This window comes from Phalacrocorax aristotelis, chromosome 2, assembly GCF_949628215.1.
Source record: "Phalacrocorax aristotelis chromosome 2, bGulAri2.1, whole genome shotgun sequence".
Taxonomy (NCBI): domain Eukaryota; kingdom Metazoa; phylum Chordata; class Aves; order Suliformes; family Phalacrocoracidae; genus Phalacrocorax; species Phalacrocorax aristotelis.
In genome coordinates, this window is record NC_134277.1 from 141,667,523 (window position 1) to 141,728,470 (window position 60,948).

The 60,948-nt window shown below is 39.4% G+C and overlaps 1 protein-coding gene across 2 annotated transcripts; it reads left to right on the top strand.

Annotated features, from left to right (window-relative positions):
- Positions 1–38,473: 38,473 nt before the first annotated feature.
- Positions 38,474–60,715, top strand: CIBAR1 (CBY1 interacting BAR domain containing 1). Of its 2 annotated transcripts, none has more exons than XM_075085398.1 (8): positions 38,474–38,591; positions 40,579–40,813; positions 43,033–43,101; positions 47,799–47,900; positions 51,579–51,683; positions 52,799–52,912; positions 54,463–54,582; positions 59,903–60,715. In XM_075085398.1, the coding sequence occupies exons 1-8, from the start codon at positions 38,560–38,562 to the stop codon at positions 60,011–60,013; spliced, it is 888 nt and encodes a 295-aa protein (XP_074941499.1). In that variant the 5' UTR covers positions 38,474–38,559; the 3' UTR covers positions 60,014–60,715. The 2 variants fall into 2 exon arrangements, with proteins under 2 accessions (XP_074941499.1, XP_074941501.1); XM_075085400.1 differs by having other exon boundaries at positions 38,484–38,591; positions 59,906–60,715.
- The last annotated feature ends 233 nt before the right edge of the window (positions 60,716–60,948 follow it).

Here is a 60,948-nt window from a genome sequence, read left to right on the forward strand (position 1 = left end):
CCATATTGATGTAGAATTGCCATCTTCCTTTTCTTTTGTTTTGACTTTCCTTTCCTGACCCTCAGCCATAATTCTATCTTCTAACTGACATCTTAATAAAACACAACTCTGTCATTCCAAATATATTTCGCATTTGAAACAGATGCTTCTAGTTTCAGTGATCTTACTAATAAGAGTCTGGTATCTGTATAAAACATTTGTACGTAAAATATTTTTCCAACTTGTTTTTCTTCTTGTCATAGATAGGATTTGGAAAAGCTGGACAATCCTAACAAATTTTGATAGCCAAATCCCCCCCCCCATGCCACTGCTTAAATATTGATCTCTTTTAGCTTTTATATACGTCTTCTCTATCTATTCTGCACTTTAGCAAAGTCAGCAATGTTTCCCAACAACCACACCATAATGAATCCTATTACTTTAATCAAAACCCTACCTTTCTGTAACTCTGGGAGTCTCTAAAACACTTCAAAAAGCCAAACTGACATTCCATTTGCTTCCTTTTGCAGTAAAATTACTAGACCCATATATTGAGTTGTTCATGCTCCTTCCCCTTTAATTTTTTCTCTTCCTGTACAATTTCTTCTTCCTTTTCTGCTCTCTAAGTCAAATTGTACAAGACTCAGATTATGTCTTCAGTTAAATAGATTGCACTCATATCAGCTTTATTTTATGTAGGGAAATGGTTGGTTGTATAACAGAACCCAGTTGCTTGCCACCATCACCTCTCTTTTACATATCACCCTTATCATTCATCGTGTACACCAGAACCACTGTCTAAATCCTGTACCAACTGTAAGAGCTAATAACAAAAATGACTGCAGACACCTGTTTGGTGTTCGGGCTCAGGCAACAAGGGTGAATACTACATTGCTCCCATTAGTGGAAGGCAGGATCTGTTAACTAGCACTTGTTCTGACCTACAGTGCTGAAATCTCCCAAACCCAGACCTGGATTGGTGGCACTACAGGTTTTGCCAAAAAGTTATACTGTGTTTAGCTTCATTCTTTTAACTCTTGGTCACCGACACCCTTCCAATTATTAGTCTCCTGCCACACCGTGCCACTCAGTAAGCTCCCTCTCCTTCCATTTTTTTCCTTACCAAGACAATTTGCAGCCCACCAACATCATACATCTACCTCTCTAAACAAATCTACTTATGTCTCCAATCCAGCTGTGAATTTTCATTTCGTAACAGTACTCCCAGAAAAAAAAATAATTATATAGCAGCAACCTTTGCAATCTTATCTCTCAATGCAAAATATCTCTCAATATGTACGACAGCTTAAAGCACATCAGTCCATCTGCACTGCGCAGATGCCTAGACCACTCAACACTTACTTTCCAGACAAACTATACCCTTTTTCATTCCTGGCTTAGTCATTTCTTTCTCACCTTTGTGATGTTTTACTTCTGGTCTCCTGTAGATTATGTATTTTTTATAACTTTTAGATATAACTTTTGTGTCATTGCTAAGCTTGTTTTGCAAAATCACCCTAATCTGCAATAGATACCTGTTGGGTTTCACAACAAAACTTAGTCCCTCAAAGATGGTTTCATGTCCCCAGCTTCAGAATTACAGTAAAAAAAAAAACAAAACTATAATATCTGTTATCTTCCACACTGTTACCTGAAAGACTGCAACTTTAAAATTACATTGAATTCACTCATACTTAATGTCACACAAGTACCTTTAAGTTTTTCCTGGGTTCCTGTCTGCGGAAAAAGCCTACAGAGTGGCACAATTTATTAACCACTGTTTACTGATTCAGCAATAGCAGTAAGGGTTACGATTCTTACTTGCTACATTGAAATAAATTAATAGATTACTCTCAGTTACACCACTTCAACACAAATCACAAAGCCTGACCTGAAGCCTGTAGCATCTCAGGAGAATCTATAGCACATAAAAAATCAAAAGATGAGCTGGCTTTCCTCCAAGAGGGAAGCCAAGGGCCAAAAGAACAGGCAATATTACCAGCATTAACATGTTTATAGCTTTTTATATTCTCAGCTGTGCACAGGATATGCTGGGTACAGCTAAGGAAAAGCTGCTGCAAAGAAATCAGTTTTAACCCCCTGACTCTGGTTCTATTTCTACCCCACTCTCAGTTCCAGCTCCATTAAAAGACACTTAGGGCCACTCAGATTTTACATTTGCTGGCCTAAGACCTCAGGGAACATCTGCTAGTCAAGGGCAACCCCCGCATAGCAGAACCTCCTCATTCACAAAGGTCCCATAATCCTGTCTCTGGGAGGGGAAGGAGCTTGGCCTGAAATCAGGTATGCTGATCCTACACTTCTAACACTAACACCACCTCAGGTGAGGGCCAGGCTTTCTGTGCTGCTGGGGCAAAACAAGGTACCCAGACCCAGGTGAAGGAACCCACCCCAAGCTCTCCTCTGGACATAAAGGCAGTCCATGAGATGGGTTACAGAGGATAGCTGAAAGGAGAAGTCACTCACCAAGGTTGCACAGACACGAGCTAGTGCAGTAGCTTCCATGCTTTGGCATCCACAGAGCATCGTCACCCCTCAAAGCTTTTCACAGACCATGAGGGTGTCCACAGTTTTCACTGTTCAACTCATTTCTATGTATCAGAGATACTAAACATAGCCTGGAGGCCCTGAGCCATGTGCCAGAAACCATTCAACTAATTACTTTTCATTCTTTTGTCTGCAGATGAAAATCAACAATTGTGTTTCACTTAGGCAGATGTTGGAAGCGAGAAGAACCCAAGATAAGACTAATTAGAAGGCAGACTGGTCCAACTCCTCAGCAGAAAATTCTGCGTGTACCTAGAGCACAGCCACTGCTGGCTATCACAGCAAGCAACGCTCCACTTACTTAAACTTATGTGAGTAAACCCATTTATTAATTTTTTAATTAGTTTTTTATGATCATGGAAACATTTACTATTATACCTATATTATCCCTTATTCAAAAAGCTGCGTTCACAGCTTCTGAAAATATGTTGTTATTTTATTCAGAAGCAAAGACTCCTGAAGCCTCTGTAATGGTTTGAAAAATGAAATGTTAAAATTATCTGAAGTTTGAACTGGGATAATCTCTGTATTTAGAATTCCTAATTATGCCATTAGATAACTTAAGACCATGTGTGTACACACTGTGCACACAGCATAAAACTGGCTTTCAGCTGACAAGCAAAACTGTCAGATTCAGACAGAAAAGGACTGTTCTGCGTGAGGGGCACAGCCTTCCTCTGCAGTGTGGGCAAAAGCAGAGAAGGGTTCCCCACAGTAGTCTACAAATGTACTTTCAATCACAAACATTATGATGGCAATAAGGCTTGAGAAGTTAAACCAGTCTGTCTGCCAGCCAGTCCTTCCCTTCTGGACATCCCAGCAGGCGTCCTAATTTAGACAACTCTGGTTAGCATAAGCCTGTGCAGGAAATGACGTAAGATGATCTAATGTTCCATGGCTATGTGACAATAACAACTTTCAGTCATCCAGAATCCAGATTTGAACAGATCTGCAAAGTTCTCTGTACTCCTTAATTCTGTAAGGCATCTGCTGTCCCAGCCAGTTTTAACAGTGTGTACTTTTGCCACCTAAATTAAGGTGAACTCCTATTATATTCAGTGGAAGTAAACAGGCTCTTCAGAAGGGTGATTTCTGATGAATAACATATGATTTACACCAGTTTACAGAAAGAAGCATTTAGGCTTTGAATACTATATTCCAGACCGAAGTTGTAACTGTTCAACAAAAGCTCTAACAAAAGGCAGACTACCTTTGGTGACTTGGTACCCCACATTATTACACAGCAAGTCAGCGGGGAAATTCTGCACCCATTAAAGGCAATAAGTTCCCCCTGCAGTGCACACAGCCTTTCAGTCAGTGAGCTTTGAAACAGTCACAGAATCACAGAATGGTGGGGGTTGGAAGGGACCTCTGAAGATCATCTTGCCTAACCCCCCTGCTTGAGCAGGCACACCCAGAGCAGGGGGCACAGGAACGCGTCCAGGCGGGTTTTGAATGTCTCCAGGGAAGGAGACTCCACAACCTCCCTGGGCAGCCTGTTCCTCTGCTCTGTCACAGGAAAGAAGTTTTTTCTCATACTGAGGTGGAACTTCCTGTGTTCCAACTTGTGCTCATTGCCCCTTGTCCCATCGCTGGGCACTAATGAAAAAAACCTAGTACCATCATCCTGACACCCACCCTTTAGATATTTATAAGCATTGGTAAGATCCCCGCTCAGTCTTTTCTTCTCCAGGCTGAACAAACCCAAATCTCTCAGCCTTTCCTCATAAGGGAGATGCTCCAGCCCCCTGATCGTCTTGGTAGCTCTCCGCTGGACTTGCTGAAGCAGTTCCACATCTTTCTTAGATTGGGGGGCCGAAAAGTGGACACAGGACTCCAAATGTGGTCTCACCAGGGCAGAGTAGAGGGGGAGGATAACCTCTCTCGACCTGCTGGGCACACTTCTTTTAATGCACCCCAGGATACCGTTGGCCTTCTTGGCCACAATGGCACAGTGCTGGCTCGTGGTCAGCTTGTTGTCCACCAGCACTCCCAGGTCCTTCGCAGTGGAGCTGCTTTCCAGTAGTTCAGCCCCCAGCCTGTACTGGTGCATGGGGTTGTTCCTCTCCAGGTGCAGGACCTTGCGCTTGTTCTTGTTGAATTTCATCAGGTTCCCCTTGGCCCAGCTCTCCAGCCTGTCCAGGTCTCGTTGGATGGCAGCACAGCCTTCTGGTCTATCAGCCACTCCTCCCAGCTTGGTATCATCAGGGAACTTGCTGAGGTTACGCTCTATCCCATCATCCAGGTCACTGATGAATATGCTGAACAGGACTGGACCCAGCACAGACCCCTGGGGAACACCACTAGTTACAGGCCTCCAGCCAGACTCTGCCCCATTGATCATGACCCTCTGAGTCCTGTTGTTGAGCCAGTTCTCAATCCACCTCACTGTCCACTCATCCAACCCACACTTCCTTAGCTTGCTTGTGAGGATACTATGGGAGACAGTGTCGAATGCCTTACTGAGGTCAAGATAGACAACATCCACTGCTCTTCCTTCGTTGACGCAGCCAGTCACGCCTTCATAGAAGGCTATCAGGTTGGTCAAGCATGATCTCTCCTTGGTGAATCCATGTTGACTACTTCTGATAACCTTCTTGTCCTCTACATGCCTGGAGATGACCTCCAGGATGAACTGTTCCATCACCTTTCCAGGGATGGAGGTGAGCTTGACTGGCCTGTAGTTCTCCAGGTCCTTCTTCTTGCCCTTTTTGAAGATGGGAGTGACATTTGCTGTCCTCTAGTCGTCAGGCACCTCTCCTGCCCTCCACGACCTTTCAAAGATGATGGAGAGTGGCTCATCAAGAACATCCGCCAGCTCCCTCAGCGCTCACGGGTGCATCCCATTGGGGCCCATGGATTTGTGAGGATCCAGTTTGCCTAGGTGATCTCTGACCCATTGTTTCTCAACCGATGGTAAGTCTTCCTTTCTCCAGATTTGTCCTCTCTTCTCTGGGGGCAGGGATGCCTGAGGGCCAGCCTTAGCAGTAAAGACCAAAGCAAAGAAGGCATTCAGTAACTCTGCCTTCTCTGCATCCTGCATCCCCAGGGTCCCTTCCTTGTTCAGCAGTGGGCCCACTGTGTCCCCAGTCTTCCTTTTACTGCTGATGTATTTAAAGAAGCCCTTCTTGTTATCTTTGACATGCACAGCCAGATTTCATTCCAAGTGGGCCGTGGCCTTCCTCATTGCATCTCTGCACACCCTGAAACATTCAATAGTCAATGGTTAGAAAGTTATCCAGCCCCAAAATCTGAAAACTAGGGTTCAGGGCAGGCTCAGAAGCACATACCCATTACTACTGCACACGATTCAATAAACTTGCAGAAGAATGCACCTTTCTAAATATTTTTCCAGAGAATAATAGAAAATTCTTACAAGTGATTCCAAGACTTTCATGCTTAAATGGGATAAATTTGAAGTAACACCACTGGAATTCATCGAGCTCCAGGGCTGTAAAATCTGTATCAGTAATTGCAGACTGCAATTTATTAATTTTTTGGCATATCTACCAAGTTTTCTTTATGTATCTGACTAGAATGCTAGGTGTAATTTAACCAAGAGAATAAGCATTATTTGAATTTGTAGCCTAAATGACTGCATGTCCTGGGAAATACTTCTGGCAGGTGCATTTTCATCTAAAGCAAATTTAGCTGGGGCATCGTTGCTAAGATTGTTGGCACCTGGCTCTTTACTGTATAACAATCTAGTAAGAGTTACAGCAAAAGAGCAAATCGGTTTTGGAGCAGACAACATGCATTAGACTCTGGGTATGTGTAAACCCAACATATCCAGCTGCATTCTAGGCATTAAAGAGTTATATATACCCACTGGAAGTGTACCATGGTTCTGGCAGATGTTCAAGAATCTCTGAACTTATATAAACCCCAGAAGACCTGTTTAATAACCGGGGAGCGGGGCGGGGAGGTTAGCTTATCAGTTGTTTTCTGTTCTTATATAACAAGGCCTTTTTTAAGCAATGAAACTGAACTTTCACTATGAAAGCCCTAAATTACCTTTCAAAGATGAAACTTGCAGAAAACCCATGCTGGAACAATCCCAGGAAGAAACTGGTCTAAACAGAAACTTAGTGAGTTAAAGAGAAAAATACATATTAATGGATATAATATCAAATGTATTTGAGAAGGGACATCACCCCAAGAGTAAATCAGAGACTGTAAAACTGATAGAAGACAGAAAACAATTAAATAGAAGAGAGTGTAATAATTAATTTGTACATGAAACAAGTTAACAAGTGCTTTATTGGTATAAACTGTCGGTTCCCAGTACATCAATTGAAAAGAACATATTCTATGCTTGAAACTCATACCATTTTCAATATCCTCTTTATTTCACAAAAGTTAGTAGAGCTGATGCAGCACGGGTTCTGATGTGATTTACTCTGTTTTGACTCTGTATTTTTCCTGAGACTCAAGTGCTTTTGAGAGCAGAATCAGCCCTTGTTGCTTAAGTGCTATATCTGCATCGCAGGCACTTCACACCTGAGATAGAGAGAGATTAATTTCACAAGAGACATTAATTCCATAAGATACATCCACAACTATACAAAGCCAAGCACTGTTTTGTAGCAGTTCTCACCAATCTCAAACATTCTGGGAGTCTTGGGGGCCTGGCAATGGTCACCTGCATGGACCTATGTGGATTCAGCTCCTTTAAGTTCAAACTGTTCACTGTTTCTTTCTTCTGGACACCTTCTAACTTTCTTCCCAGTTCTTTCTCTGAGGCTCAGTTCAGCAGTTGTTTTTCCTCTCTCAGCTCTTAAATACGTTCTCTATCTTTCTAAGGACATTTTCCCCAGATTTTCTGTTCTGTTCCCTGTGTCACATAACAACGGGCCAGCACCTATGCTTGACTTTGCAAGAGAAAAAAGCTCAAGAAAAAAATGCTCAAGAAAAGGTTACTATGTTAACTATAGCCCACGTCAGCTGCCACCTGTTTGTCACACCTTCCTTGAAGGCCCTCTTGTAATAAATGACACCATTATCAACATCAAGACCTGGCATGGCACATGTCTGTGCCATTTAAGGCTTACTGAATGATGGCCAGTAACAGAGCCAACCCTTCTTGATGGCCAAGACAGAGGCCTTGTCTTTGACCAAGACAGGAGGCACCTATACAGTCTTGGTCTACCCAACAGGCTGTCACTTTGGTGTTTTGCTTTCCTCAACCAGTAATGAGCCATTTCACATCAGTAGCAACATCATTAGCATTATTAGCACTGTTAGTAGGACAATGATGCATATAAGATTCCAGTGGCTGTGGGTGACCACCCAAATAAAACCCACCAGTCATTCTCTTCCTTCTTTCAGTTCATTCCGGCATTGCCACTGTGATATACAATTATTGAGGCCATTCTGGCTGCTTCCATAGAGACAATTTTTGTATCACTTGCATTTGGGGTTATATTTTGATACCGGGTACAGTATTTAATGAGTAATCGACTAGAAAACACAGGTGGTTTATACAAAAAAAAATAGCATCCAGTAACAGCTACATTGCAGTCAGTAACCACAGTTTTCTTGGAAATGTCATTAATTAAATCATATTCACACATTGTTCTGAAACACACATATCCTTCTCATACATAAGCTAATGCTGTTTTCTTATACTTCTGCAGAGTGATCTTAAAATGACACACCAGGCAATCACTTAACTGAGGACTTGATCCTGGATAAAAGTGAATCGTTTCCATCAAGTCTGTACTTGACACTCTTTATCCATAGCTGAATCCAACACAATCATTCTGATCTCTGTGGGGAGGACTCTGTCTCCATCCCAGTGCTTCTACTGCAAGTACTGTACACAACCAAGAACAAGGGATTTTTTTTTTAATTTCTAATATGCTCAGTAACACCCAATCTTTTAATTTGTTTTTTTTTTTCCAGACAGGCAACACATCTACCAACAACTGTTCCAGTACCATAACTTGGCTATTGCTCAGTTAGGAGGACTCAGAGATCTTGTACACCACTGCAGCCTCCAGCTAACTGGCAAGGGGTCCAGCATTCATATAGCTGACTTGCCAGAGTTCTCCAGTCCTGCTCCTCTCAATCCCATGGCTAGCAAGTAGGATCAGCCAGACTTCATATATGAAGCAGTTGTGAAGCCAAGTCAACTACCCTGTGTGTAGAGCAGACAGAAGAGACGTGTCATGTAGCCTGAGTGTTGAACATTGGACAAGTTTAAACTATTTTTGGATTTTATTCTCATATTTCCAATATATTTTCATGTGATTTTCATACCTTGGCCAATCTGTGCCACTCTTTGTCTGCTTTTATTTAAACTTGCACTGGACTCTGACTCCTTTGTCAGAGTGTCTTTTCAACTGGGAACTATTACTGTTCTCTCTAAACTTCTCACAGGTGTGTAAGTTTGGTCAGGTGCATTCTGTACTCAGTGCTATACATCTACCAGCAACCAAAGGGAACCCTGAAACTACATGTTTGAAAGTACTTGTGCTCCAACAAGGCCAGAGATGCTGAGAGGTTTATAATTTTCTCAGTACCAGTCAGGCTCCATTATCATTTTTCTGCAAAATAAAACTCAAATCCTCAGCTTCATTAGTATTTTTTGCCATGCATTTAGATTTCAAAATTTGAATATTTTTTCCGATCTTTCTTTCCCATTCTCACTTTTAGCGGGTGGGGATGGCCCACTTGATATTTCTCAGAGGTCACATCCTCTGAAGTCTCAGCATGTGGGGTTTTTTCCATTTGACTCTCTGTTAATCACTCTCCAATATTTCATTCTACCAGGTGCAACACGCATGCTACTTTATCCATCTTTTGAACACTTGCTTCTAATGTACGCCTGGCTACCTGGTGGTGTGTAGCTGACACTGTCTTTAACATGCCTTGAATCCATCTGTCTGTTGGACCATATGGTTGCAATTTATTTGGCAGCCATGCTCCTAATCGCAAATGGAGCATCCTTAAGTCTCTGCTATTCCAGGAGATGCAGCAGTTCCTCATTCCAGCATTAGGATTATTGGGAGATTCATATCTCAGGCTTTTCCTTGCTGCTTTACAACTTGTCTCAGAGCCGTCTTCAGCGTTCAGCAGTCCTCCCTGGGGATGTCCAGCAATGCAAAGCCTTTGTGCAAACCCTAATGCCAGATGCAATCATTTATAATTTTTCCTGTGACATACAGGCACAAGCCATAGCCAGTTTCTGTCAGAGAAACATCTGTCCTATCAGCGTCTGAGCAGCTGTGCTGGCTCTCTTGCTGTAAGTTGGAAACACTTCTGTCAGTTGGTGAAACCATCATAAGTTTGGGATAAGAAGGGTCCATCTCACAACCTGCTCTGTAGTCCAGAAATTCTCTAGTGAGTTTGTTACTTTTTTATGTGGACTGCTGGTCATGTAAGTTATATTCTTCCTAACACACATCTACATCTTCTCTTATCTTAGACCATCACGCACTACTGTGTAATCTTGTCAAGGCTTTGTTTATTCCCGAATTTCCCTGAGCATAAGCTCATACTATCAACCTCATCTGTGCATGTTCAGGCACTGTCTAGCTTTCATGTAAGTCTATAGACTTGTGACGCCCTACCACTTTCCATCTCAAACTTTCCTCCTCTTCCACTAAATCAAAGAAGGTTAGATCTTGTGCTTGCAATACTATCGGTCCCATCCAAAAAGAGTGGTTTCTGGGGTTTTGGTTTGAGTAGGAAGCATTGGTCCTCCATTGCTTTTGCTTCATCCATTACTGAATCAAAGACAGAGACAGCGATAGATTCTGACCTCCTACTGCCACCCCTTTGTTCAGCAGAGACAGTGACCACTTGGTTAGCCCAGGGTTTGATGCATGACCCTCATTAGCCTTCCCTGACAACAGCTGTGTCACCAGGTATGCCACAGCTATGCCCCTGATATACCACAGGTGACCAGATGGGAGGGATATACATCTGAAGCATGAATTGCTAACTTCCAGTTACTTCCAATCGCTCTTATAGTAAAGTATGAGGAGATAACTGCTCCTATTTCAAAACGAAGTTATCTTAGCACTTGCACCTTCCTTACATTCAGAGAAGGAAATTGCAATCCTTCAAACCTCTAGTCCTGGAAGGTTATCTCTCTCAGTTTACTTAAGCTTCAAGCCCACCCAGAAATGCCAAATCAGTTGCCAAAGTGATAAATGTGGGTAGTGGGCAGTCAACAGCTGAGATAAAAAAGTCCACCCTCTAACAGACAAGCTTTACTGGAACATACACATCTATGCAGAGCTAAGCAGTGATATGTAGCCTCTGTTAATAAAATCTCACCAGTCTGTTGGCCAGATGTCCTGCGAGTCTTGAGAATCTGGAGATGGTCTACAGCAGAGATCATGCAGATTCAACTCCTTTAAGTTCAAAGCATTCACAAGTTCAAAGCATTCACAAGTTCTCTGTTCTGGTCACCTTTTATAATTTTTTTCCAGTTCTTTGTTTAAGGCTGGTAATGTCTCTGCTTACCTCAGCAGTCACTTTTTCTCCCTCAGCTGTTGCATTCCTTTCTTTATCTTTCCAAGGAGGCTTTTTTCTGCTTTCCTGATCTCCTTCTGTTTTGTTTAGGGAGTCTCAGATAACGCAACAGCCACAGCTACTCTTCTTCATTAGGACAGGGGGAGGAAGGTTCAACCATAAATTATGTTAGCTGTTGCTTATGCCAGCTACAGACTACTTAGCCTACAGCCTACTGACTTAAAATAAATTATAGACTAATTTAAATTTAGCTTTTAATTGTTTAAATCTAGTCACACTAACTCATCACTAATAATTCTTTACTTCATCAGTACTTCAATAGATACCAATAGCTTTTAAAATCCAAGCAAATTGCGGCTATGAATTCTGTTTATCTGTTCTTCTGTCAAAGTATTTAAAGGATTCCTCCTCTACAGATGCAAGATTTTCCTTTACATAAGCATTATTCATGTTCTGTCATAGTATGTCAGCCGGATGCTTTATAACTATTTCTAGCTAGCATTTCATCCAGTTCATCTAATATAAGTTTTATTGACTTTCTTAGGATCATCCCCAAATTTGCTACTATTCTCTTCCCTTGCATGGTGGTTTTAATCAGTGGCAGTTTCAATCCAAGTCATGTGTCAGTGCTGGAAGCTTTAACCACGGTCCTCATTACTGGGTGTCTTTGCAATTCCTGGGTGTTCTCTCACACAGTCCTGGGCTTTTTTTTTATCTCTTCCTTTGAAAAATTGTTCCCTGACAGTGTTCCATCTTTATTTGACACAAGTAAGATCAATGTGGTGAACTAACTCCCTGACATCTTCTGAAGGGAGGACCTATACAAAGAAATTATTCAGGTTTTTGGCAGCCTGATCATCTATAATAACCATTTCTTTTATTCTTTGAAAGCTGGTAAAAGCCATCACTTCCTTTATAGGTTTGCTGTTCCTAATATACTTAATGGTTTCTTGTTGTTTATGCTAATGCCTCTATAGAGTGATTCACCATGTCCCATTTAATTAGGGGGAAAAGATGATTCTTTAATTAGTATGTACTCCAGACAACACAAGGAAACAATTCAAATATGTAAACACATGTTCAAAACCATGCAGGACAGGAACATGCCTAGGAACAGCCAGCATGGATTTACCACAGGCAAATTCTGCCTGACTAACATGATAGCTGTGTATGATGAAATAAGGCACACTGGGCAAGGAAAAAGCAGAAGGATGATTTATACATTGACTTTAGCAAGGCTTGTGTCATGGTCTTCTATGGCCAAGTTGGTGAGATATTGTCTGGATAAGTGGATGATGGACAGAAAATTGTCTGGGCTGCCAGGCTTAAAGGGTTGTGATCAGTGGCACAAAGCCCAACCAGCAGCTTGTTACTAGTGGCATCCCTCAGGGATCGATACTGAGGCTAGTGCTGTTTGATGTATTTATAAAAAACCTAGAAGACACTCTCCGTAAATTCGCTGGTGATATCAAACTGAGTGGAGGGGTTGATGTGCTGCAGGTAGAGCTGCTATGCAGAGAGACTTCAACAGGTTTCAGAAAAGGGCTGGCAGAAATCTTATGAAGTTCAAAGAAGCCAAATGCCAAATCTTCCAATGGAGGTGTAACAATCCCATGCAACAGTAGAAGCGGAGAAAAAACTGTAAAAAAGCAGCTTTGCCAAAAAGGACCTAGGTGTCTTGGTGAGCAGTACATTGAACACCAGCAGCTGCATGGCCTTGCAGCAAAGAAGGCCAACACATCCTACTCTATTCTAGCAGGAGTGTAGCCAGGAGGTGGAATCAAGTGATTCTTCCACTCTTTGGCACTAGTGAGATCACATCTGAAGGACTGAGTCCAGTCAGGGTTCCTGGCAAAAGAAAAACATGGACTTACTGCAGCAAGGCCAGTGAAAGGCCATCAATATGGTTGTGGCTGGAGCACAAGATGTATGAGGAGAGGATACCTAGAGAAAAGAAAGTTCAGTGGGGCATCTTACTGCTATCTTCAGCTACTTGATGGGAGGATACAGAGGTGAATGGTGATGCAACCAGAGGCAGCAGACACAAGCTGGAACATGCAAAATTCCCATTACAGATTAGGAAAATCTTTTCCACTACAAGGCAGTTAAATACTGGACCAGGTTGTCCCAAGAGGTTGTGGATCCTCCATCTTTGGAGTTGTTCAAAACTTGACTGGGCACGGTCCTGAGCAACCTGAGCTAATTGGACCTCCTTCAAGCCTTCATGCCAACCCCTATTTGTAAATATTATACATCCACCCTAGTAAGTCCCAGGCTGTTTCCACTTTCTCTGAGATCTTCCTTTGCAGTCCAAAGCTCCTAAATGACTCCCATTCCTGTAACATGAAATCTTTTGCAACGGCAGCTGTGCTAGAAAGGAACTGGACAGGCTGATACGCTGCACCCCATTAATAAGATTCAATACCTTCTGCGAAGCAAGTGAATTCTCTGAGTCAGAAGCTGAGTGTTTCTCAGCAGCTGTTTGATACATATAGGCCATATATATATTGTACCTAAACTAAAGATGGTTCACGTATGTCTTCTCCAAAGCAATCATATTTCCTAGCTGATATTTATGCTTAGCCTGCATCCTCTCTCATTACCAGTGATCAGTAGCAGGAGGGTAGTGGGATAGTGACATAGTTTTAGGAGTTCTCCTTCCCACAGTTCAGATCTCATTCAGACCTCCTCTGGTCTTCTGCAATTTTCCTCCCAGACACCCCAGCATGATTCCCGAGTTACTCTAAATTTCCACTTTGGCAACTGAGAACACTGACTCTTGCGTTGCATCCATTCTCCCTCTGTTTTTATGGTCACTTTTGAGAGGGGACAGAGAGACATCAGGTAGCTCCTAATATTTACACAAGTTGGTTTTTTCCCCCCAGAATAAATTATATTAATACAAATCCTGTTAATTCAGCTACAATTTTGACGGGCAAAAAGTAGATTTCCCATTTATACTCACACTTACACATTGTCCACAAACAAAAAAATATCTCTCCACTTCCCTAATGGTCCATTTCAAGTTGGCATTACAATTAGGAAATTAGTTGTCTCCTGACATGGAGAAGGGACAAAAGTTATCAAAATAGAGTCAACAACTAGTTCTTTCTGCAGTGGAGATAATGATCCCCTAATGACCCCCTAATAATTTTTATATCTCAAACCTTCCATGGGGATTCTTTCATGTCTTTTAAGGACAGTAGTGTTCCCTTTGGTGAGGTCCCTAAAAGGGTTTCTTTACTCTAGCAGGACTTCTGTTTTTTTACAGATGGTATAAGAACATAGTGACTGTAGGACTTCTCTTGCTTTATTAAATTTGGTAGAAATTGGTCACTAGATTGAAAAATAAAAATACCTTCACAGAAACACACAAAAAAAGTCCAACAAATAACACTCATCCTCTGCGCTTTCATTAGAGAAGATTATTTTCAAAAAAACAATAATTTAGGAGCAATTATTAGTATTTCATATGAGCAGACTACCCACCACCTACTAACAGAGACTGCACACAACTATGCTATAAAACTCCAGAAAACAACAAGAAGAAAAGCAAGGTAAATCACCACCTTTTATTTATGTTATTCATACTCCTCCAAGTATGAAAATCCATTTAAGGGATGACGATCCCAGCAGGATTACAAAGGTCCTGTGTCAGCACTTCCAGCTGTTACAACCCTCCCCAACAAACACACGCAGTTGCCGTTCTCAATTACTCAATGTTCACTACAATCACCCCCACTTCCACCTCCCCACCTAGCTGGAGAGGACTCCAGGCAGTAATATCCTCCTCTGCCCCCATGACGTAGGCCAATATGGGATAGGCCACAGAACCACCTGTGCCTGCTATCAAACTCATACTTCTAGCTGTGCCCACAAGGCAAGCATTAAAAATAGTTGGCAACACTGACAGCTCTAAGTCAAAAATTCATGGGAGGCTCTTTAAGCTTGCTCAGCTGTGTTTTCACTCAGTAATTTCCAATCTTTTCTGTGCCTGTGCAAATAAGCAGCCCATCATACCTAGCCACCACCACATCTTCTCCACTGCCTGCTCACTGCCCTGACCTTTTTGACACTGGTACCTTTGGACCATCCACCTCAGTCAATGGAGACCGTGGGCGGTGACATCCATATGAACCAGACCTGCTGCTGGCACAGGGCTGGAAGGTTAGCTTCTGTGTGCAAAATGAAAAAACCTGAAGGACTTGGAGCACATTTTAGCAGTAAAACTTAAACTAATGTAAAACTGATACAGGGGAATCACTGCAAATGTGTATTGCGAACACAGTCATATCCACTTAAACCCAGCTTGCATCTTCTTTGTATCAGTTTCTATCAATCCAAACTAAAATTTAGTCAAAATAAAAGGATATTTACAAATAGATTTCCACAGATTATCTAACAGCGTGACTTAAAATTGACTTGGTTAAACTCGTGTAGGTTTTGAGGCTAGAATGGGCATAAATTGCTAGTATGATCTTTCCAACTGCCAGAGTAGAAAAAAATCTATATTTTAAAGAATACTAATCATCTAAAAGAATTCTAAAATTATTCTAAGTGAAAATTATCATCTCTTCGGGAGATGAAAGTTATAGAGACAAGCTTCATTAAAATGCATAATTAGGTACAGGAAATACAAAAGACTGATCATAAAGCAGTACAAACTAAATCCCTGAACTACTAAAGGTATTCCTGAAGGATTATCCCAGGGTCTTAAAAAGGTGATTTGGATTTGATCAAGAGGTTTTAAACCAGTGCGGAAAATGAGTAAAATTTAGGCTGCAGTTATGCCAATGGGAACTTGGTAACTTAAGTGTTGTAAGAACTTTGTTCTACATTTATAATATAGAGTGAAATTTGCACATTGGCATTCAGGATGAAAGCAGTACATATGCAACTTTAACTTATATTTATCTGCTTTTTTGTAATTTCATAGCATGAAAGGTGTTCTTTCCAACAGTCCCTCAATCCATCAGCTCCCTCCTATTCAAGTCTACACCAAAAGTTCAATTCCATTATTTTTCATTTGAGAAGTCCAGGGCAAAGGAAGTAATGAACAGAAGCTGCATTGCTGTATTTGTCCCTTGGTGCATACCCATGTTGCCATGTTATCACTCTTCTCTTTCTTCTTGTGCATCCCCTGTTGTCTAGCTTTCTAGCATATGATGGACATCTGTGTCATTGCGAATGCAGCTCTTAGGACAAGAACACATTCTTGTTTCGTAAGGTGCCTACCATATTCTAAATTCTTATAAAAATATAATGATAATATTGTACAGCCATACCTAGCCACTTTATCTTAAATCCTTATTACCTATGGGCAACAGCATAGGTCTAGATAGTTAGCAGGGTACTTAGTGAGTAAAAGGGTTGATAATTAAAATAGCAATTTCCACCAGTTTCTCAGAAATTAATTAGACTGACACAATGTAACACTGTCTGTCAGCCAATTAAAGTAAGTAGAGTCATTAGTTAAGATGTTTACAAAGCTGTAACTTCATTCTGTGCACCACTAAAAACATCTTTGACCATCAGGCTAAGACAAAGCCTGCCTAAGTTAGTTCAGACAACAGCAGTTCCAGAAAAGAGACTGCAATTAAAGGGGCAGATACCATTTCCCAGGATAAATTAAATACTAGAAAGATACTTGGGACAGGCTAAGATACAACCATTTATTATTCATAACAGATAGTATTTATTTCTATCTCCAATTTTTCCCTACTAGAATGACAGTGGTGTGGTTAAATAGAGCATGGTCTATAGACAGTTTAGCCAATCCTGCAGATTTTTTCACTGGTAACATCACTGCCTATTACATTTTGTGGGTTTTAGAATGAGTTTTATAAAACTTCTATTTGACTAGTTTGAATTTATTCATTTCCTCTCCCAGATTAACTTGTGCAGAACATTTCGGTAAGGAAAGGCTTCTTTTTAAGCAGCTAAACTGAAGTCCTTGTTGTTGTCTGCATCCCAGAAGTGAAAGCGACCGCATATCTCTTAGTTCCCAGTACTGCATGGAGAGCAATACAGGCTGGATCCTCACCCAGGTTATCCACAAGGTACTCCTCCCTTGAGGCTGTGGTGTAAATGCCAGGAGCCAGGAGGCTCTGCAGATATTCAAAGAAAACTTGCTGAAATAAGAAGGTGGGGATTGGGTGATTAAACCTTCTGTTTAAACTTTTACAGGACTGTCCTGCAAGATCTCCACACTCCTACATCCTCACCAACTGAAAATGAACTGATTTGAGCTTATCCTTCTTTCTTCGTAACACAGACCTCAAAAAGATGTTCAGAGTTCAGCATGTGATATCAACTTTTCTTCACCACCTTGGTAACACAGTGGCTTTTTACTTTCCCTGGGCTACATATACATATCCTACTCCAAAGTAGGCTTCCTTAAGTGCCATTTTGCTGTCAGCCCCACTCATACATGCCCCAGGTGGGGCAAGGCCACAACCAGGCAGGACTGCAGCAGCACCACGCGGTAGGTCAGTGGTCCTGGCACTCGCAGTATTCTCATAAAACGTGGCACTGTCTCTGCCACAGCCTACAGGTTTACAAACCCTTGCAAAGCACATGCACATCTGTGCCAAGCTCTGAAAGCACATGTTTGGATGTTATGGGACTGCCTCTTCACAGTGTGTTACACTGGATAGAGAGATGCTAGATTTGATTTAAGTATTTTTTCCTTATCTTCAGCCAAGAGATGCTTACCCTCTCTTTTGTTTAATATTCTGTCTTAATGAGACTATTTCTATTTTACACGAAAAGTGAGCAATTTCATCCTGCTGCAGAGTTGTCCTTTTCTTTTACATACATATATTAGGTCTAATTTGCAAGTATATATAAAAATTCCTTAGGGATGAAAATCAGTCTTATCTTACACTACACAGTACACTACACATATAATATTTTTCTAAGAATCGGTGTGTACTTCCCTACCCATCATCTATTAATAGGATCACCATCTGTATTCATCTTTAAATTCCACCAATTAATAGACTCAAGCCTGGAAACATTGTGGGTACAGCTTTCATAATGTGCAAAATCTGATAAGCAATTCATTTTACACTGAGGAATTTAACCCAATACCAAAGAGATCATAAGAACAGATTTGTTGCAAAGATTTAAAATAAATTGATTTAGTTGGATGAGACAACTTTTACAGGCATTCATTTAAACACTAAACTTCACTAGCTGCACAGAGTTAACAAATGTGCTACAAAGCTCTTCAACTCCCACACAGGCTGACTCATACAAGATAACAAAACTATTAGCTCTTGAAAGAACTCTATAATTTTTCTTTATTGTTCCAATGACTTCCCCAGTTTTGAGGGGCAGAATTTCAGAAGTGTACGCTATGGAGAAAGTGATGTTTGGAGATGGATGGGTGACCAGGTTATAAATCAAGGAAAAGAGTCCTGGTGACAAGTGGTTTATGTCACCATCCCAGCTGCAAAATTCATCTGCAACTCAGTAATTTATCCAGCTGCATCCATTATTTTTCCCGCTAGCAAGTAGCCCATTCCAAAGCAAGGACCATCATTGCCGTTCAGTTCCTTCTTTTTACTGCATCCCTCTCATCTCATCTTTCTTTTTTTGTTGCTGTCATTTCAAAACTTGTTCTGCATGTCCTCAGTTAATTTGCCCGCACACTACTCATTTGTGGGTCCAAATGTCATTTTCTGTGACTCACTTGTTTTCTTCTAATACTTTTATCTCAGCTGCTCCACAGTGAAACACTTTTTTTTTTTTTTCTGCCGGATCAATACGGACCTGTCAAACACAAATCTGAAGTTCATGATTAACAAACATCAAATTTAGATCTGATACATCTTTGTTTTAACTTTGATTTATTTCTGGTTTTATTGGTATTCTCAGTGAGAGTCCATACAGTTATTTCTAGGAACATCATTTCTTTGCTTTGTGTAATACATCTCAATGTATCGTTACTAAAAGCAGTGACTAGCAAAGCAGGTAACACAAATGCAGCCTTGTGTTTTCCTTCTATTTTGCCTGGCTTGCATCTAAATACAGATAAGTAACTCTAACAAAATAACAAAATCCCTGGGTGTTCTGTGTCCAAGCTGGGGCATCTTGAAGCACTTCCAGCCTCAGGCTGGAATATGCACTTCAGAAATTTGGACTTGGGCAAAGAGCAGGCACACACAGCAGCTCTTTCACCCTGACATCCCCTGTTTCCCCTAGAGTGAAAGCTAGAATACAGGAGCCAGATCTACCCGTGACCCAAACCTTCAGGGGACTATGACTGCAGGGGTGCTGCTGTACTACATGCACCAATTAGTTTATACACAGCATTAGAAAAACAAAACAAATTCTTGAACCGTACGAGATGGATTAAGTTCGTACAGGTAGCTCAATGAGAAAGTCAGGAACACCAAATAGCAGTCCAGAACAAAAGTGCTTGTAAGAGAAAGACTGCTGTTTTTGTGAAAGGGAGGACAAAAAACTGCTCAAGTAGAGGTTTGTGGGAAACCATCAGAGAGAAGACTGGAAAGGGGGATCCACAAAAGAGCTGGGCAGAGGAACCCAGGTGGCAGCAGATGAGAAGCAGGTGCAGAAATTCCCTAACGTGCCAGTGAGGTACAGAAAGAGCTGGTGGTATGTCTGAAATGTGAAAAGAAGGAAGGGATGAAAGAAAGATAAGACTGAGTTTGGACTAAAATTAAATTTGAACTGAGAATTTAATGTGAACTGGTCAAGTCTGGATGTGGTTACGGGGAAATCGCAGGAGAGGGAGGGTGTGCAGCAAGTTTTTGGATCCATCCTGCCATCAGGACTGGGAATTCTTGGATCAGTCTTGAAGAGGCTGAGGAGAAACAAACAAAACTCTGTGCTGATCTGTACATTGATATGTAGAAATAAGATTAACTGCAACTACCACTTGATCTATTGATTAGATGCCACCAGATGATGAACTGCAAGCTAATGGCAAGCTATTACCCAATTCAGTCTAGGAGCAGTGGAGTAAATCAATACATAGCAGATACCTGAATTTTTTTTGCTGGTTTTGCAGGGAGGAAAACCTGCAAGTTGCTACATTCTTTTAGGTATGCACAATACCAATACGCACCTTAGGAACTACATTTTCCTCTTAGATTTCATGGGACAATTAAATGGTTTTTCTCCACTGACTTCAGTGGACTGACCGGACCATCATTATAACAACCTTAATCCCAGAAGTATCAGCAGCTTCATTGTTCAAGCTACACAATGGATTTCTGCCTGAGAGGTACAAAAAGGGAAGTCTGTACAGGGGATGCAGATAATACCTAGAACTTTTCCACCCCTGGAACAGCCATTTTAAGTCAACTGTGGAATTCTCGTTAAAATTCTGGAGCATGTGGCTTTCATCCTGTCCCTTATGCAGAGATTAGACCTTGCTGCCATTAAACTTAATGAATTTTGACAATGTTTATGACATTATTTCTATAAGGTGGATGAAGAATATTTTTGTAATTGTGACTTGAATATTTGGGGTGTTATAGCACTCTCAAGTTGAAAACCCGAATTGTAGAATCAGCAATATCAGTCACCAGTTGTCATATACTCCAGCGCTAGGAATAAGGATGATATTATTTTCTCTCCAGATTTAAAAACTCAGTGAGATGACAAATATGAAAAGGAAGACGTCAGTTCAAAACACTAGGGCTTCAAATTAACATATTTCATTGCAATAAACAATGTAAAAGCATGGACATACTGCAGAAAGGCCAGTGAAGGGCCATAGATATGGTCATGGCCGGAACACAAGATGTGTGAGGAGAGGATGAGAAACCTGGCTTTGTTCTACCTGGAGAAAAGAAGGCTGAGTGGGGCATCCTACTGCTATCTTCAGCTACCTGATGAGTACAGAGAAGATGAAGCCACTCCCTGCTCAGAGGTGAATGGTGATGCGACCAGAGGTAAGAGACACAAGCTGGAATATGCAGTATTTGCATTAAAGGTTAGGAGAACCTCTTCCACTACCAGGGCGATCAAACACAGTACCAGGTTGCCCTGAGAGGTAATGGCCCTCCATCTTTGGAGTTGTTAAAAATTTGACTGGATGTGGCTCTGAGTAGTCTGATCTAATTGGACCTGATGTCCACAAATTTGCCTTATCTGTTTTGAACCTGCTGATACTGTGTCCACAGACTTCTGTAGCAAGTAAATCCAGCAGTCCCTGTCTTCGAAGTAAAAAACATATTGTTTCACCTGTTTTAAACCAGCCTCCTATTGGCTTCACCAAGCTCCCTGTATTTCTAATGCTGAGGAATTTGCTAAAAGGCAGTTCTGCATTCATCTCACCCAACACCTCCAGTTTCCTAAAGCTTAATCATACCCCACCCACTTTCTTGTATCCCGTTTGAAGAGTCTCAGCCTTTATAGTTTCTCCTCATACAGCAGCTACTGCATGCTCTTAAATAATCTTTGCTGTCTTCTTTGTACCTTCTCCACTCTGTCCTTGATATGCAGAGACCAGAATGGCATTCAGAATCCAAGATGCTGATGCTACAATGTATTATATAGTGATAAAATAACATCCCCGCCTTATTCTGAATACCCTTTCTGATCATTTCCAACATTCTGTCAGCTATTTTTGCTGCTGCACATCAATCCAATAAAGTTATTGAGTCATTAAACAAAAAATTATTAATCCCATCATGCCATGTATTAGTCTTTCTGATCTATGCTGTGATCTTATTGATTTACCTCATCCTCAGTCTTGATACCATCAAATAGTATCGTATTTTGAAGAAGTTTACAAGTTCCTCATGACAATGAACATGTCATCTTTTTTATTGTGAAGCTCCCATGATAAGCTTGAGCATTCTTCAGGCCTGATATAGCAGGAATGAGAATAGCAGGTATAGTACGAAGTGTGAATTACTGCACTTCGGGGCTAATCACAAGAATTTTTGTTACTCATTAATTTACTAATATCAGAAGGAGATTAAGAAAAATTCGGGTTTTTTTAACTGATTATATGGTTGATCCTAATCAAAGGTGTCAACCCTGGAGGTGATTTTGAGATGAGAAATCATTCAATTTAGGATTAATCAGATAATGCAAGAAGAGGATTGGCACTACTGCCATTGGCACTACTGCCAATGGTAAATCCTGATCTGGAATGCTATGCATCAGCTTGGTACCCATTTTCACAAAAACTGGAAAAGATGCTGGGATGGTCTGAAAGAGCAATTGAGAAAGAAAATAAAAGAAGTCAAAGAGCTCTGATTATTAACCCAACCAACCAAAGTCTCAGCTGAGATACGATTTGTTTCTAAGGATATAAAAGGGGTAACATCAGGGCTGGAAAGATCTATACAAATCAAAGAAAAACACCAACACAAATGTCCATGAATAAATTTACAGCAGAAACTGAAGACCAGAACCAGAAGAAAGGGGGTAGTCGGTTGCTACAGGAGGATTTAACGTGCAGTGACTTATTAAAAATTTACTCAAACAGTTCCTGAGAGAAACCGCCTTCCTCAGCCAGGGACAGCCTAGCACCTTGACCCATTTCTCTGTCACACCAAGTTTAACAACTGAACAGAATCTTCTGCTGGGGGTACTGGTCTCATAAAGAGGCCTCAGCAAACATCAAACCTCTAAAATTCCAGAAACTAGATAGTGAGGGGAAAAAAATCTCCCATGAAAGATTGCAAGAAGGTACAAAAGATTCAAAACGAGGTAGATATTTTTAGCTTAAGTACTATGGATTTTGACAGTCTGCCAGGTTGCTGCTGTCTGTATCTGCCCTGAACTTTCTCCTCTCTCTCTCTTTCTCTAAAACTGATGCTGTGGTAGAGGAATTCTGTTCAGCAACGGACCTGTTCAGTCTCAGCTGGAGAACTTTGTTTAACCGCTTTCAAATAGCTGTTGAGAGAGTTCAGAGAGAAGGCACACACACATATGCAGAAAACCAGTTGTGAAAAGACAGGATCGGTAAGCCTGCCCACCCTGGGGAGAGAATCTGACATCTGCTCACAGGTACTGATGTCCAGGACATCATGAAAAGAAAGGGTCTCATGCAGTGAAATTACTTAAGTTCTTCCTTCCAAGTGGAAGATGAGATGGTAAACTGCAGAATGTGATTTCTCAGGAAGTTGAAAGGCCATTTACAGAGGTAGAATCAAGGATCTGGTTCTAGCAGTTGTCAAACTAGAGATTTGATAAGCATCAAAAATAAAGCTGAAGTCCTGTTTTCCCTTTAATTATTTTCATATTGTCTGAAAAGTTCATTTTTCACTCAAATATTTCACAGGTCAAGTACGGAGAGGAGCATAAACTTTGCACTGTTCCTTTCCTTGTGTCGCAATGCTTATTCTGGAAACCAAGGAGGGCCTTTAAATGTAAAAGTTGTTCCCTACAGCTCCTGATGATGCTACAAGAAGTAACACTCTGGAGCTTCTGGGAGAAACCAGCAGTTTATTTGATTCATTTTGCTTTCCTATTTCAGTGCCTTTCCTTCTTGCTGGAAGTCATTGCAGCAAAATTATTTCTACTGCAAAACAGCTTCATCATTTTTTTCAGCCCTCTGTCTGGGTTTTTTAGTACATACAGCAGTCCTAAGGAAAACGTGGGGAGGCAAATATTTGCCTAGCACAACAGTTAAAGCCTGTGAACTGGGAACATAACAAGACGAATCCACTTTGGAAAGCCCCATCTTCAAATTTTTGTTTATTCAGTATTGCTCCATTTATCCACTTCAATGAAAGATTCCACACAGTATGACAAATCATGATTATACATCAGCAAAGTGCTTAAATTGACTCTTTCCCCATGGCCTGAGCAGGAAATGATGATCATGCTACTAAGAAATTTCACCAAAATCCTTCTTATTGAGAAGTATAACTTTTTTTTTTTTTTTTTTTTTTTTTTTGAGAATGTGCAGGGGTTCCCATGAATCAGATAATTCTGCCTCTTGGCAACTTTTCAAAAGTTACCAACATCAGGCAGAAAGTCAAAATGTTATGAACTGGGTAAGGGCAAGCCCTCCCAGGGAAAGAAGATAAAAGCCTGAGGACGCATGCACATGCCCTAGAGGTAAGCTTTCAGATCAAGATCCCTTCTGACTCATTTCTAGTGTCAGCTCAGCGTAAGTTAATGATCACTTTGATTTTTCAAAAGTAGCCAAAATTTCTCTCAACTGATTACTAAAGTTGCCTATAGCATATTACTAACCACATAAAGGCCTGACTCTTCCAGTAGTAGCAACCAGGCTTGCTGCTCTACCTGCATCTCATAATAGCCATGGGAGTTTCCTCAATCTGCCTGCATCTCACCGGATCTGGGTGCCTCAGTAGGATCACTGATCTCTCAGGGAGCCAAGTTCAGGTATGGGGTCTTGAGTCATACCTTCCCACTGCTGCAAAACTGTGACCAACACTAGTCATACACAAGAAACAATGAAAAGCAAAATCTCAACTTTCAATTTCAAAGTTATCCTTTGCCCTGTTGCCCTCAAAAGAATTCTCAGGAGTTAGATGTATTTCAACCATCAGCCTCCTTTTGGTACCCAGCATGCCTTCCCTGTACTGCACTCAGCTGATGCAAAGCCAGCTGGCTGCCTGCTAGGTCTTGCCTTCAAGAGCTGGTGGGCAGCCTTGCCAGCCCGGACAACTCCAAAGTAGTGAGGTAAATATTCACAGGCATGTCTTTCCTCTGGAAAGAAGTGTATGCACAAAGCCAATGCTCAGCAGGTGTAAAACTCTCAGGCCTAGCTAGGGACCTCAAAGGAACCAAGAGGAGCCCCCACAAGCTGCTGGAGGCAGCTCTCCCACTGCACTCCCTGGACAGCTGGAGCTGCAGCCTTATGTCTAGCAGCCTTGAAAGGCAAAGCCTGTGGGAGGCTTCTCAACGATCCTTCTCAGAAACCTGATGACTGTTTGGGTCCGGAACAGCAGAAAAAAAGAAGTATAAGGTGACTCCTTGGCAGACAGGCAACTGGTGGGATCCCATCAGAAGTTCCCCAGCCATGCACAGAACATGGGACACCGAGGAGCAAGCTACCTCCTGGAACTCTCTGATGCCTCCAGACCTCTACATCCAACCAAGATTTTTTAACCTCTTTTCCCCAACCAGCCCCTTGCTCCTTTACAGCCAAACTCAGCAGCATCTCACTGCACTTTCCCTGTGGTCATGGAAGTGACTTTCTGACTCCCAAAACATGCACACACACTCAACTGAATCTCTCAGAACCCGCTATTTTTCCAGCCGTGCTTATAATTTACTAAAATATCAGCATTTTTTCTACCATCACTTTCCATTTTTTTTTCTCTTTTTCCATGAAGTGTACTTTAGGTAGGAATGCCTATGGCCAAAAACTGTCACAAGTTTTTTGTTGTAAGTCATGTTCAATTAACAAATTATGTCTTAAGCTTCAGCATACATAAAACCAAACTGTTTTAATTTTAAAAGTGTAGAGATAGAAATCTTTTAGCACATTTTGAAAGAAATAGAAGTAGTAAACTGTCACTGGAAATATCTCTGCATTGTCCCTATTTTAATTTTCCTTGAAGAATATAAAATTGCAGTCGTGCAGTCCATACCTAACAGTAATTTATATGAGCTACAAAACATTTTCAGTTTCTTTCCACTGCACGATACAGAATAAACCACCTTGTGGGGACATGCCTCATTATTTCCTCATCTTCAAGGCTGACAAAATTTAATCTCCCTTGTAACTTTTAAACTCTCTGAGAGACGCAGTGCAATATACAAAAAACTTAAATTACACAAACTCAAGAATAAATAATAATTTAGCTATCACATGAACTAATGTATTATGTAGTACAAGAACTAAACAATTTGTTGAAAACAAATCACTTCAAATTTTCCATTAATCTGTATACGCTTTACTTCAGCATTATCTGTTACGAATGATACATTATCATGATGATACATTATCAAAGTTCAAAGCTGGAGTATATCTTAGAGTTCGAGATGCTACTAATGGGGTATTATTAATGTCTTGAAAACAATCATGCATATGGTGGATGATTCTGCTTTAAACCGTGTAGTTAAAAACAATTATGGGAAACATTTTGATATTTTCATGATTTGAGTCCAAGATGAAAAACATGCCCATTTCAGAAGTCTTCATTTTCTCAGTTGAAAAAAAGTTCTAATATATTGTTAATATACCAAGTATATGCTGTACCAAGATCTATCATTTTAGCAAAGATATTCTTAGAAAACAACACTAATTTGTCATCGAGCTCTCCAGGTGACTGTAAGTACTACCGTGCATTTTTTGCTGGCTCTTGAGGAATAACCTTGTGATTTTATTTTTATAACTCTTAATAAGGAAAAGTTCTGTGCATGTTATTTGAAGCCGTGCTCAAACATTTAAGACCTGCTTTTGCCTTGCATCTGGCAGTCCACTACAATTAGCAGAAACTTCTGCATAAGCTACAGCGAGCCTGAAGTTACATGTTCCATTGATGTCTTCACTGAACCAAGCAGCTCATTTCTCCTTTCCCCCTAGAAAGCATAAGGGTTGAACATTCAGTATCACGGCAAGAAGGTGACATGACCAGGTGCTGCCTAGCTGGCAGCTGTGCAGCTGGGATGACAAACTCTCCAGGAAGAGCTCCACCTCAAGATGGCCAGGCCCAGCCAAAACAACCCTTGGGACCACATTTCCAAGCCTTATGGCAAGGACTAGCTGAACCTCTACAGTAAATATACCCTGCCCCTGTTCACACAGCCATTAGCACACCCTTCCAGGGGTATTTTTCTTGAGTGTCTGTTCTCTACCTGTTAAAAAAAGCAGAGAGAACAGGGTTAATACAATCTTTTAAAAGACAAAAATGAACACCTGGCATTTTCTTCTTTGCTTTGAGTTTAGTTTTTATCAAAAGAGTTGGTTTCTTTGGGCTGCCTTGATCACTGAAAACAAGGTTTAAGCACAGTTCCACTGCTTAGTGCTGCTTTTTAAAGGCTTGTTTGAATAAGTCAACTTTTGCATTACTTGCATAACAAATCAGTCTGTTAAAGTAAGGAACCTGCAGAAAAAGATAGTGTAGCAAGACTTCTTCATCTGATAGCAGAGTCTCTAGGAGAATTTGAAATGAAAACTTGTAGACTGCATAAAACAAAGTTATTTTCAATGTAATTAAGCAAAAATCTCTATTTTTAATAAGTTTCTGCTTCAATTGGAAGGTGGGGTTTTTTTAAGTTTTACATGTGTGCATGCACATGAAACTCCAGCATATACACATCGATAGTTTGTACATCATGGACAAAATGGGATGAGTTTATCGCAGTTCATGTTATAGTACAGCAAGACTGCTTCCACATGTGCTCTGAGTGAGATATTGGATGGATATTTTAGGAAATTCAAATCAGCAACAAAGGCTAATTTCACTTATTTCACTCCCATCAATCTGAGGAGGGTTGTTTGGTTTTTTTTATTGGCTTGTAAAGATGGCCAGTTTTATTCAAGTAGAAGGACCGACTTCCTCATTGTTTTCAGTTTTGTGCAATAAACTGGGAATGGATCATAACCATTTCTCTGTAAGAAAATGAAGATATCTCCTGTCAAAAGAAAGGAGCCTGTTGCAGAGAACTCTAGGTGAGCTGCCCCATGCACAACACACTGCTGTGCAGAGACACCAGCTCACATCAATCAGCCGCCACAGCCAGCACACACCTCACCAGGCCGGCTGTTGGAGCCAGCACTGTCCTCTGTATCCCTTGCTGCACTTCCAGCTCCAAAGGCAGCACACAGCAAAGCTGTCTCTTGTGCCCACAGCATAGTTATGCCCTGATATAGCTACAAACTGGGAAGGTATTGACACTTCTGAATTCAGTCTCAAATTTTCCCTGGTTATCTCAGCCTTTAACTTCCCCATTGCTTTGCATTTATGCCTGTGCCTGTCAAGCTGGCTTACTCACTTGTCTTCTCCTGTATCAAAATGAAAGCATGGCTAGTTAAAAAGGACTGACAATAGAATCTTGTAAACTGAATTAAAGAAAGAAAAACAAAACAAAACAAAAAACCCTACCTCAGCATAACCATCTATAGTATGAGAAAGAAAAGTGACAGCAATTCCCAGATTTTGAAATTATCCTTATTGAATCATGGTGATGTCATTGCTGAAATGTGACTAAAAGATTTAATTTGTTTACTGAGATCTATTCAAAACTTCACTGATAGTTTAACAAATAATAACTGTATTAAAACTCAGCTGGGTAGAGGCAGACATCTTAAGAGGTAGCTTCTTAATATGGGAAGAGCTGCCGCAGAGCAGTATATTCAACCCTGAATACACCAAACGTATATCCTGCACAGAGGTTTAAGAGAAAAGTACCAGCACAGGCACTGACTCTGCTGGTTCTGCCCTGCTAAGAGAAATGCAGATACAGAGAGAAATTTATTTTTGTTAGTAGTCAGTTATGATTCGACTAGCATGAGGAACTTATTTGTTGAATTAGTTACTATCATCTTAAAATCATCACATTTCAGAGTAGAACCACACTTTAATATGGGAAATGTTATTCGCTGTATATGTATTATGTTATTAAGCATAATTAAAGTTGAAAGCCACAGAACCACACTCAGTGCTACTGCAAGACTATAGAACATTTCTGTGGCCAACACAACAAAGCACCATATGCTGAAGACGTCAGCAGCCAAGAAGCAATACACTTAGTAGCCTAAACTACAGCATGCTGCGGGCCAGTATCTGTGAAAATATTTCTGAAATGAGTAATGTATAATTATTCCAAGAAACAACTATGCCACTGCAAACATCATCATTACTAGATACACAAAATGCCAAAAACTAAACATAAACCTCGGAGAACAAAAACTCTCTTTTTATGGGTGCAAAATTCTACAGTATTTCCCTGTTTCAGATATCTCAAAGATATCATATCTAGCTAAAGTGTTTCACCTCTTGACTTTTCTAGAAGCCTTGCTGTGATTTTTTCAGGCACTAAGTCACACAGAATATTCTATGTTCCCTTTGTACACTTCAGAAGTAGACAACAAAAGCTTCCCCCCCCCTTACGTTATGTTTTATTCATAACCACTGAAAAGAAAAATTGAAACTACAGTGAGAGTCACTCTTTAGACTTGTCTCTATTAGAAAATTGAATCAGAACTGTAAATGGTTTCAGACACAGATACCCAGGGCCAGCACTGAAAACAGAGTAAGAACTAATGCAGACCTGGAAAAGCTAGTTCCCGTAAAATTTTAAAAAACGCGATTGAAATAAGGTCTGATTTGCACCAGGGTTTCCACTGGAATCATTCCCTGGTGAAAGAGGTAAGGGCTATCTCTGAGACAAAGAAAATATCTGTAGGCTTCTTTAGTCTCCAGAAGAGCCATGGTTTACAGCACACATGCTCCTCCCAGCAGCTCTGGACTCAGAGTGCCATCAAAGGCATAGACTCCACCAGGAAAGGCCACTATTTGCAAGGGTGCTGTGAACATGATCCACCGTGGCTCTACCTCAACCAGAGGCATCCGGTCTGATGCTCTGGGATGTTTCTCAGCTAAAAGAGACTTCCTCAGTCTGTATTTGAACAACCCTGACCTGCATAGCATGGAAATTATGAGAGTCAGGGCCTGATTCTTTCACACTGACTGTTATTTCTGATACTCTGATACTTGATAAAAATGCCCTCTAGGGCAGAGGGTATATGAGCTATGCTCCCAGCCAACAATGCAGATTTTGTGTTATTGGAATGTACCAAACTGTGACTGTTTTCAGCCTTCTACATTCATAGGTAGCCATGAGGAATAAATCGTACATTAGAGAACTTTTACAATTTCATCAGCTTATAACTTCAGCCAGATTGTTCCCTAGGTATATGGAGTGAAAAATTTAAGTTCTTCCTAAGCAAAAGGCCAAAGAGATGAAGAGTCAAGACACACTCTCTAATGAAGTTGCTATCATCTGACCAGTTCCCATTCTTCTAGCTCTGCACATATTTGACTAATGTAATTTTGAGAAGAAATTGTATGTTTTTTCTGAGAGAAAAGGAAGAGGAAGTCTAGCTGAAGGTATCACATGGGCTAAAGTTTAGAACAACTTCTATAGAGATAGACCACTGACCAAGAAAAATATAATGGTTATGAGATGTTTGGGCAATTTATCACCAGCTATATCACATTGCTGGTATAAGCTTTCATGTGAATATACCAGTGTTATGGTAAGGGGGCTATAGGAAAACCTATGCATAAATAAAAATGAATTACATTTAAAATAAAACTTTTACTTACCATCTTTTTTTCTTTTGATTGCATTAAACAACACTTGTGAATTTATCAGTAGGGGTTTCTTCCAAAAGAGGGGGCACCCCCCACTATTCTCTACCATGTGTGAGCAGAGAAAAAAATCATTCACATTCCTTTAAATACCACAAAACAAAACTCATAAAAACCCCTACTGAACTAATATTTAGATAAATACTATTACAATTATGTCATGTACTTTTTTTTGTCAGATGAATTGTAGCCTCAGAATGTTAATTAAAACCATAACTTTTGCATCCATAGTTCACTCTGTTTAAATCAATGACAACTGATAACAGGAACCCAATGTATTTTATGCACACTACTTATCCACTTAAAAGTGGGGGTGGGAAGACAGCAAGGAAAGCAACAGGGGCCTGATCCTGTTCCTATCAAAGAACATAGGAAGTTTGCTATTAACTACAAGATGCTGGATATTGTGCCTTTGGTTTGCTGGCAGAACTGTTTGTGAGTTTTGTATTTTCTCTTATGGCTAAAACACAGTCCTTTGCTGCCCTCTAGAAGCAGACTGACGCATATACTTCGGCTTTCTTCAGTACGGGCCTGTTCCTAGCTGTAATTTTTTAAATGTATATAACAGCAATGCAGAGCAATGTCAAAGGACTAGAGAGATGTGATGAACTCCAAGGTACTGAGAATTATGAAGTGTTCTCTGAATTCACTGTTATTTGATAACATGACTGATTATTCTGGTGGAAACATGGAATGGTGTCATGTACTGCTTCTGAGATTGAGTTAACTTCCAAGAAGAAATTAACTCAGATTACTTCTTTACACTGTTTAATAAAACCAAAAATTAGCAAAAGAGGATCATGACTACATTTTTAAAGCACAGCCCTCACCACACTGATACAGGCCACAGAGAGGAATGGGAAATTCATCAGGTTATGCTGGAAAAAAATCCCAAAATATCTCAGCAAGGTTCAATTATGTGTAATATTTCAATAGTTAAATTTTTATTGCCTCCAAAAGTAGTAGTGATCTCATTTATTAATAACGATTATTTGCTTATCAAGTTTTTAGAAACTTTTGTTCAATTTTATTTTGGTTTTATTAGTAGGGGAAAAAAAGTCTTAAAAGTGTCTGGTTTCCACCAACTCTTCAATGACCTAGGCATAGCTAGCGAATTTTCCTTTACATTTTAAAAAAAAAAAAAAGACAACCCTCAAACCTCCTAACCTCAGCTCCAAGCAGAAGTCAATGAATCTAGGTGTGAAAGCAATGACCAGGATTCAAATGTCATCATTCCATTATCATCATGTAGTGCAATTAGTTTATGGCTATACAGTTTTCTTAGATTTTTTTTTTTATTACATTACTATGACAAGTGGATTTTATGGGTGAAATATTCACAAGTAGAAATACTGTTCTAGTACCATTCCACAAACTGCCAAATGGCATTTATTTAGATCTCACACCATGCTCACCCCTACATTATGTTCCCCAAGTGAGCAAGGACTTGCAGACCAAGTCTTGAACAGCTGAAAAGTTCTTGACTCTCCTTACATCAGATTAAATAGCAGAAAAACTGCCCACTTAAGGATATCTGCTGTAAGCTACCAAAAATCATAGAATCATAGAATCATTGAGGTTGGAAAAAGATCTCTAAGATCACTGATGTATTCATATATACCAGCCATTTAAAAAAAAAAAAAAACTTGTCTTTCTTGTTTTCACAGTACTTTGACAACAAATACAAGGAGGATGGGCTTGCACTTTAAATCTGAAGTTAGGTACCTGTAAGAATCAAACTGAATGAGACTTTTGTGCTATATATCATTTTAGAGACAGAGAGAGACCTCCAAAATATGATTTTGGTTGGTGAAATATATTTCTGATGTCCCATCTAAATGCCAAAAGTTAGGTAAAGTGAATCTGTAGCTGTTTACATCTCCTAATAAACTGTAATGTATTAGTAATGCTAATGTTACACTCTTTCCAGAATGAGTCTGAATATTTTTCCTTTGAAAAGATTCAAGAACTCATTTCAAGTACGCTCTCCTCCTAACCAGATCCAGGTTATTTTTGCTTCTAATTGACTTATGTAAAATCAAAGCTTGTTTTAAACTGAGGTACACGGCAAGGTCAAGACCAAGGGTCCAAGAGTTTAAACTGGTTTTCTGTGACTAAAAAATAGTTGTACAGTCTTCCAAAGAGCAGGACAAAGACAGAGTTTAATCACTTTAATTATTTGAGTCAATGGCAAGGTCAGTAAATGTGTATACTCCCACACTAAAATACAAGCAGAAGGTGGGTCATGCACATGTCAAGCCCTGAGCATACCAATCAAGATTAGTGTAAGGTTAACTATTTTAAATACTCTTAAAAAATGCCAAGCCAGGAACTCAGAAAGTTTTCTCAGCTTGCTGGATGTGGAGTTTTCAGCTAAATAAAGCATGGAGTGGATGCCACCAAGTGGTAGCTGTTACCACATACCAGTGTCTTCAGCATGACCTCACTTCAGGCTGCCACTTCAGCTGCAGAAAACACTCCTGGTACAGCAGTTTGTTGGAAACAGAATACTACCATTGCATAAAGAGGAAAACAATGCACTAAGGATAATATTTGATTCCTACTGCTAATGACAGGACCGCCACAGATTTAAATGAAACCAGTATCAACTTCCTTTTGAAGCCTTATAAAATACTTACAGTTTTCTGAAAGCAAATCCAAGGTTGCCTGAAAGACCAGATCTGCAGTTCATGTAGACAGCAAACATGTAAGAGAGCCCCTAGGTGCACTTGGAAGAGACCCTTTGAGCTTAACTGATTATTTGGGTATATCTACACTGTTAAATGTTACAGGGCCATGAGACAAACCCAAGTATTGCTTAATAGTTTTATCGTTCCCCTACTCTTGGCAGTTCCAAATTGTTCTCTCTCAGTCAACGTACAGGCACAGTGCTGGGAACAATTTACTCCAGCGAATGATCACAAAAATCAGTTGGTTGAAACTGCACCAGGTTTGCTGCGACCACTCCACAATTGACTCCCTCTGTTCTCTACTATCCTTCAACATTATTGCAGCAAATTTTGCCCCTCAAACATCTCATAAACCACATCCCAGGACATATATAGTCTCAGTTCTGTGCTATAAAAACACTCAGGAATGCTATTTCGTGCCTTTGCATTATTTCAGCCACAGTGGCACCACAAGAGACCCAGAGGAGACATCCAAGCACACAGTACAGATGCAGCTAGCCCGCTCAGCTACCAGTACTGAACTAGTGATTACAACGAGGGCATAAGACAGTGCCTAATACTTAGTGTTGGGATCTCTGGGAAGAAGTTGCTTACATAAGAAGCAATTTAGAAACATGCCCTGTCTACAATCTTATTCCTGAAGAGCAGTATAGACATCCTGCAGGAATTCTGCTATGACTACCAGTATGAGTCTGGCATAGGGGATATGAAGAAGCTCCCATCAAAGGTATTGCACCTGGTACGTGTTGCAGACACCTGGTCCAAACACATGAGCTTCATCCATCTCACCACTCTTCCAACCTCACTCACTTCATCTGTGAAGGATCTAGGAGAAATTCCCTACCTGCTGAATGGGGCAACAAAGAACCCTCTGTTCTGCTTCTCGGGCAGCAAAGTGACTTGCCACCAGTTCTGTATTTTAATAAATATTAAATTGAAAAAGAATAATTCTGACTTGCTTGTTTGTGTTGACTCATACTCATTTCAATAACAAAATATGTCTGGAAAATAACTATTTACTAATTAAAATTATGTACTATGTTAATAATAAAAATGTCTATTTAATTAATGTGTGTATTATCACAGTTATCTGAAAACAAAAGGCAGATTAGATTGCTTCTGGCACTAGCCGGAGGGGAATAGCAAAACAGCCTGGCTCCACTGCCTACCTTCATCAGTCAGAGACCCACAAAACTGAGCACGCTGCTTCAGTGCTACTGCCACCGAAGGAACGCGGGACGGTGCTGCAGAATGAGTAGAAGGCCCACTCCCCAAAGCTTCTTTTCCTCACCATCTATACCCTAATTTCAAATTAATCTTTTGCTTCTTACTAAAGATTCCCATGGGGAGGTGCAATAATGTTCTCCCTCCAGGAGTCCCCTCTGCCCCGTATTTCCAGCAACACAAGCAGATTGGCATAGGCTCTTCGTCTTCAACATGTTCACAATGTGCCTACATGACTCAGGAACCTTGAGCAGACTTCAGTAAGGCACTTTGACAGCCTAACCTAGGATTTCTACGGTGGTACCAACAATAACTGGAGCACCATTTGTTGACATTAATGAATAAAAACATTCAGAATCATCTAGACCACAGATCTAGGAAATAGATGTTTTCCAACACCTTCCCTGGCATATGAATCAGTACTCACTGCACGTAACTGAGATCATGGTCTGCATCACCAGAAATGTGATTCCCTTAAATAGAGTATCAAACATCATAAAACAGTGTCAACACATAACATCTTCATCTGATGGTATCTGAGCAGTAGGTCTTAATGATAAACCAGAAACAACGTGGATTAGCTAGTCTGGGGAAACAACTCAAGGAGGCAGGGTTCTAATAAATAAATGAGAATCTGGGAGAAATAAGCCTGGAAGTGTACATGGTATTAAAAAAATGGGCATAAGACTGAGACAAAACCTTACTTTCTGACAGATCTCTGTAAACAAGAGACATCAAAAATACTTGTATAGCAGCATGTTCCAGACATATTTTGCATTTCACCTTTGAACTCAGTTTGCATAAAGAGAAGCACAGGAGCAGAAGGATGTACCCAAAGGTAAGCACAGAAGCAAACAAAAGAACTCATCTGAGTTTATAAAAAACATAACACTATAAAATCATGTGCACCTGTACTGAACAAGATCAAAGATCCCACTAGCCCAGCATTCTACCTCTAACAGTGGCCAAAGCTCTTTTAAAGAACTAAGAATGCAACAGGCAAATGCATAAATCATCAAGAGGCTTCTACGCTCTAACCAGTACTGACAAAATGGATGAGAGAAGGTTACACTGGCCAACGGGTATTAGCCTGAGGAAACGATGTTTTACTGTTTTTCTAATTATGTTGTCAATTTTTTCTCTAACAAACTGACTGATTTTTAATTAAGATATCCAGACTTGGTATTGGAGACCTGTGCATCAGGGAAGGACTGTTTCCACAAGTTGCCTCTTGTTCTTGAGAAAACACAGAGCTAGGATTAAGAGGTGGTCTAGTTCCTGCATTAAGAAAGAGAACTGCAGACCCAAAGAGGTGAAATGGCAGGAAGAGCGGAACTGTTGCAGCAGAAAACACTTGAAATTATTAAATATCAAAGAACAATCCCCAATCCACTTTGAGCTAAACTCATATGCTAAAATTAATGTCGTTTGACATCCAAGGTCTACAGTGATTGCCTTTCTATACATATAATAGGATTTGATAGCATAGGGGGATGTGAAAATGGAAAATTAGAAAAAAAAGTTTAAAGATCGTCAAAGATAACCTGAAGTTACTAAACACACTAGGATAAAATAATTAGTCACATGAACATATAGGCAGTTCATCAATGATATAGAGAGATTTAATCACATAAACTGTAGTGCATGGATAAACCTCTGGACCTGTATGGATGACTTTGTAATTACTATACCATATAAATTAACATCAGTTAACTTAAATGAAAGTGACTGAATATTCTGTTGGTATTTTACATGTATATCTAGGACAAACTCATTGATGAAATTTGAAATTCCAACCCAGGAAAACACCTCTACCTTACCAATGGCTAAAGTGTTCCCTAAATATTACAGAAGAAATTGTATCCCAACAAATGTTCTTGAAGTTTCCACAGACTCATGCACAGCCTGTTTTTTCTACCCAGAAATGACAGGCAATTCTTCACCACTGCTGAAAACTGCTGGAGTTTTATATTGTTGTTCAATACACAAGTACAGAGAATTTACTCAAGTTCATTTAAGTCAGGAGGACTCTGTTGCTTATACCCTGGAGGAATATTGGAAAACACTGTCAACTGGATATTTCAGAGCTTTCTTATCTTCAGAATTTGTTATTTATAAGATGTCATCATCTTTAGTATGTTATTCTGGAAACTTACTTAGAGGTAATGAGCAGGAAATTTGGCATTACTTTCAACATCATTCTCCATAATTATTTCTAAATCATAGTACAAAAATATTTTTCCACTCCATGATTTATGCAGCTTGTGCTCTTGTGCACTCTCTGATGACTCAAAATTTCAACAGGCCCTCATGACATTATTTTCAACTTTCTATGTGCAGCTGGAGCTGGTGGGCTATACATTCCAGCACTATCTACAGCATCATATTAAGAACTATTAAGTCAAGTCATGTGCAAAATCAGCACATACAAATTAAGGTTTTGAATGTCTATGCCAAGTCCTATACTTCAGGACTGAAGTAGATTTAGTTTGCAACAGCTGAAGATGAGCTGTCATTCCTCTTTTGTGTCTTGTTCCAGCAACAACTACTTCTTTGATGTAATCACAAGTAATGTTTCCTTATTTTCAAAGGCTTTTACTCCCTCATTAAGTGTCAGTCTCTGTTTCTCATTGGCCTGTAATCTGAAGCAACTTCATCCTTCTTCTTACAATGTTTATATAGCACTTCATACAACACCATTCTGCTGTTTATTAAGAATTTCTGGGTATTCTGGTACTTGCTCTGCTTGAGCTTTCCTGGGTGACCAAGTCTAAACATGCTCTAAGTAGCAGAAAAGAAGTTTTCAGATTTCAGAGCTCTTCACACTACAGAGATGGGTTACAATTTGTGACCTAGATGTCCTGCTGGAATACAGGTCCTTGGGAAGAGACAAGACCACTGCAGGAGACCAGGAGATTGCCCAAAGAACATGCCAAGGGCAATGATTTGTAATTAAACACATGGGAGCAGGATGCTATGTGAGCACAAAAACAGTGAAAAAAAGCCATCTAACAGGATAAGCCTTGTTCTGGTATGTCAGCTGTTTGCATGTAGAATAAAGTGCTTAGACTTAATTGGAGTTAGGTAGAGGAATGAAGACTAAAACAGAATGGTATGTCTCAGAAAGTGTGCAAGGTATGAACTAGATAACTGAAGGGGAAGTTGGGGGATTTTTCAGGGGGAAAAGAAATTTCCCTCAAACAAATCTGTCCAGAAATGGATCATATCGCACCCTCATAACAAGCAGTATGACATGGTAAAGACACAGGTGATAGAGCTGTAATTCAGTGGTAGTTGTGTGTAATGAATAAGACTTAAGAGTGATAAACTCAGATCTTGCTATAGTGTGAGGAATTACAGAATTGCACATTAATAACAGTGACGTCATTATTGGCTAGGTCATTTAACTGATTTACTAGATTATTAATAGTGGGTTGATTTTAAAATAAATGTTATAGCCTCTCATCTCAAGCCTCCAGTTAAAGAAGTTAAGACCTTCAGGTAACAGCTGACCTCTCACCCCTGCATCTTCTGAAGGAAATTTTGGGCTTAGATGTATTAGTCTGCCAAGTCCTTAAGGGCTGCAAACCTTTGGGGTGAGTTTCACCACCGATTGCACAAACTTCACTAGAGGAAAACTGGCCCCACTTCATTTCAGCTTAGTTGGTGCAAACCACTAAATAGATCCAAGTAGATCCCCATTGTTTGTAGTTTCTTTGAGAGGAATTAAAGTTTCAGCTGAAATGACCTCAATAATCTACTTTTAAGAGGAAAAAAAAAATGATGAAAAGTTAAAAACCAAGTCTTAACTATATCAGTTTCTATTCACACGCCCAGGCAAGCCTATAAAACTTCCTCATGCATGCTAACACTTTCCTAAGCCCTTCTCTCTCGCGCAATGATCTATTTTGGAGCTGGTTTGTGTTGGACGCAGCACCAATCCTACCTCTCTTCCTTTACGAGCCTTTTTTGCTCTTGTCCTACACAAGACCCGCCAGGACTTTGCCAGCAGCCTCTTTCTCCAGCTCTGAGGCAGGAGGACGCCCACACAGTCCCTCAGTCGCAAACCCCAAGTCACATTCCCAATACCCGCTCTTTACAGACAGGGGATGGCGGGGGTTGGGGAGCTGTAAGAGTGTGTGTAAATATGGGGTGTTCCTTTTTTAAAGACCTTTCCTGGTGGAAAAGTCTTTTAAAAGACTTTTTAAAAGCCCGCCCCTCTCTTGCCCGGCCCGGGTGGGCCGGGGCGGGGCCCGCGCGGTGACCATGGAAACCGAGCGCACGCGGAGCGCCGCCCTCCTTCCCGCCGGGCTGCCGCCGCCGCCATGATGCTGCTGGGCCGCGGGCTGGACGCCAGGTAACGGGGCGGTGAGGGGCGGTGGGGGGGGCCGGGATGCCGCCGCCGCCGCCGCCTCGGTGCTGGTTGCGGGTCTCTGCCCGTCCCCCCGGGGGGCGGCTCCTGGCGGGGGCCGTCTGCGTGGCCTGGCCGTGGCGGGTAGGGGAAGAGGCCCTGTTTCAGCCAGGGCCCCCTTAGGGAAGCTGACCTCTCTGGGGCTGGGGGATCCGCCGCCGTCTTCCTCCGGTAAAGGCCGCAAAACTTTTCTAGGCTTGGTGTGCTCTGCGGAGGTGAGGAAAAGTGTTGCCGATTTAATCGGGCCTGTCACTAATTTTGTAGCCGCCTCTAAGCGGTCACAAATAATTATGAGGGGAAAAAGAAAAAAAAACGTTTTCACATCACCGTCTGAGGAAATGTAGCGTTTCATATCCCAAAATGTTATCTGCATGTGAGTACTGTGAGATCGAAATTGTAAAGTGGGTGAGGAATCGTGATTAAAGTTGCCCCCCGGGAGAGAAACGCTTTCCGGCATGAAGACCTTCCAAAATAATAGGAAAGGTGTACCTTTTACTGAAGATTTTAACAGTTAATACTAATTTTTAGAAACAACTTATTAATACTTAATGAGACACTTATTTTCCTGCTCACTGGGTGGCACCTTTCCTGTTCAAATGGTTCTATGCTCAAGCATGTCCTGGAGGACTGAACAACTTACTTGGACTTTTTCTCTTTTTTTTCTTTGAACAAAATCTCTTTTGAATAGTCTTCTGGATTGCATGCCTTGAAGCAACACAGCTGGGTTTTTACCTGTAGCAGAACTTTTGCCTAAAATATTTTTCCTGAAGAGTTCTTGACGAAAGGTGTTCATTTAAATTGACTGCAATGTTGTTTAAAGTATTAAATTTCTTCCAATTTTTCTGATTTTCACGTGTCATGATATTAGGTCAATATTTAAATGTTGGTCAACATTTGGCGTTGGGACAGCTTAAGGGTATGAAGGAAGTCTTTAGTTTCTGTCCCTCACTAAGACAGTGGTATGAATTAATTCTCTTGCTGAGAATTCCAGCACTTCACATGAATCACCTCGTGTGGACCATGGAGATTTCTTAGGACCCAGTATCTGGCAGCTGCTGTTAGCTAAATTGTCCTGTAGTTGATTCAGTCAGATCAACAACAACTGGCATGAATTAACTGACACACTATTGGTTTAACAGGATCGCTGAAGCATAACTAAAGCAAGACCATCCAATGACATAGGAATAGGAAAGCAAAATATCAAGTGAAATATATTAATTAAAAATTCAAATTACTTATTTAGGTCATTAATGATGAAACATATAGGCATTTATTAAAATTAAAAAATACTTAAGTTAGTATGATTTAAAAGAAAATAATTTGTTGGTGTGGTGAATGTCCTCTCTGTGTTTTTAGAGTTTTCACTTCTGTACTTGTGTCCATTCACTTTTTTCTCTAATTCTCAGGGATATTTATCCTCTGTAGTGCTGACTGGGAGCAGTGGTACCTGTTCACAATTTAAAGAACATCTAATACCTTTACAGATTTACCCTCTACTGCCTAATTCCTCCAACTGTTGACTTGTCTGTTTAGATTGCAGACTCTTACAGGAAACTGTATGACCCAATCTTGTTTGAGACCTGCAGGTGTTACCACTATGTTAGTAATTAATACCAACAGTTATAGCAAGCTTTTGTTTAACCACAGGAGGGAAACTTCCAAGCTGATTTTTGTGATTTGGGTTTTCCTGTATTGGATCTTTATTTTTAAGTATAAATCCTGCTTTGTTTGTTATTCATTCATAAATAAGCACATATTGCATCAGACTGTTACAACATTATCTTTTTAAGAGTAGATTTCTGTTTTGCACTGAAATGAGATGTCCAAATCATGCATAAATTATTAATAGTATAATTATATAGTTTTTCATCTGTATGTGTTGTAAACATTTGTCCCCTTCTTTGTTTTTCACTTATTTTTCTTTGGTATCCAGGGACAATCAGACTAGACAAATACAAGATGCTGTTTCAAATGTGGAAAAACATTTTGGTGAATTGTGCCAAATATTTGCTGGATATGTACGTAAAACTGCCAGACTACGAGACAAAGCAGATCTTCTAGTAAATGAAATATATGCATATGCAGCCACAGAGACACCAAACTTAAAAGTTGGACTGAAAAACTTTGCAGATGAATTTTCCAGACTTCAGGATTATCGCCAGGCAGAGGTACAAAATTAAAGCTGTACATGTTGTGTTTGCCATCTGAACTTTTCGGTTACTTATCTGTGATTAAAAGGGAAAAGAGATACTCTGCAATCATGAGAGAAACATAGGAAAAAACACTTTTAAACGTATTAGTTGCAGAACAGTGGCAGAACTAATACTTTTAAATGTATTAGTGGCAGAACAGGATAGGCTGCCAAAATATTCATCATTTACTCTGCTAATAACTTTAGTGAAAACTGTCTGTGATTAGTCCCGTTCAGTTCAGTGAAACGGTCCATATAAGTGCTCACAGAATTTTGAGACAGATCAAGTCTTTTATTGGTCTTAGACTTTACATTATGATTTATGGTTAACAAAGTGTTCTTTTAGTTTTGTGACTTGAGCTGTGTAGCAGCAGCTGAGGTAAAATCAGTCATCTTCCTTTTGCTCAGCCTGTTATCAGAAGCAGTGTAGAAGAGAATACTAACTGGAATCCTTCACTGGGTGCTGTAGGGGACCTCTGTAGATTTCATAAGTCTGTAGTTCAACACTAAAAGTACAAAATTGATTTGGCCCACGTGTGACAACGTAGCCACATGTCTGCTAGATAAGTGAGTGTGTAAAGAAAGGTGTTTATGCCACTGACACATCTATGTGTGGGGCCAATCAAATTGTAATTTATGATCTAGAATTCTAAATGCTGAGATTTATGAAAAAAATAAATTCATTCACAGGTACTCAAACTAGTTTTTGGCGTACATATCTATTCTTTCAGTAGGGCATAGAAAATTCCAGTTTATAGTTTTGAAAAGTGAAGGACCACTATAATATAAGAGAGAGACTAAAGTAGTTGACATTCTTGATGTTTTAAGATAGGAATTTTTTTTTTAAAAAAAAAGGCATTGCAAGTCATTTTCTGTATTAACAAGGTCAAAAAAGAAAACTTTTTAAAAGAAGCTGATCTATGAGGTATCTAGTCTACTAAATAGAGGGTTTGAAAAACAAGAAATATGCATGGATCTTTAACAGTGTGTCTAGGAACAGATTTTTAAGAAGTAATAAGAAATCCAAGGGTGTGGATAGTGCAATTTTTAACCTTTTCCATAAGCTCCTATGCATCTGGCTCCAGCTGAGCCACATATAGGTCCTTATGCTTCAGTTGATGTAATAGCAGTTTACCTCTCTGTTAATAGGGTAAATTTATATTATGGCCAGAGGTGCACGTGAGGTCAGACTGCATGATCTCTCTGTCCGTTTTCACCTTTAAATGCTGAATCTGTAATTTCATGGTACATATTTAAGAACTGGAGTTTTGGTTTTTTCGATTTTAAATTCGTTTCTAAAAACTGACATTTGGCCTGCATCCTCCTACCATGAGTGTCCCCAAACCACCACTCTGGAACGAGTCCAGAGGATGGCCACAAAGATGACCAGAGAACTGGAGCACCTCTCCTGCGAGGACAGGCTGAGAGAGTTGGGGTTGTTCAGCCTGGAGAAGAGAAGGTTCTGGGGAGACCTTACAGCAGCCTTCCGGTGCCTGAAGGGGGCCTACAAGAAAGCTGGAGAGGGACATTTTACAAGGGCCTGTAGCAATAGGACAAGGGGTAATGGCTTTAAACTGAGAGAGAGTAGGTTTAGGTTAGATGTAAGGAAGAAATTCTTCACTGTGGGGGTGGTGAGGCACCAGAACAGGTTGCCCAGAGAAGCTGTGGGTGCCCGATCCCTGGAAGTGTTCAAGACCAGGTTAGATAGGGTTTTGAGCAACCTGGTCTAGTGGAAGGTGTCCCTGCCCATGGCAGGAGGGCTGGAACTAGATGATCTTTAAGGTCCCTTCCAACCCAAACCAGTCTATGACTCTATGATAATCTACCAAGAAGTGTAGAGCAAATATATTGATCTTTAACTTTAGATAGAAAGCTACAGATCTCCAAGATGCAGTGTTTGATGTATTTAGTACTCTTTTGTTACAATCTCCATGTTTTATTTATCCTGATTTACTGCCAAGGAAGAAGAAGGAATTCTGCTAGAAATCAGCTTAGGCTCCTCAAAACACAGATGTTTTACTGGTTACTTTAATTGACTCTGGGTTTTGCAATATTTTTAAAGCCTCCATCCCAACATATTTTCAGCACATATGGACTAAACTCCTAGTAAGATGAGTCACTACTAAATGAATTGTTTCCTGTTTCTGCACACCATAGATGTGGATGATTTTAGTGACCTTGTGATTTCTTTTGTAGGTTGACAGGCTTGAAGCCAAGGTTGTTGAACCTCTGAAAAGTTATGGGACCATAGTGAAACTTAAAAGGGTAGGTTAAACGTCTCTTTTTCCCACAAGGTACATTTTAGTGTTCTGACCACTCAGTTGAAAGCATCTGCTTTACAGGGGCGAGTGGTTCTGATTTCTCACATTGCAGTAATCAGTCTGACTAAATTATATACATTGTAATACATCTGAACTGAAACTATATATATGTTGGAGGAAAAAGCTTTGATGTGAAGACAATGATATTCAGACCTTTGGAGCACAAGCAAATGCTAAAAAAAAAGGCATTGTGGATAGCACAAAACCTCCTGCATGGTGCAAATTCAGGACATTTTTCTTTATAAATAATGTCGTTGTTGTTGTTGTTGTTATCATTATTATTATTCCGAGTTCCAGCGGTGAATTACATGTAATGCTTTTGGCTCTTAGTCGTCTATATGCTGTCTTTAACAGCTTTTCTAACTTAGAATTGCATTCTACATTGAACTTCATAATGTAGAAGATGCTTTTTGAAGCTGATAAATAGGTAGTGGCTTGAATCCCTCTCTATCCTGCAAAGTCATCAGGATGACCTGAAGATACACAAAAACCTGAGGTCTCTTCATTCACTGTATTCTGGAAACGGCAGATACAGGAGTTTGAACTATTCCCACAAAATAGCTGTAAATTTCTTTCCTCCAGGAGGGATAAGTTTGAGCAAGTAAATTTTAATAAGCAGATACTAGTTTATAGGATCAAAGTAGTTCTTAGTAATACTTGTCTTTTTTACAAGAGGATACCTTCATCTGGTAAACTCAAATCTGTAATTGATGTATATATCTGTATCATAATCTATATAAATCAAAAGGTTATATGATCATTATTTGATGATATTTTTACATACAAAAATCTTACAGTGTGTTCGTCATGGTTAATTTGAGCATATTGTGGTGTAGCATCTCAAACTAGCATTTTTCATGGGTTTTTTTTCATGTATCTTTTCAATATGGTGAAGAACCCAGTTTGGAACGTACTGCACAGCTATCTCACTTGGTTGTTAGAGAAACAATTATGAAGGAAATGTATGCTGCACTTACATGGTACTACATGCAGTAGTCCTTAGAAGCATTGTAGACTACAAAGCCTATATCCTAGAATTTGTTATCGTAACAGTCACCCTGAAACCCAGTTTGAGAGACTTAGAACTGACTGAATATTCTATGGAATATAAATGTTGAGATGGAAGACAGGTTTCATGTGTTTACAGCAATAGTATTGCTGAGGAGACACAGAGCACTGCAGCAGTGCTTGGGGCTTCCCAGAGCATTGAAGATACCTTCTTGAGGTGAATTGCCACTGGTACCCAGTAAATGCTGAGGACAGAAGCAACTGAAGAAGCCAGGTCATCCCTTGCAACAGTGAATAGCATGTCCTGTTGTCTTTGCCTTTCAGAATGCCAGCAAGCATTATGTAAGATTTATCCTAGCTACAGTGAGGAGTACAAGAGCGTTCTTATTAAACTGTAGATGGGATTTTATCAACATACCTTCGAACTAAGGCTTCACTAAAGATGTAGGCCATTAAATTATTTCCCCCCCCCCCCCCCCCGCTTGTTACCATAAACCTTGGTTTAAACTTCCAACTGTCTGGTCTCCAGTTTTTACCTCTAACCACTGGGACATCTTTTGTGAAGAAGCAGGTTTTGTCACTCATGTAAAGCTAGCACAGGGTGCTTGTTGTAGGACTGCTTTACCTTAGCTGAATAAGTAAAATCAGGAAGAATAAGTCATTATAGCACTTCTTATAAAGGGGATTTTCTCACTGCTACTTTCTGGATCTGTTCCAGGCTGTACACAAACTATTTTTCGGCTGTATCTAAACAGAATTGTTGCTGTTTCTGTGGGGTAAGATGTCAATATCCTGTGATACTAAATGCTTTAAAGAGGCCCAGGTCAATCAGAATAGTGTTGTCCTTCAACTGCTAATGCAATAAAATTGTTTCATTCTCAAGTCCTGGTTTGCTATGCTGAGTAGCTTTCTGGGGCAGGATTTGGCCAAGCTGTACTGTTTCGTTGTTTATATCAGTCTTCACTTTTCTGCTTTTTGGCAACTCTGTTCCTCGTTCCTTTTCTTCATATAAAACAGGACATCATAAAACCAAGGTGATCCACCTGCAGAAGAAAGGATTGGTTTGCTTTAATAACTTCAGTGACTAAAGCAGGTAACAGTACAGTGATGAGGATCTACCAGCTCATTGTGTGCTGGATGGACTGCAGCTGTACTTCTGTATGGTTTGAGATTAGATGGCTGACCAGAGTTCTTATGTGTGACTTGAATTCATAGTTTAAAGCCAGAAGCACTATGAATTATTTTATATTTTCTGTACCTGTTCTTTATCTCACTGGCTATTACATTCCATTCCATTTCTCCTTTGGTGTAATTAAAACGTATTTTCCAAAAACATATCAAATCTAGGTCTGAAGACACTGGAGGGGAATGTAGGGCTATTTGTGGTAGTTAGCAGTTAGTTGGTGTTTTTGGTGTTTTGTTTTAAATGAAAGACTTCACCTAATCTTTGGTTCTTGTTATGTGTTCCACTGAGATTAAAGAGCAGTGTGATGCTCTATTTGTTTTCTAGATGAAGGTATTTAGATGCTAGTAAAACTAATTTTTTTCATTCTTTTCAGTTAGCTTAGTTCTTTCAGCATCACCTTCCCCAGCTTTTTAATATTTTAAATGGTTTTTTTTCTGCACCCTTTTCAGTTTTTCAACACCCTAAACAAAATGTCTGTGTAACTGTGCCCTATCTTTGTACCTCCAAAACTTGTATATAGCTCCACCACTATAGCCACAGAAGCACCAACTCTTTGTCAGGCTTTGGCTAGTAGAGAAGAAAGTTTAATGGCTGTTGTTGCTGCAGAGAACAGAGGTAGACAAGGTAGAGAACAGTGCAGTCCCTGTAGGTATGCCTAAAGTCACTAAGTGCTAGAAAGAAAATACTGGATTTTATAATGGTAACTAGTGGTTTCCTTCACATTCTCAAATATACTTTGCATGAAAGTCAGAACCCTTTCATCCACAGTGTTTAGTCTGATTGACAGTTTTAAATGGGCCTAGAAAGTCAGTGCTGTTAATGGGGCCCAATCATTAAATAACCTTAAACATGCAGCTGTGACCATTAGGTAGAAAACTGCTTTGTTCTATGGCAAAAAATTTTTCTCTTCTCTTTCTCTACCTTTAACTTAAAATGTAAAATGTAAAGCAAGAAAAATATTTTTTATTATTGCTCTTCTTGCAGCCAGGTGTTTTTTTCAATAAGGAGAAAGCCCTTTCCAGCAGTCTTTCAGATGGCCTTAGAGGTGCTGTAAATTCCCTTTTTAAAGAAAAGCAGCAAAATTAGTTTTGATGGGCTAAAGATGCGGGCTTTTTTTATTATCAGAAGCCCACTCTGTGTCCCTGAAGATAAAGCAAAATGACAGTCATGTACACACGGACATACAGACAGTAAGGACAGAAACAAAGAAGAAACTGTGTGGTTTTGATCCTGACCTCGTGTACAGACTCGTTATTGCTCAGAAACTTGGCATGCTTATGCTTGTCATTGACTGCTGATCTGGTCACAGGATCGCAGAACTTCTTGTAAGAGACACATTCTTGGTTGCATGTCTTTCTGGGTGAAGGAGACCTACAACCATGTTAGAATGCAAATATCCAGGGAAGGAGAACAGACGACTTCCCAAGATTATAGGTTTTAATAGCTTTAATCCACTCCGTTCTGGAGTGATAGATAAATAGGAACTGGTCTTTTTAGACGAAATGGTGGTTTGAAATGCATGCCCAAGTCCTGCCTCAGATTTTATTAGACTGATTCCTTTGGGCTGTATTTCCACTTGTTCGAAGGTACTGCTCCTTTAAATTACAGCCATCAAAATTAATGTAATTTTCTATACCAGGGTCAATGTAGTGATAAATATCCGACTGACAATTTTAGATTCTGTGTATGCCAAACTATTTGCAAAACACAGTTTTATCTCATGAACAAGAATTTAAGACTGGTATGTAAGCATTTTTAAATTGTCGCAGATTCTCCTAGAAGTACATCCTACTTCTCCTTTGGAAATGAGGAGCAAAAATATTTATCATCAGTTTCTGCCTTTTCTAGATCAATAAGTTTAATCTTCTACAGCTCCATCATTACTAGGATGTATTTTGTTCCAAATGTATTTAAACACCTCACTAACTGCATATATAAATACGCAGTTGAATGCTTTCAGCCATGGATTCTCTATGACGCATTAAGCTCTGTGTAGCAGTTTTGTGTTCTTGTTAACTACTGACTGGTACTGACTGCTGCCTGGTTGGGTTTTAACTTACTGATTTATCTGATGCCACTTTTTATTTCTAAATGCCACCTTTATTCCATTGCGAAGCCTGGAATGGGCCTGTCTTCTTACTGCTTTGGGAATCTCAGCTTTTGACCATCTACTGTACTTTTCATAAAAAGCTCTAAATATCTTCCCCCCACGCACATGTTAAATTACAGTGTGTGCTACAGAGAGTTGTGCAAGGTGCTAAACTCTCTTGGTGTCCCTATTGACTTCTCCTTCAGGGGATCATTTAACAGGATAAGGTCAGTAAAATCTGATTTTCTTCAAAGCAGAAATTTTGTTCATGTTTTCTAGGCAATGCATGTATGGAGGAAAGTGCATTTTGTATTATCCCAGATCTATTTCATACATGTCTAAAACATTTTATTTCCAGGGTGATCTTAAAGCAACTTTAACAGCAAAGAACCGAGAAGCCAAGCAATTATCTCAACTGGAAAAGACACGTCAGCGGAATCCATCAGATCGACACATTATTGTATCCTGCACTTCTAGTGGCTATAAGAAATATTTTCAGAGTTTTTTGTGAATTAACTTCCTGTGTTTAGAAAGTAATAAGAGAAGAATGCTCTTTAGAGGGACTGTTGCCTATGTTGATGCTGAATTTTTTCTTGAACTTTATGATGAGTTACAGCTTATAAGAGCTGCTTGGTTGGTTACTTCCTTTTTTTGATTGAAAAGAAACTACAAAGTATTTGATATGTTTATGCAAGAAAGGTAGGCTTACACTGCATTTAGGAATTTGGAGGTTTTTGAAAATAAGTCTAATCAGGCAACTTCCTTTTTACTTCTGTGGATTTTTTGTTTTATTGTTTTTCTCCCTGTCATTTTGGTAGTTGTTGTGCTTCCTTGTACCTAGATGGGGTGTGAGTTTCCTCCAGCTGTGAGATGAAGTGTGAAAGGAAAAGTTGTTATTCTGTTAGAATACTCAACTGGACTACTCTTCCTTTCAAAGCACCAGTGACCCTCCCCAGTATACTAGTCTGTATCACAGAGGGAAAAATCAAGCCTCTACAAAATTTCCATTGAAATCTCATTGAAGTTTCAAATTCTGAAGCAGTCAGAATCTAGGAATGCCAAAATAAAGGGGATTGAGGCAATCCTACTTCAGTCCCTTTATGCCTATGTATTACGATACAGCATTTAAGTTCATGATGATGTGCCTTTTTTTCTTACGCTCTAGCATTGGACTCAGGAGTGACACAGTCCTATTCTTGGCATGTTTTCATCAACTTTATAAATTAGGATCTTTGTAGTGACTGGGGCATGGGACTGTAGAAAGAGAGAAAATTATTGTGATGGTCAACTGCCACCAAGGGGAATTACTTTTTTTTTTTTGTCTCTATGAAAGAATTCGCATTTAATATTAATCAAATCAGTTAAATGAAGTGATGACTAATTAGAGTTCCTCATGTAATAAAGACACACAGATGTCAGCTGTAGGGTTAGAACTTGAGCTGTGATGCAGAGTTCTCTTCTATTAGAATTAGGGAGTAAATGCTAACAGTAAACTATTCTCCCAAAAGGGAGACTGGTCCCATTTTTCTCCCTCTTGTGCTAATTTCCAGTTGATTTCATGGTTATACAGCTGGCACCTAGCTGTTTCCTCTTGTCTCTTTGCTGAGGTACTTCTAAATACCCTACTGTGGCTTAGCTTATTGTAACACCTGTGTTTTCTGTACTTAAGACTTTGCCTGAAGAGTTATTAAATTTCAGAGCAGTCTGGTTTTGCATATGGCCAAAGGCACCAAATGCTACATACTTGCATTTAAAAGTGATCAACACAAAATGCATAAAAAGTGTGGGAAATAAGAATGTGTTCCTTTTGATGATGTATGCAGGTCAGCTTTTAGGTCTGCGAGAGGCTTCAGCATGTTCATTAGCATAGCTGTTAGGCTCCAGCAGCGGTTCTTTTACTCTTGAGCAACTGTGATGTTTCAGCAGCTAACCGACTTTGGCCACAGATGGCAAAGGATCTGTACTCATTCCCACATTTCAAGTCCATCTTGTAAAATGTGGGGGTAGTACAGCTTTGAAAAGAAAACCTCACCAGATTTTGTTTTTAAATATAAAAATGCATTTCTAAAAATCAAACTTGATTTTTTTTCCTGAAATGGTCTACCTAGGTTGTCTTGGTTTTGGTTTGGGTTGTTGTTTTTTTTTATAAACAAACCCTCAGTCCAAGACAGACAGCTGTCCTGAAATATTTTGGCCTGGATACCTGAATTCTAGCAAAGCTATAACAAACTGTAAGTAGCAGGAAGCTTCAGATAACATAATAGCACCTTCCAAGTAAACAGAAGTTTTGAAATATCTGAGGTAAATACTTCACTATATATTAAAAGTAGAAGTGAAAACAGATATTTTTATGAATATTGATTATTTTGCCATTTTTTCCTTTACCAATATTTCCAGTCACAGGTAAGTGTTTCAGAAGAGAAAATACCGAACTGCTGTTGTACAAACTATGCAGCTTCTGCAAGTTTAGACATTTCACTCCACAACAAACGAAATTCCTTTCCCAATGCATCTGCGCACAAAATCTGGCCAGTCTATTTAAGATGGATTGAGAAGATATATTTTGATTATCATAGAAATAACGTACTATATTTGTATGTGTAATGGCTGCTTATGCATAACAGCTGCCTTCATTTACAGAGAGCGACTGTAATAATTGAGAATACACAAAACGTCTTTTCTTACTCTGTTTCCCTCCTGTGTTTTGGGCAAAATTGAGAAAGGGAGATGAACATGCAACCTTACGTACTACTAAAGATGTTTACCAATTTTGTTTGCCCCGTAATGGCAGAATTGCGCCTATGACTTTAAGCCATTTTTGTAAGGTGATTGTTTCAAGTTGATAATCCTGTAATATGAGGTTACCAGATTCTAATCAAGGAAAAAGAAGTGACAGAGCATGTCTTAAGCCTTAGGTTTCCATATGCACATAACACTAAAAACTAGATTGTGGGAACTGGGTCTGTGGTGTCTATTTCTTCTTTTTTTCTTTTTTTTTTTTTAAAAAAAGAAAACTCTCAAGTTGCCGTATTATAGAAATTGGAAGAATCCTATGGCTTGATCATAGCATACAATTACTTGATCCATACACTATTTCCAAATCCTAGGATAGATTCCTGATGATACTCACTGACAGAGCCTCTGTGTAACTACTGTCTAAACTAGTGTATGATGTTTGACCAGAAATGTATGGAAAATAAAATATGTTTAGACCCAAATTTTGCAGTCTTCAGATGTAAGCTGCTACATATTTTCATCATTATTTTGTAATAGTACACAGTTCTCAGACTTTACTTAACCAGAATAGCTTCAATATCTTTATTTAAATGGTAATGTGCATTTTTATACAGTTCATAGTTATACAAATCTAATGCTTTTTGTAGTAGGAAATAAAACTGTGTATTTATGCATTAGGGGTTGGTTGGTATGTCCCCTTCCCAGTGCCCTGTTGAAGATGGTTTTTATGAAATATTTTAATAATACAAATTTACTAAAAATATAAAGTACCTGAAATGCTTTTGGATCTAAAGCTGATATTAACTCTAGTCCACTGATTGAGATACTTACAAGAGAAGTGCATTAGTTCAAGCTGCCTGTTTACTGTCTATTTAAATAATGTATAAAAACTTAGTAAGATGAGGTTCAGCACACGATACTGGAAAAGATTCATTCTTGACCCAGCAGGTTTATCTGAACTGAGAATTAATAGTGATCTTTTCCATGCATCCGCCATTCTTGGCGATGTACTCCTGCCCTCTCCATTACACCAGCTTAAAAAAAAAAAACCACTTAATTTTTCTGAAGGGTAAACCCCTGTGCTGGTTAATTCCCTGAACCCTGTCACTGTGTTGTCAGCAGAGGGTCAGGGCTGGCTCGGTGGAATTAGCAGGTGATTATTGCAGAAAATGGGTTAGGGCAGTGGGACTTTCCTGATGGGCTGCACCTAGTCATTTTTCATGTTTCAGATCAAAGTCACAAAGGTGTAGAAGGCTTCTTTGTTTACTAAGCTACAAACAAATCTACAAATACAATAACTGTAGTATTTTGAAAACCCAGACTGAAATGTTTTCTTGGAAATTACAGTAAAATTCTTTGTATCAAATACAGGACTAATTTCACCTTTTTGTTACTTTACCAGGCTGAAAGTGAACTGCAGAGAGCTTCACTGGATGCAACTCGAACAACTCGGCAATTAGAGGAAACCATTGATAATTTTGAGAAACAGAAAATAAAGGACATAAAAGTATGTGTGCTCATGTGTCAGAATATGACATCACATTTCATCTTGCATAATGAAATTACTATAGTTACTCTTTGGCAAGAGCAACATTTAGTATTAACTTAAGCCTACGTAAATATAAATCTTGTGGTATTAATGAATATTTCATAATCCAAATATCTTTAACTTTGCAATTAAAAAAAATCAGTTCCTTATTCTTAGAGTTTATAGAATTTAGAATTTTCCTGTATGCTGTTGAGCACCTGCACCTTCCAACAGTTGCTGGAATGATAAATGTGGATTAATACCAGCAAAATTAACATAAATAATCATTAGCAAATGTATTTATCCATGCTGAAATTGGTGTAGGTTACTGCAGCTATGAGTTTTACTGATGTAGAAAGCACAAAATGTTCAGTGACTAAAAGTAATCAGAGCTTTCATTTCTCTCCTAATGTCAAACATTAAGTGGCTTAAGTTCCAGAGAGTATAGTGACTGAAAAACACTTGCGTTATGTGATCTCAAATTTAATTAAAAAATTGCTGAAGTGAGATACTTTTTTCATTTAAAAAAAGACTGATAGACCAAATATGAAGAAATGAAAGACGGTTGAAAAACCCACCCAAACCAGCCAGTACTTAATGTTAGAGCAATATGAAAAAGATTGTGTGAGTTCTGATGTTGTCATCAAGTGGTTTTAATAGATAAAGAATATTATATAAAATATGATAGTAATATAGTAACTATCTGTAAATCATCTATAGAATTTACAGATAATTTATCCCCAACCTGTTCAAAAAGAATCAATAAAGCAAAAATCCACTGACTACATCTTGCAAATAGGTCAGGGAATACCAAGTGAGTTTTCAGCATGATGATTTATTTCTTTCTAATGAGCCTCCTGTTCCCTTTTCAAGCGTTTACTTAGAACTTAGCGTGAAATGACAACTGCGTAAGTGACAGCCCAGCCGGTATTTGTTTAATTTATAAAATTCAGGTCTGACTACTTAAAAGTACTAGATATTGTGCAGTTATTTGAATGATATAAATACCAAGTACAGAATTCACTAATTTCTTGATTTGAAATGGAAATGTACTTTACTGCATTAAGAAAACCTTTGTTTTCATTTGCTTTTAGAACATATTTTCTGAATTTATAACTATTGAAATGTTATTCCATGGGAAAGCTTTAGAGATATATACTGCTGCCTACCAAAATATCCAGAATATTGATGAAAACGAAGATTTAGAGGTAAGAATGATTAAGAAGTGCTTTTCAATTTACTTAGTACATAAAACCAGTTTTCACTCTTTGGGGCAGAAAATGCACCATAAGTTTCAAGTTCCCAGAACAACCTTGCTCAGCATGCATGTTTATAAACTCAGAGATTTTAAAAACTGAAAACTGCAGTGGCAATCTAATCTTTCCCACAAAATACAGATAAGAGGCTTTTTCTAAATGAACGGCCACTCCAGGCTCAGCTAATCATAGTTCTTTAAAGAACACCTCTGCAGTGAATCTTGCTTTAAAGATGCACACTAAGAAAATCTTGCGCTGTGCTGATAAGATGTTCTAAAGACTAATTACTTCATTAAAAATCTCTTCTTTCTATTCTGAGTTTTGTTTGCTTGTTTTCATCTTTCAGTCATTGTTTTTTATTAGGCTGTTCTGGAATTAAGAGACATTTGTTACCAAATTGCTTTTTTTGCCTTGTGGCAGTTACAGCTTCATTTCAAGTCACCATTTCTGTCCTCTTTGAGTTATAGTCTGTCTTTCCCAAGACATGTTTTTCAGTCCTTTATTCAGTCTTGCAGTTCTTATGGATATTGGGCCTTTAAACTTACTATAATTGAAATATATGTTGTGTATATGTGTTCAGCTTGTCAAGAAAGTTGGATAATTTTTGGTCTTTTTTTTGTAAATCTTACCAGTCTTAATTTTACTTTTTCCATGACATAGCTCAGTATTCAGTTAGTGCAAGATATACCAAATCATGATTCTTCAGTGACCATCACCCTTGAGACTACTTGGTATTTTTATTTCATTTAACCTACACCATGGCAATTTTGTACTATTCTAGTTTCACAATTAAAATGTCATGTGGCACCAATTCAAATCTTTCATATTTCTAATCTCATTTTTAATTTCCTGTTAATTGGACAATATTTGCTTTCTATAAAAATATTGATTGACCATAATTCTACCATCTCCTTGACTTAATAGTGTCTTGCACTAATAGCTTTTATTATTTTTAGTATCAGGCTGATAGTCTTAAAATTTACTCTTGGGCTATTGAAAAGAACTTGTAAATATAATGGATATTACACTCTCTCTTATATTCTAAGGGTTTTCCCAAATTTTTCTTGAGCTGCACATCTGAACATTTCAGATAAAACTTCTCTGATGCAGCTGTGACTGGCAGCAAGGATTTGCTTGTGAAGGGGCTAAGACTTCATCTCTCCAAGAAATGGGCAGCCTGAAGGGAGTTGCTGGAGTTCATACCTCTAGGTTAGCCTGAAACTCAGCTACATATGTTGGTGGGAACCCATTGCGGTTTCCTTGTAAATCCCCTCAGGCCTCTGAAGAATGTTTACTTTGACCACGTAAGTGTGTTGATGTGTCTCAAGTTGAGCAAGGATGTTGTTTCAGCTAAAAGTGATCAACCCAAACTACAGTTGATGCATATTTCTAGAGCAGGTTTAATTGTCCAAACCTGCATTTTTGTTAGCTTCAGTGTTGGTGATTGTTAGCTTGCAAGCTGTATCATGGCACCCAAATCACAGCTCTCTTCATTTGAACAGGTTTTTCGGAGCTCGCTTTATCCACCAGACTATCAATCTCGCTTAGACATAGTTCGTGCAAATTCAAAGTCCCCCCTGCAAAGAACTGGCTCCTTAAAATCTTCACTGAGGACAGTACAGGTAAGAAAAAAATTAAATGCTAGATCACAAAGAATGTCTTAAGTAGAGCCTTAGCTAATGTACATACACACAGATATACTATCTTCACTCAGTTCAGGACAGTTACAAAGGTAAGGAAACTTCCAAGGGCATAAAGATGATACTAAGCTTTAATAATGCAGCTTCTAAATATCATTTTTATTTGAGAAAAAAATCAGCTTTCAGAGCTGCAGTGTTTGCTTTTGGAAAACGACATTTCGAGCGATACTATTTATTTTGTCAAACTGTGGCATCTTGCAGAGAAAAGATGTAGAACACTTTAAATAACACTTTCATATTCTTCATCTGAGTATCCAGATCCTAGAGTGAGGGTTTTGTACCAGATCCTAACTCAGACTCATGATACCTCCCAGCAGCAGAGCAAACCCCTGTGACTTTTATACTCTGAAAATTCAGAGCAGGTGAGAAAAAGGAGAATGATAAAAATAAGTGAAACAGACGGAGAAAGTGCCACTGCTTTTGACCCAGCTACCTGGCAAAAATCTTTGGCACTTCTTTGCAGCAGTAAACTTGCAGACATTGCAAAATGGCTAAGTTACTTCTTTATTGCAGCCTTAATCCTGTAACTAAGATGATTCCTACTAGTATTTCAGTTAAAAACAAAGATGGCCAAATATAAAATGCACAGATCCCACTTTTCTTCTTTGGATAGAATCATGTATTGATTCTGTCATGATTGATACCATGATTGATATGTATTGGAATTGTAATATTTAATTGAAGTTTTCTTGACTTCATACACACCATTACCCTTTCTCTGCTCTCAGAACAGAAAGGATCAATTATTACAGTTGAGTTATTCTGTTGTTGAAAGTGTGAGTCGTGCCATCTGAAAAAGAAACCAGTGATACAGTGCATAAAGACCAGCCTTGACTTTCAAAGTTGCCTGTCCTTTCTATCAAACAAGCAAATTTCACATTCAGGCTACTTCAGAAAATGTTTACCCATTCATTTTTTTGAAGACCAGAGGAAGCTGTCAAAAATCTGTTGCCATCTTCCCTGAGAGCTTTCTGCAGTGCTGTAAAACTATCATGGGTATAGAAGCATCTGTCGTTACTTTCAGGTGCCACAGATAGCTATGTTTTGGACTCTCTTTAAACAAAAAAAAAGGAAACAAAGAAAAAAAAAACCCAAAACAACAGAAAACTGAATGTATGTACACTGATTTCTCTCAGAGATGGAGTGGAACTCCATTTTGACTAACTTGCAAGTTTACCTTACTCTTCTCCTAGACCTCTCTTTCAGCTTTACCTTCAGATGTTAAAGTTCTCATAACCTCTCACTGGAATATCTGAAAAGAACGGGAAGGCATCTAGACCTAGAGGGAAACTGCAATACATTTCAAAATAATGTCGTCTTACTGGGCTGTGCAGTGTATCTGCAGAGGGGGATCACGTGGCAGAAAAAAGGGGTGGAACACGCTACGAATGCAGTCACTACAGGGCAGTAAATAAGAGGCAGGCATCCTGTTCTGCACACACCCCATGCTGCCCTTTCTGATTCTGCAAATCGTATGTTGCATCAGGATCAGTACCTTGAGTTACATGAAGGGCTTTCACCTCTGGAACCCACCAAATATGTCACTAGCAAAAATTGCTGCATTCAGAAAAACCTTCTGGTGACTAGTTTTACCTTTCTGCGGATCTTTCACTCCAAAGTTTTCACAAGTCTCGTTTCATGCTGCATAATAATCATTTACTGACCATAATGCAGTACTTTGGAATTTTCAACTTAAAGCAGTATAAATAATATGGTAAGCTGTTCACAGAGTGACACAGACAAAGATGGGGACACCCATGGGACAAACACTAACCTGTATGTGAGGGGCAGGAAGTCACTGCATACCAGGTGGGATAAGCTGTGCCAGTAACACAATACGTGTCTTTCAGAGGATTTAGCACGTACTATCCTTGATTTTATTTCTGGTTCCGTGGACTACCTTTCTGTATTACTTCTGTATTAAAAATCTGAAGTACTCCTTGAGCTTGATTCATTTTTTTCATGAAGAGCTACCTCCTTTTAAAGCTCTGATGCCTTAACGTGATGTCATGTTGCTTTGTCAAGCAATGTGATAATCTAAGTGTGTCCTATCACTCCTGGAGCAAGTGTTCTGAAAGGAGTACTGTACACTAAATTATCAAAAGCAGGAATTTGCAAAGACCACTGGTATTTTTGTGTCCATCTTAGTGCTTTCATCCCTCAACTCTTTACCCCCTTGACTTTCATAGTTGTTTTAACTCATGCTCGGACTAGCTGAAGCAATTGAGATGCTCGTTTCTCCATCTTACCTGCCACATCTCAAGTTAACAGACAGTACTATAAAAACACAAGGAAAGGAGCAATGGGTAATCCTCTTAGAAAGAATTAATGTCCCAAGCTGCACTGACAGTACAACAGTGAGACCCGCACTTTTTCATTTCTATGCAATTAACATGATCAGGAGTGAAAACTTCTGTGCACCAGGACAGCTGTTTTGCATAGGATAGCACCCCATTATACGAAAACCCCTTCAGGGGTTCAGGGCTTTTTTTAAACATGACTATTGCAGATACATAGCTTTACACAAGTTCTGAAAAGGCTGTTTAAGTTTTCACGACAATCTTTGTAAATCCCTTCATTTTGCACTTCACTTGGCAATTTATCTTAAGCATTTTGTTTTACTGATTGAGATTGGTATGCTGTATTTTAGACAGAACTATAGCAGGAGAATAACCTTTTCCAGATACTTCAGATCAATCTCAACTACATGAGTTTTATCCACATGCATTTAATATAGCAAACTGTTTTGTACCTGCCCTCTATCATCTTAACTAAGGCTGAAAGTGTCTGCATCCACGCATTCCAACATTGCCTGCTCTGTAAGACATGAGGAGAGAATTGCCATGCTTCTGTAGTGGCATGTGCAGTGAAACATGCAGTTTAACAACTTAAGCAAGGACAGTCGTCACCTACGTGTAAACCTAGAGAATTCATTTTCACATGAAATCATTTATGATGAGCAACAAATTATGAGACTCCATTAATCTTTTTAAAATTATTTTTTTCAGCATTAAGTAATCAAAAATCAAATTTTTAAATGCAGGTATGTTCTAGTTTTATGGCAAAATAACATGGCTGTAAACTACCTAATTTCCTTTCTCATCTGCCTTACTCTGATCCAGTTCGGTTCTTAGGTTGGCCACCTTACTGCCACCTCACCACCACCAGTGATAATTTAGTTAATTACAGCATGGTCAGAGTAGTGAGCAGAAAAAGCCTTAAAGCCAAAATAGCACCTCTTATTTCAGGAAAGGGGAAGGGGGAGCTCTTACTCAGAAACATGACTGAAGTTCTGCTTAAGAATTTCAGATGCACTTGGGAAAAATAACTTGGACAACTAGTCTATCCATTGAAAAGAAGCTACCTTAACAAGCTCAGTCTGCAGTACTCCCTGATCTCCAGCTACAAATCAGTGTCATTGTCGTTGTTGTCTTCCACAGAATGAAAGATTGCTGTTTTAGGCATTTAGATTCAAGTTAACCCAGCTTCATCCAATGATTAAGTCAATTTTCTCCTATGTTTAGAGATTTGTAAGCAAGCATTTGCTTCAAGTTAAATTATGTACTTTGTGAGCATCAAGAAGACCAAGGATTTTTCTGCTTTTTCATGGTTTAACTCCAGCTAGCAACTAAGCCCCACACCACCACTCGCGCACTTGCCCCCAGTGGGATGGGGGGAGAATTGAAAGGGTAAAAGTGACAAAATTAATGGGTTGAGATAAAGACAGATTAATAGGCAAAGCAAAAGCCACGCACCAACCAAAGCAAAACGAGGAATTCAATCACCCCTTCCTATGGGCAGGCAGGAGTTCAGCCATCTCCAGGAAAGCAGGGCTCCATCACATGTAATGGTTACTTGGGAAGATAAACACTGTAACTCTGAACATCCCCCCTTCCTTCTTCCCCCAGCTTAATATACTGATCATGACGTCATATGGTGTGGGGTATCCCTTTGGTCAGTTAGGGTCAGCTGTCCTGACTGTGCCCCTTCCCAGCTTCTTGTGCACCCTCAGCCTGCTTGCTGGTGTGGTAGGGTGAGAAGCACAAAAGCCCTTGACTCTCTGTCAATGGCTTGGCAGTTACTAAAACATCCCTGTGTTATCAACAGTGTTTGCAGCACAAACCTAAAACATAGCCCCGTATCAGCTACTATGAAGAAAATTAACTCTATCCCAGCCAAAACCAGCACAACCATTAGTACAATGATTGCAGTTTGCTTTATGCACACACAGAAAACTTTTGTTACATACGTAGCTGTCTGAATAATGAAATTTCAGAAGTCAATTTAATAACTAGCACTTAAGGACTTTTAAAATGGGGTGGTTTTAAAAGAAAAGGCAAGTTTTGTCTTCAATACTGAAGTTTTATTATATCATTCTGTGTGACAAAACTCAAAAAATATAATGAAAATTAGAGCTGCAGATGCCCTCAGAGAACTGCTGAACCTAAAATAATTTTTTAAAAACATTCCAGATGACTTGGATAACTACCTTTGAGTTTAATGTTCCTTTTCTCATGGGGAAAGAAAAAAAATACTTACATTCTACTTTAAATTGTAAATGTTGCATCTTCTGTGAAGAATCTGTCTTCAATAGGAGCTAGATTGAGCCCTTAGAAAAAAGTATAGATGGCAGCATCTGTCAGATGAGATGAAAGCTTGGCAGCTGGCACTTGTTTTTAACATTCAATGAACCAAAAAAGGACTGCAGTAGCATTCTGAAGGGCAAGCGCTGATGGGCAGGGAACGATCTTATATGAATCCAGACTCTTCTAGTAAAGTTTGTCTTATTCTCAAACACAGCTCAGAGCGCAGCATAGTATTGAGTTTTTCATTTAACTGAAGAGGTTTGATGTTTTCCAAGATAAGATTATGCCTTCATACTCACCTTAAGCCTGCTGCCTCAACAGCCAACCCAGCAAAAAACTGACTTGCAGCCTGTTGATTTTTAGCATTAATTCGATCAATACAGTTTTCCCTATCCTAAAATATTTCTCAGGACTATGGGGGTGTTTTTAGCTTTAAAAAGTAATTTTTAAAAAATCATGTTTATATTCTGTGCCACGTATCTTTCTGTTGGCATTGTGCATATTACTAGAGGTTGAGGAGTTAAGGGATAAGCACCTTCCCCCCTCCCCCCTAAACAAATAGCCTAAAAGTACTTAGACTGGGAATGCCAACAGAGAACTGTTTTTCTTTCAGGAGAACAAACGCTTGATTTACTTTTGTTGGGTGGTTGTTTTAGCAGATTTCCAGCAGTATGCTAAGAAAAGATGAAGAAGAAGAGGAGGAAGAAGATGAAGATGAGGAAGAGGAGGAGGAGGAGGAATTAGATGCTACTAAGGAAGTGAGATAACAAAACTGTTTTAAGAGTCTTTTTTTTTGATTGGGGCAAAAAATATTCCCTTTACATAAAGGCTTTTGTGTGTTAATCAAAAACTTCACTGAGGCTGTATTTTCAAAATTCCAACAGGAGCAAGAATGGCACCAATAGTAGAGTGCCAGAAACAAATGATCAGTTTCAAAGAATGGAACAGCATCTGCTGAAAATGGACAATTTCAGTAGCTAAAAAATGAAATACTTAAATAGAATTCTGTATAATTTGGATAATGTCATATTGCAGTCACGTTTGCTTGAACAGTGTCCAAAAACCGCACTAAGCTGACAAGCCGTTATGAACACAAGGGTTTGCTTGTTACTTTGCCAATATATCACCTTATTCCCCAGCTACATACCTCTTGGATTTAGGAAGTCCTCTAGCTATACCTGTCATAACTGGTTTTATACATCCTAAAGCAACTGCAGTACTCAAGCAACTGATTACAACCACGACCCTGTTAGATTTTGTTTTATCACCCACCCCGGGATGGCAGAAGGCAGGGTGAGGTGCGTTGTTTCCTCATTCTCATTTTCCTCAGGCTTGACTAAGATGACTTTTGATTCCTGTACACATACAGAATGAACATTAATAAATAAGGACCCAGCCCAGTATCTACTTTTAATGCTGCTTTGCTTTTAAATAAAAGTGCCTTCATAATAAAACTAGTTGATATTTTATATAGTTGACATTTATTATGTTAGTTGACATGCTGTATACAGTTCAAGTTTCTTGTGTTTAACTGGTTGATTCAGTTGCCAGTTCCACCAAAGAAATGACACAGTTTGAGTGTAATTATCCTGTTTGGAGATGGTGGTCACCCGTGTTCATTTTTGAATAGCATACTGTTGTCTGCCAGAAAGCTGCTAATGTACTGTTTATCTCCAGCTTTAGTATCTGCTAAATGTAGCAG

What these genes read in the sequence shown, in the direction of transcription:
- CIBAR1 (XM_075085398.1), top strand. Translation starts at nt 38,560, where the DNA reads ATGATGCTGCTGGGCCGCGGGCTGGACGCCAG. An exon ending in GGCCGCGGGCTGGACGCCAG is followed by an intron (nt 38,592 to 40,578) that starts GTAACGGGGCGG and finishes TTTGGTATCCAG; the next exon opens with GGACAATCAGACTAGACAAA. An exon ending in AGAAAATAAAGGACATAAAA is followed by an intron (nt 51,684 to 52,798) that starts GTATGTGTGCTC and finishes ATTTGCTTTTAG; the next exon opens with AACATATTTTCTGAATTTAT.